We start from the raw sequence: 72,089 nt of genomic DNA, 5'->3' as shown, positions 1-72,089 counted from the left end.
TTTTTGATGTCCCTCATTTAATATAATTTTTGAATTTTGATGTAGTCAAACTTATCAATTTACCTCTTATAGTTTATGCTTTTTTTGGTGTTGTTTGAGATATTCTTCTCCATCTTAAGGTAATAAAATATTCTATTGCTTTTTTCACTTATTTTTTATAGTTTTTAACTTTGAGATCTTAAATCCATTCAGTTTAATTTTGTATGTGGTTTATAACAAAGATGATAGGTTAAATTATTCTGTGATTATAAGCTCTGAATTCTTTAATGTTTCTTAAAGCAACAAATGTTTACTTCTTGCTCATGTTATGCATCCATCCTGGTTGGACAGAGGGGCTCTTCTTATGGTAGTAACCTGGTTTCCCGGATTTCCGGAGGAGCCATAGTTTTGAATTCTATCTGTTGTTATGTTGGATGGAAAAAGATGTCTGAAGGGTTCTGTGCAGGCAATTAAATGTTCCAGCCCAGAGGAGCTGCATGTCACTAACACTCACAATTCACTGTCTGGAACTAGTCATGTGGCCCCACCCACTGCAAGTAGGCCAGGAAGTGTAATACTTCCATGTGTCCAGTAGGTGGAGAGCTGGAAATATGGGGTTGACCAAAACGTTCGGGAAACCTGAATGAACATTTTGGTCAACCCAATACATGGTGAAGAGTATTAATCATGAACACTGAATGGGAGAAAGAATCCACCTTTATTTTTTCCGTATAGTATACCAATTTTCTCCAAACATTATTTACTATTCATTCTTTTCCTTCTAACTTGTGCTGCCTCCTTTATCATGCCAAGGATATGTTTCTTGACTCATATTTGGTTCCATTAGCTTCTATCTGTGCTCCTGTATTAGTTTTATAATGGTTTTGTGAGATGTCAGTGTCTGGTGGGACTCTTTCTTTCTTTATGCTTTGTCAAAATTCTTAGCTCTTTGTATGTATTTATTCCTTCATAAAAACTTCACAATCAGCTTTTTTGTTTTCCAAATAATACTGTTTGGATTGAATTGAAGTTTCATTACATTTATAAATTAATTTGGGGAAAAGATCATCTTTAAAGTATTTCATCTTTAGGTCATTCATTCATGACTATGGTATTCAGTTTTTCTTATATATCTCTAATAGCTCTTAAAATTTTAGTTATTAAGGTTAAGGTCTATTTTTGCTAGATTATTTCCTAGATAAATCATAGATTTTACTGTAGCCATTAGTGTTTTATTTTCTATATTTTACCTACTTTTTATTGTGAGTATATAGGAATATAAATGATTATGATATGTTAATGTTATATTTGGAAATATTAAAATTTCTCTTCTGTCTAAAGAGTTTTGATTCTTTTGGGTTTTTCTACGTAAATGATCTAATTATCTGAAAATAATGGTAATTTGGACTCTTCCCTTTTAATCTCTATATCCATTATTATTTTTCTTGTCAATTTTTGGCCAGAGTTCCAGGACTATGTTGAACAAATATCAGTGATAGTAGGCATCCTTCTCTTATTCCCAGTATTAATAGGAAAGTGACTAATGTTTCCCCACATGTGCCATATGGTGATAGTAGAATAAAGCAGTTTTGCTTTCTTATCATTTTTGTGTTCACTAGAGTAGCACTTTTACTCTCCTTCAAGAGCTTTTCTTTTGCATTCACAACTTGGCTAAACTTTTGGCGCAAAAGGCCTAGCTTTTGGCCTAAGTCAGCTTTTGATATGCCTTCTTCACTAAGCTGAATCATTTCTAGCTTTCTATTTGAAGTGAGAGACGTGCAACTTGAACACTTAGAGGCCATTGTATGGTTATTAACTGGACTAATTTCAATATTGTTGTGTCTAAGGGAATAGAGAGACCCGAGAAGACGGGGAGATGGGGAACAGCTGGTCGTTGGAGCAGTCAGAACACACACAACATTTATCAATTAAGCTTGCTATCTTATATGCATGTGGTTTGTGGTGCCCCAAAACAATTACAATACTAACATCAGAGATCACAGATCACATAACGCATATAATAATATTTTAAAAGTTTGAAATATTATGAGAATTATGTTACACAGTGACACAAAGTTAGCAAATGCTGTTGGGAAAATGGTGGCAATAGACTTGCTTGATGCAGGGTTACAAGAAACCTTCAATTTGTAAAAAACACAATATCTGCAAAGTGCAATAAAATGAGGTATGCCAGTAGTAGCAGGTCATTCACTTTCCTTTTTATGTAATATTCATTTTTATGTAATATTCTATTGTATGAATATACCTCTGTTTCCAGACTTGGGCTATCATGAATAAAGCTGCTATGAACATTCTTTTTTTTTTTTTTCACACACACACACACACTGTATTTTATTTTTACAAGAGATAAATAGACTGACACCAAGCATTGTACATGGATGACCACAACAAAAGCAACAATGATTGCAATTACCAAACATGAAACACATTCATACTATGTCATAATATTGACATTCAGTCCAGTAATCCTCCACTGTAACAGCTCCTTTACTTTGCAGTGAAAATTGATTTGTATATTCTTTGCCTCTGAGTCCTTGTGGGATTTTTTTTTTTTTTAAATTCAGACAGAAAGTCACAAAAATTATACTCATCCTCATCAGTTCACTCAGTCCCATGTAATTAATTGTTTTTTTTCATCTTGATCTTTTGTTAGCACTTTTATGAGTTCATCAGTTTTTCATCAGAGTTCTGAAAATGCTTATTCATTCAGTTCAGCAGTACAGTCAGTTACCAGAAACCTGTACTTGTCAGTCTTTTCCATGAATTTCTTGAAGATGAAACCCTTTTATAGGAACATATTTGCAAAATCATCAGAGTACACCCAGAACTGTCTGTAAATGACAAAAGACTTAAAAATGACCACGGTAAAAGATTTGATGAAAGTTCATAATAATGCAGTTGACAAGAAAATTAGTTATTTCTGAGATATACATTTTAAAGTAATAACTAGGATTATTACTTATAACATTATACCAGAACATCTAAGATTTTTAGAAATTTCATCTAATGTCTGAAACATTTATATTAACATATTTCCATACATATTTCCATACAAATACAAATATAAGATTTTTAGAAATTTCATGTAATGTCTGAAACATTTATATTAACATATTTCCATACATATTTCCATACAAGTACAAATATAAGATTTTTAGAAATTTCATGTAATGTCTGAAACATTTATATTAACATATTTCCATACAAATAACCCAATGAAAGTTTAGTATTAGTTGTTTTGTTTGTTTTTTTATACTGCAGGTTCTTATTAGGCATCAATTTTATACACATCAGTGTATACATGTCAATCCCAATCGCCCAATTCAGCACACCACCATCCCCACCTCACCGCAGTTTTCCCCCCTTGGTGTCCATATGTCCATTCTCTACATCTGTGTCTCAACTTCTGCCCTGCAAACTGGCTCATCTGTACCATTTTTCTAGGTTCCACATACATGCATTAATATAGGATATTTGTTTTTCTCTTTCTGACTTACTTCACTCTGTATGACAGTCTCTAGATCCATCCACGTCTCAACAAATGACTCAATTTCGTTCCTTTTTATGGCTGAGTAATATTCCATTGTATATATGTACCACATCTTCTTTATCCATTCACCTGCCGATGGGCATTTAGGTTGCTTCCATGACCTGGCTATTGTAAATAGTGCTGCAATGAACATTCGGGTGCATGTGTCTTTTTGAATTACGGTTTTCTCTGGGTATATGCCCAGTAGTGGGATTGCTGGGTCATATGGTAATTCTATTTTTAGTTTTTTAAGGAACCTCCATATTGTTCTCCATAGTGGCTGTATCAATTTACATTCCCACCAACAGTGCAAGAGGGTTCCCTTTTCTCCACACCCTCTCCAGCATTTGTTGTTTGTAGATTTTCTGATGATGCCCATTCTAACAGGAGTGAGGTGATACCTCATTGTAGTCTTGATTTGCATTTCTCTAATAATTAGTGATGTTGAGAATCTTTTCATGTGCTTTGTGGCCGTCTGTATGTCTTCTTTGGAGAAATGTCTATTTAGGTCTTCTGCCCATTTTTGGATTGGGGTGTTTGTTTCTTTGATATTGAGCTGAATGAGCTGTTTATATATTTTGGAGATTAATCCTTTGTCCGTTGATTCATTTGCAAATATTTTCTCCCATTCTGAGGGTTGTCTTTTCGTCTTGTTTATGGTTTCCTTTGCTGTGCAAAAGCTTTGAAGTTTCATTAGGTCCCACTTGTTTATTTTTGTTTTTATTTCCATTACTCTAGGAGGTGGATCAAAAAAGATCTTGCTGTCATTTATGTCAAAGAGTGTTCTTCCTATGTTTTCCTCTAAGAGTTTTATAGTGTCCAGTCTTACATTTAGGTCTCTAATCCATTTTGAGTTTATTTTTGTGTATGGTGTTAGGGAGTATTCTAATTTCATTCTTTTACATGCAGTTGTCCAGTTTTCCCAGCACCACTTATTGGCTATGAACATTCTTGAACAAGGTTTTTGTGTATTATGTGTTCACTGAGCTTGGGAAAATATGTAGTAAAGGTCATAGGTTTAGTACATAATTAACTTTGTGAGCAATTTCCATATCGTATGAAGGCTGTAGATGTTTTGGCTTCTCATCAACATTTGGTGTTGTCAGTCTTACTAATATTAATTATTTTAGTGGTTTTATAGTAGTACCTTATGAGAATTTTATTTTCTTGATAACTAATGATGGTAAGTACGTTTTTCATGTGTTTATTGATCATTTATATGTCTTTCTTTGTGAAGAATCTAATTTAATACCTCTGTGTATTTTTAACTGGCCTATTTGTCATTTTATTAACAGTTGGTAGAACCACCTTTTTACATATTCTGGATGAAATGTCATATATATGTATTCCAAGTATGTATTTCTCCTATGATTTCAAGTTTCCATGGGACTGTAGTTTCCCTGGCCTCTTTAGATGAGTTAAAACCTGGATCCTGGCTTGTTCTCTTTGCCAGTTTAGGGACTGGGGTGGAATTGAAGCATCTCAGGACACGGTGTTTGGTGATAAAGTCTGCACCAAGTTACTCTCACCTCTCACTCTCATCAATGGATCCTCCCATGAGGGACCACACAGAAATTCTCTTTCAGCTTCTAAGCATTCTGGGGGCTGCTGCCATGTCTGTAATTCTCTAGTATCTTGGCTGGGAAGGACAGAAAGAAGAGTCCTTCAGGAGTTGGTCAAGCTGACTATACACTTTGTTATTGACTTCCCAGCTTTGCTGGCATCCAGCATCAATTCTGCACACATTTATTAAAATGTTTTATTGAGCACCTACTTAGTTCTTGAGTTATATCAGTGAAACAAACAAACATGCCAAAGCCAAATCAAACAAAACATGTTTTTGTTAACATAACAATGGTCCTTCCTCTTATGGAACTTCCATTATAGCAGGAAAAACAGGCAATAAACAGTAGATATAATAAGTGATTAAGTTATATAGTATGCTAGAAGGTGATAAGAGCTATGGAAAATAAAATTGTAGAGCTGTATAGGACAATTGGGAACATGTGTATGTTTGTGTGGAGGGGAGGTGTAGGTTGTAATATTAAAAAGAGTAAACCAGCAAAGACCTCACTGAGAAGGTTACATTTCAACAGAGCTGGGAAATAAGTGAAGGAGTCAGCCATGAAGATACCTGAGGGAAGAGAAATCCAGCGAAAAGGCAGCGAGGTATGGATATACCTCACATGTTAAAAAATAGCAAGGAAGTCCATGCAGCTGGAATGGAGTAAACAAGGGGGAGAATATTAGAGAATGAAGTGAAGGTGTGCGTGTAATTGGGGAAGGGCATGTAGGACCTTGTAGATCATAGTGGGGACTTGAGCTTTGTCTGTGAATGAAATTGGGTCACTGCCCTGACATTATCCCCTTGTCAGTTGCTTGTCCTGCTGCCTTCCAGGCCTGCCATACAGACACGGGACCTATAGCAACATGTGAGAAGAAAGGGCATGAGTAGAGTGTGCTTCCCAAAGCCTGTCCCCAGCTGGAGGCATCTGGGCCTCTCCTCTGTAGGATATTTCCTCCACCATGCTGGTTGGGTCTATCTGCTCACTCACAGTTTTCTCATTGTTTGTGTCTGGTTCTAGTATTTCCTGTACTAGAAGTCCCTGTACTTCTTGGCATTGGTTCAGAGGAAGGAGCCACAGTGGGATTGGCAACTTGCTCAAAATTTCTGAGCATGTATTTATTATGTTGGTAAACAGAAAAAAATATTTGAAAATAAACATTATACAAATAATTTGCTATAAAATTGAGGCACTGTTAATCACAGAGCACCACAGGAAACCTATGGTAAATAATCTGACTGGATGAACAAAAAAGACAATCTGTGTAGTACTGATATTTTTTCAGCAGCAGTAGTTAACTTCTGCAAATTTACACCTGCAAAATGTAACCTGAAGTGCACTCAGAGTGTCCTGTAAGGAAAGCTACCAGGGGGACAAGACCCAACAATAATATTCAGGGATAAGAGCTAACTTTATGAAGATAGCTAGGAGAATAGCTGAGAAATCTAAGCAGTTTACTCATAGTTATGCAGTAAAAGTGAGGGTGCAGAGTCGTGCTGGCATCAATCTCTGACCTTTCTCACTAAGAAATTGGAGATAACTCCCCAAAATGGAGCTGAGGGAACACATAAAGCTACCTAATCCAGTGCTCCCTCCAGAACCCCTAACCAAAGCTCAATAAATTCCTTCCTTTATTTGACTTAAGGATTAATTTGAAGTTAAAATAAGTGAGGAGGATCACTAACTAGTCTTCCTTCCCTTATGTTCTGCATATTCCATGAGAAGGGTGAGTACTTGAAATTCTATACATCCTAAATATTTTCCCACACACTTGCATTGTGAATATGCCTAACCTAGAGACAAAATATTTGAGAATGTGGTTACTATGAGAAATGTAATTACTGAAAATATCATAGAATATTGGTAAAGAGCTTTTCTCTATGAAAACCTAAAGATGAACTATGACCTTGACATCCTCAGCACTCACTTAAAGCTAAATTGTGTAAGTTCATGAAGCAGTACGACATAGTTAACATAAAATATGTCCAGACTGAGGTTAAATAAGGTTGTACTTATATGTCTGTGCCTTGTTATTACCTAGAGATTCAAATAAAATACTGAAATATCTGGTTTCTAAGAAAAACATCTTCTTTGGGCTGAGTAGAAATATTTTTTCCAGCTCCTTTGTGAGAGTCAACCATCAGTTATTTCTGCACTTGAACCTCCTGTTAGTATTCAGGAGGCCAAAATTTGCTTAGTTTTAGGATCAGATTTGTACTGCCCTTTTCCATGAAAGAAATAGAAAAATCTTGGAAATAAAATGAAAGATAATGATCATGTTAGACAAATAGCGATTTTTCTACATGAACACTTGAAAAAAAATACAAGTTTCCATGAATGCAATTTACTTTCATATCTAAGTAACAGCACATATGCTATGTCAATGGTAACAAAATGGAGAAACTGGATAGTCTTTACCTCTATCTTGGAAAACAGCATCAACTTTTTCACCAATTCCAGGGAAGTCATGAATTATCTCTCTGGGATAACCTGCACCCATGGACTGCATGTTTTCATCATACCTGGTTAAAAAAATATATGTTGGGATGTGTGATAAATGTAATAACAAAAAATAACACTTAGCATTCATAAAGAACTTTTCATGTATCAGTCACTGTTCTAAGTGCTTTGAGTGTACTGATTCATTTAATCTTCACAACGAATCTGGGAGGTAGATGCTATCTTTATCTCCACTTTGCTGAAATCCAATGGCTGCTTAAAACAATTGTGGGTGGGTGCATCATTGGTATAAATTAATAGGAACTTTTAACTGGAAAGAGTCCTGTTTCAGTAGGGTTATGGGAGACTCAGACAGACTAGACCATCCCTAAAGAGGCATCAGCTCTAAAAATCTGATTCAAATTTTATCTCAGCCTCCATCCTTTTAAAAAAATCTCCTTTTTGAACACAATCCTACAAGTCCCTTGCCTTCCAAGGACAGGCGTGGTGTGATGAAAACAGGCAGGGGACTAAGTGACACACAGCCTGGCTGCATCCTTTCACAGAATGAGGATGGAGTTTCAGCACAATTCGAGAATAATTTTAAAAGGCAACTCTCCTTCCACTAAGGAGGGATCTGATGCCCTAAGAGCTCCAAGTGTCTGTCTTTACCTCCAATACTCACTGGGGACAAAAGCATGAATGGCAGCATCGATGTTCTTTACCCTTCCAGGGAAGCCAAAGGAGCTGTAGATGTCCCTGGGGTATCTGGACAGTATCTAACCCACCTCAGCAACCCAGTATTTATTGCTTGTCAAACAAAAAATGGCTATGAAACGATTTGCCTGGGACTCTGGAAGACACCAGGCAGGGTTTCCTCCAGATGTTCACTTCATGAGAAGTAGATGGGGGGACTTCTCTGGTGGCGCAGAGGTTAAGAATCTGCCTGCCAATGCAGGGGACACGGGTTCGAGCCATGGTCCGTGAAGATCCCACATGCCACGGAGCAACTAAGCCTGTGTGCCACAACTACTGAGCCTGTGCTCTAGAGCCCGCGAGCCACAACTACTGAAGGCTGCATGCCTAGAGCCTGTGCTCCGCAACAAGAAAAGCCACCGCAATGAGAAGCCCACTCACCGCAATATAGAGTAGCCCCAGCTGGCCACAACTAGAGAAAGCCTGCGCACAACAACGAAGACCCAATGCAGCCACAAATAAATAAATAAATTTATTTTAAAATAATAAGAAGGGGATGGAGTGTTTTGTTCCAAAGTGAGGTGCACCCGAGTAGGGCATTTCTCTCTAGTGTGACTGGCTCACTTCTCCAGCTGCACAGGGAGTGTGGGTGAGCACGAGTGGTCCTGCAGGGGTGGGAGGACAATGCACACTTCTACATCTGACTGGAAGACACCTCCAAGCTCTTGGCTAGGCTGGATCCTGGCAAAGGATTCTACATTTGTTCATTTAGTTACCCCAGAATATTAATTTATCTTACATCATGAAGGCAGAGTATCTCTGCACAAATACACATTACCACCTCACAAAAAGGCAGTTTGAAACTTTATATATAAATCCTTATTTTCATGATATACACATTAAACCGATCTTTTTCAAGATTCTTTACTTATTTAAACCATTTAAAATTATTCATGTTACTTTGGTGATAGGGTCAAATGTCTCTATATTTTGTGCATATAAAAGCCAAACTCCTGAATATTTTTAAAGAGCTGAATGTTTAGCATAATGAACACAAAGCCAGTGTTGGTTATTGGAATATGATTGGATATGGCAGAATCCAAGCATTTTGTCCACCAATTCACTGTAGCTCATCTATCCATGTGGACAGTGGGTGGGGGAGTCACTCCATTCCTCCCTTAAAGTGGTAACGTATATTTATGGACTCTCTCAGAATACCAAAGAACAAGTATTTGTGTTCTATTTCTTATAAATGTGGCATCATATCTATATCTATATAGAGAAATCTGTATATAGATCTATAGATATAGATGTGTATATTGACCCAGGCCAAATTTCCATATATATATGTTCTACTTCTTGTAAATGTGGCCTGAGTTGATATAGATATAGGTATATATAGACATTCATATAGATATAGAAACTTGGCCTGGGTTGGTAGATAGATAGACACAGAAATAGAGGTATTGATACATACATATAGATATACTGACCCACTGACCCAGGCCAAGCATCCATCTAGATATATGTTCTACTTCTTGTAAATGTGTCCTGAGTTGGTATCACTCTCTTGTACTCTCTTTTCCTCTCTCTCTCTCACTATATATATAGGCCATTTACCTACATTATATCCTGTCTCACAGAAGTCCTACATGGAAGTGGATGAGAAATTGAGGTTAGATTGATTTCAGGAGGCTAGAGGTGGTGTTCAAGGCTAGTAAAAGGCAAAGGCTGCTCAGAATAAGCTCTTCTTTTTTATGATCTTTCAGCTGGGAGTTTTGTTGTGTTCATTTCACAATCATAGATACTGGAGTAACAGCACAGCAGAGACTTCCACGTGGGCTGACGGAAGTGTTTCCAAAACTACAGAAACCAAATGGAAGCATCATAGCAAGCCAGCCCTGGGCAATAATAAAGGATTCTACAAAGACTGATGCATGGAAAGAACCGTCCTTGTCAGTCTCTGTAGCAGACACCGTTGATGTCCAAATCCCTGGACCCATCACCAAAGTTACAGCTTCAGCAGATGGTCCCCATAAATCCCTCTCAGCCTTGAGTTTTCCCCAGCCCCAGGAGCAGGCTGGGCCAGTGCAGCACCAGCCAAGGTGCTGACTAGTTGACACTTTCAGGAACATCCTCAAACAGAGAGGGAAAATGTTGGTGAAAACACCTCAGGTCCCTTGCCCTTTGGTGGGACAGTTCTGAAGTATGCCCTGTGAGGACTTCGAAGGGTCTGAAGTGGGACTGGGCCACTGCTGGCCACAGTGGTAACCCACTTATGGGCACACCCCTGTTGTCTCTGCTCCCTTATCTGTCTCAATTCCTTACTCTTTGACTATGCCTCAGGGATCACCTCCAGACCAACTATGTGCTCCCAAATCCTTGTGTCAGTACCTGTTTCAATCTTCCCCCAAGTGGCTAAGGACCTTGTGCAAATCTGTGACCATGTCCAGATTTCAGTTCCCTCAAGGGTAAATGTCAAGGTCACAGGGAATGTTCTGAGGGGTCCCTTTCATTGCCATATTCCAACTGTACCTGAACTCTTCCTGCCAAATGGAACTTTTCCTTCACACAATATTTTAGAGAGGATTTTCATGACAAACTAAGAGCTTGCTATTAAAACAGAAGATGAAGGAAGAAAGGAAAGAAGAAAGGAAGGGAGATAGGGAGGAAGGGAGAAAAAAAGGAAGGAGGGAAGAAAAATTTAACATCTTCCAGTATTGATCCATGCATATCTATATTTACCAATACAAATGTAAATGTATTACAGCAATATCTGTCATTATCTTGCATTTCTTTCTTGTGTAGGTACTGACACACAATAGTAAAAATCATCAAACATTTTATAGAATCAGGGAGACTTGCTGACTCCCTTCAAATTCCTAGTAATTTTCATCTTTTGGAGGACCAAAACTATGAGAAAGCATAATTTGTTTCTCAATCCTTCAAGGTATCAGTTTGGTGGGAAGAGGAGGCCAGATCCACAGGTGTGAGGGGGAACCTCAGCCTTTTTGAGTCTACACACTTCAGAAGGAGTTCCAGGATTTCTGTTCCTCTCTGGAGGAAAGCATGATATGTGACTGCCCATATCTGCCTGAGGGGGTGTCCTCATGAACTCAGGGGGATTCTCCTTGCAATGACTTCTTCCCTTCTCTGGGGACAGAGGCCTGTCAGGATCACAGGCTTTGGGATAGTCATCTTTTCCAGGTTGGAAGGGGAGATACATAAATGGTGTCCTTCCTGTCTGGGATCCAGGCTACATTGCCCTCAGCATATTGTAGTGATCTTATCTAAGTAGTGTTATACAGAACAACCTATTTTCTCTAACTCACTAACATGTTTATCATCCTAGAGAGGGAAGTAGTGAAAAGAATTGCAAAATCATTTCTCACCCCATTGCTAATAAGCCTGTGGTCTTTAACAAGGCAAATCCTGTCTGCCTAACTCTACATATTTGTATGTGTGGTAGTAGTTGAATGAAGTCCTTATAATATCTTTTACTTCATGAATTTTTTGAAGATTGAATACCTTACCTGTGATAAAAATATTTTGAAGAATAAATCATTTAATGCAAATGCACTATTATGAAAATTAAAAATCAAAAATATATTACTAGAGTGACATATAAAACATTTAATGAAATGTCAGAATAACCTAAAAATATGTCAGTGTTAATGGTGATTTTTTTAATAACTGCTTTTATTTTTTTAATTAATTTATTTAATTTATTTAGTTTTGACTGTGTTGGGTCTTCATTGCTGCGCTTGGGCTTTCTCTAGTTGTGGCGAGCAGGGGCTTCTCTTGTTGCGGAGCACAGGCTCTAGGCACGCAGGCTTCAGTAGTTGTGGCTCTCGGGCTCTAGAGCACAGGCTCAGTAGTTGTGGTGCAAAGGCTTAGCTGCTCCGCAGCATGTGGGATTTTCCCGGACCATGGCTTGAACCCGTGTCCCCTGCATTGGCAAGCAGATTCTTAACCACTGTGCCATCAGGGAAGTCCCTTAATACCTGTCTTTAAAGACGGAAAATTCCCCACGAATTTTGGTTACAGCATCAAATGTTAACTTGCTATCACAGGTTTGTGGTACTAGTGGTTCTTGCGGCTGGATGGGATTTTTGGAAGGTCCTCAAGAAACGAATAAAGGTTCTGAAGTAAGGTTAAGCTGGCATATTATGTTAACACAAAAACACTTTGAATGAAGGCTCTGTCTTAGAAAACATAGCTAATAGCTGTTTATTTGAAATGCATATATAAACCAATAATCGCTTGTGCAAGGTGCTTTTCTTTGTGCTCACCATAGATGGCCTGGATGGCATTGAATTGATGTCCTTCTGAGATAGCCGGACATCATCAGGGTAGATATATCTGTGGTACATCAAAGAACCAATGTCATCAGTGTGAAAGAATACAAGGGAATGGCCCAGTTCATGTGAAGCAGGGTTGTCAGATTTTCCTGTGTTACTACTTTTAACAACATTTTCCCCATAGATGCTTGAACATATTTGATCCACAGGGATAGATTGCATTTAATTATCCATTCACATATACATTCATCTACTCAACAGATATTTACTTAATATCTTCAGTATTCCAGTCACTTAAGGTGGAGAGAGGAGAAATGGGTCAGTACATTTTCCATGGTACTTTGAATTTGTGCTATAAGAGATTTGTACAAAGTGCACGAAAGACAGACATTAGTTCCCCTGGAAGACTCGGGCAAGGGGAGACAGTAGAGTTAGCCTGGCTCTGTGGTTCCTGACCTGCATTAACCTTCATTCCTCCTCTTGGAGGTTTGTCAGATCTACATATCCATACTCTTCTTTAATCTTTATTTTTTTTTAATTCAATCGCTTCAAAAATAACCTCATTCTAAGCAATGATATCCGTGGAAACATGATTAGTATTTTGATTTCACATTCAATATTATCCCTGTACTACATACAATCATCTGTGCCTACAGTGGTTTGCTTTCCACCCTTTGGGAAAAACCTGAGGGTTTCTCCTCCCTTCTCAGCAATCCAACCTCCTTTTCTGAGAGCATGAACTCAACAGGCAAAGTAGAGGGAGCATTCATGCTGTATTCTTCCTCTTCCTCCTCTTTCCTTCCGAGCCCATTTGATTTCACAGAATTCCACGGGCTTTACAAATCTCTGCCCTCAAACTGGTGACCCCAACATTACCTTGTACACAGTAAGTACAAAGTAATGGACTCGTGTGGACTTCCAATGTATGATGGGTAAGAATTCATTTTGCTCCCTGTCAATTTAGTGTTTAACCACAACTTCCTCATCTCAATGGAGTATTACATGAGTGCAAGCAGAAAAGGGGAAGTGAATGAATTTCTCAAAAGAAATGAAATCTTTTTTTTTTATAGAGTACTTCCGATGCCTGCAAAGGCAAGGGACATCAGAAAAGGAGGTATTTTCTAGGACAGGTGGCACACAAGCCATTTTTCCCAGCCCAGGTGAGGGAGTATGAGCACTGAGTGGAGGGGCTGTCACCTCAGTTCTTCTGGTGCTTCCAGCCAGGGATATCCAGTCTCACTCAGTAGCCACAGTGATAGGAAAGGGGACCCCTGGTGAACTCAGGAAACCATGATTGTGGTTTAATAAAGACTCATACAATAATAAATCTAAGGGTTATTCAGTATAGTGCTTGGCAACTAATTTTTTTAATTGCTATACACTTTGCCCAAGCAAAATCCTTTGTATGTATCCTCCACATAGATGAAATTAAAGCAGTTTTACTCTGATTGAGGTGGAGTGGAGGTTGGTATACTTAGTCCTCCACTTCTAACCTCTGGTCCCTCACTCCCCCGCTGCCACAGTCTTTGGGATAATTGCTCATGCTAGAGAGCTCTAATGTGTGAGGGCATGTGCTGACTGCTGACTTTTTCCTTAAATAGTTAAATAATCTCCAGTCCATTCTTGTTCTTGGTGTTCTTCACTGCTGACAGTGTGGAAGCCCTCATGCTACATTCCTTCCTATACCATACGTTCCATCTTAATATCAACTATAGAATGTTCTTTTATGCTCAGAAATCCAACTTAATTTGGTTCTGTTTCAAATTTTCAACTCATTTTGAGGTTGAGTTTCTTTTCTAACTGTTTTAAGCAAATCTTGCCAATGGTCTTTGATCAGAAGCATTCATCATTTGATGTGTCATGTTGAGGAAGCTCCACCCCATACCATCTCATCATATTTTATTTACTCCTTAGTCAATCATTTTCACATGATAATTGACAGTTAGTGAATACCTACTGTGTGCTGGGTGCACTCTCTGAGACTTTGTATATTTTGTGCATTTAATCCTTACAAGACTCAGCTGGTAGAATATGGAATTTGATCCCATTTAAAAAATAGTAGGAAGTTGATGCTCAAAAAGTTTAAGTAAGTAACCCAAGATCACAGCACAGTTGAGATGTGGAAAAGGCTGCTGAACCCTTGTCAGTCTGACCCTAGAGTTCTGGTAGTCTTCATTCATTATGCTCCAGTGTCCCCAGGCCTGAACACATTTGCACATTCTAGAAGTTCTCACTCCTAAGTGACAGCAAATATCACGAGGAATAAGAATTGGCACAATTATCTCCCACATTCCCATGAGACTAGGGAAGAAGACTTCCCATGGCACCAAAGGTCTGATGCCATGTGTTCTTACCCTACAGTCCTCACCAGGTCTTTACTTCACATGGTATCCTTTTAGATTTTACCATGGAAATCTCCAGCTGGAAGGAGATTACTTAAGAAATGAAATCACACTTGATATGTGATGACATGGTCCAGGGGAGGCAGGAGGGCAAAATGAAACTACTACATGGAATTTGTAACCAGATTGACTTTCGTTCAAATTTTGTTTCCACAGCTCACCAGCTCTGTGACCTTGGGGAAGTTACTAGCTGGTAAAGTACAGATCATAAAGGTTAGAATGTGGAAGGTGTGCTGTAAGTGGTAGACCCCTTCTCCTTGCCTTTGCTTGTGTAATGTGTGGCATTCCATGTTTCCTAAGACTGTAAAAACACATGGGCACAGTTTAGATTTATTCTCCTAGTCTCAGTGCTCTTATCATCCTTCTGCTTGAATTTCTGGGAAATTCACTCCTCACCTTAATACTAGATGCAGTATCGTTTGGGTATCCCATGGGTACAATATTTGCTCTACCTTGCTTTTTCTGCCTGAATTCAAAGGCCCAAATGTTGTTGTATAGCTTTCATTAGTGGAGCACTTTGCAAACATTTCATTTAATTATCTAAGATCCCTCTTTAGTTTTTTTTCTTAAAGGACAGAATTCTTATTTCCATTTTATGATTTTCCCCTAAAGGAACTCCTCTGCAGTGGTCATTAAGACATTCGCAGATATTACTATCTCATTGGGAGGGGTTTCATGAAGATGAAGGAGCTGAGAGAACCATCTCCCTCCTCACCCAGCTGCTCAAACAAGATGCTGTCTGAGGTCAGAATTTGTCTCTCACTGCTAGTCTGCTGCCACCACCACCATTGATGGTAAAATTGATTGTCACTGTTGGCTAAAATTAGGCAGACAGTAACAATGCTGCTGCAGCCTGGTGCAAGGGAGCCATATTGCAATTCTTGAGAATCAAGGCAAATGTTCTGTCTACTGGCCGTGAAAGATGATAAAGGGCCCTCTTTGACCTACTCTAGTCAGACCCCACTAAGCCCTCTAGGCCTCAACCTTGGCGTCCATTCTTTTTTGGGCCTGCATTGTCCAGTTGTAGCAAGAATCTTCTTAAAGTCAGATTAGCAGAACACCCTACCCTCTATATCTCTAGGTATTTGATTGCCTTGGTCCGCCTTCAGTAAGAATCCTGTCAAGTCAATTTAACCAGAATCTCCCTCAACCTTAATGCTTCCTTTTAATAATTTTCTATCCACTGACATCCACACTGCCCTTTGGCTATAAATCCCCCCTTGTCCATGCTGTATTCAGAATCAAGCCTAGTTCTATATCGTCTCTCCCCCTATTGCAATAGCTCTTGAGCAAAATCTGATTTTACCATGTTGACTGCTGTCCAGCTCTGATTTTTTTTTTTTAAGGAAGGAGAGGTGCCATAAAATCACCCTTGGGCCCTCAAAGTGGGCTCTTACTCAAGCCTCACTGTCCCACAGGGAAGTGCGATGATTGAGCTACTTGCTTCTAGGATCCTGTAATCCCCAAGGGTTGCTGTGGAAAGGTCCCTACTGGTTTAAAGTGTGTCGCAGCCAAACTAGAGAGACCCAAAGGACTGCAACTCCTGTTGAGTCACCCTCACTTTCCCACTTTAATGTGAATCCTCTGGACCTCATTCCTCCCTCTATTGTCTCCCACTGTCCAGGATTTCTCATTCAAATTCACCTGAGATCAGAAATGTTTGTGCTCCTCGGATACACATTTGCGCCTCAGGGTGGTCACGTGATAAGAAGCAAGTTGCTTGTCTGTACCTGGAATCAGAAGTCTTTCAGAAGATTTTATTATTGCTATTTCATTTGCTCTGGTATTTTACTCCATCTGTTAGTAATTTTCTATTTTTGCTACATTAATCAATAGCTTTTCAATGAAAATTTTTTCTCTTTCTTCCCCTTCTTATCCTTGTCCTCTTTAATCCTAAAGGAAACTTTCTAGGAACGTACTTCCCCTTCAAGCTACTTCTCTGTCTCTCTTGTTTCCTTCATAACAACATTTTTTTTGCACGGAGAGTTTATACTCCCTCCTTCCATTTCCCCATCTGGTACTTAGTAGATGATCCATAACTATTGACTGAGTGAAGAAACAGATGAAGGGATGGATTTTTCAGGTTCAATTACTTGCAAAAGTACCTTACTCTATGATTAGATTAGTTTATTTTATCTTCTTTAGGATAAATAATTGCTTAAAATATCATAGAGAGAATGAGTGTATGTTGAGTGAATGGTCTGAGTGAGACATTGTACATATGGATTGATATCCTTTCCCAAGATCATTTCATGTCAGCTTTGACTGCACGCTTTGTTCATTTTCATGCCAACAATATTTCCTCTTTTGTGTAATTTATCAAACAATCAGTAAGATATGCAGATTTATGGCATATCAGTACAGACAGAAACCACAGTCCTCGTACAAGCCAAAATATCTCTTAAGTGTAGCTCTTCCTAAGAATTTCAAACCAAAATGGCTTGTAGTATGGTTCAGCTGAGAGTAGTCAGAACCAGCCCCCAACCCTGTGCACAAGGGTTTGAGATATGTGAGGATGCTCAGGACACCGCTGAGATCTTTTTCATGCTGCAATGACCAGACTATGACTTGCTTGTTTGTGTGTCTTTGATCGTATGATTATCTCTTATCTTCAGATCTGTTTTCTGTGAATCATGTTTAGATGACGAATCAGATTATGTTCTGTTTTGCTAAATTTGCTTCTGTTTTTTGACGAAGAGGAATATTACACAATACAAAAAAACTACAAGATTTGTATGCATTCTATTTTTATTTTTCTAGGCTATTCATTTCTCAGTTCTAATTTATTATAATGCCAACTGGTTTGATCTATTGTTTTTCTTCAATTACTCAACACTTGATCAAATGTGCACTAGATGAAAGCAAAAATATTTAACATCTGTAGGGCTTTACACCTTTTACAAACATGATCTTAAGTCTGTCTTTGCAACAATCCTATAGAGCAATTAGGGCAGATACTATTAGTCACATTTGATAGATAAAGAAACTGTAGCCCCTCACTGTAATTAAGGTACTTGCCTGAGATTGCACAGCCAGCAAGTAGTGGAGGAAGGAATGAAACTCGGGTCTTTGGAGCACAAAACAAGAAACCAAGCTCTGAGTACATATCAGGAAACAATGCAGACATCTTGGCTTTTGAATGAATTGTTAAGGGAAGATAGATGATTTAGTAGCTTCACCTGTTTTCTCTTTGCTTATTGTCTGTGTGTGTTTATTTGTATATGCTAACCATTTTTTCTTATCTCTCCTTTCCATTTTTATTTTAAATACAAGTTGTCGAAAGTCAACTTTACCATTTAGTCTTTAGGTAAGAGATATTCTGTGACAGGAGTAATACGTACAGACAGCAATGGATACAATTACTGTTGGGACTGTGTAGTTCCTCGTTTTGGGGAAGAGGTTAAGTACTTCTTCACTTGCAAGAAGGATAACTTCATCTTATTAGGTGGAAATAAAAATGTTTCTTCATTGTCGTATGAAAGTTCAACTATGTGTAGAAGAGTACATATGGAACCTGAGTAGCCAATGAAATGGACCAAGCCATTTATCAATTCATTGCTTGTTAGATACACATTTACCCATCAGTGCTTGTTATACAATAATGGAGATGATGCCAGTAAATAGTTCTCTTTTGTTGGCTAGCATCATGTTCAGTTGTGCCAGTAGTGGGCTCAGCAGGGACATTGGAAGAGACCTCTTCAGTCTCTTTTCTTGTTTCTGGTGTGCTTCTCTCTCCAGGTTCTGCAGTGTGTGTGTCCTCCCCAGTGCCCAGCTCCTGTGGTGTGTACATTCTCCAAGTCTGACTCCTGCTGATATGACCCAGTGACCAGTAGTTTTCCATGACATTCCTTCAGTTAGGTTTGCGGTAGAATGCCTCCCAAGGCTCCTCCTTGTAAACAGTATCCCATGGCACCCCCTTGGGCAGCTTTCTAGAAAGTCCCTGGAAAGTTCCATAAAGTTACTTGTGCACCACCTCAGCAACTTCTCTACCATCCAGTAAACTGCAGCCACGTCCTCTACAGTGAGGTTTGGATTGAAGTCTTCAAGTGAGAGAAATCATTTGGAGCTCTATCTCAGCTGTTGACATAGATTGTATCTGTTATTCATGTATTCTTTAGAGTTCTCCTTACTTCTCACTGGCCAATCTTTCATGACTTCAGCCCTCTTTTATAGTTAATAATTCTTTATATTAAACTTTCCCTGCTCAAATTACTATACAGTTTCTGTCTCCTCTTTGGACCCTGACTGATAAAACAAGTGTATGTTTTCCAGGAAATTTTCTCAAGAGTACAGTAATGGTAATGCCATGTTCAGCCTTTACAGTACTAATTTCCATAAATCCATTATCTCTATTCTCCTGAGCATGCCACATTCTGGGGGACTTTATCTTGACTAGCTAACTTCTTATTAACGGTAACAGATCTTGGCAAAATGGACATGAGTTTTCCACTGGGCATTCTTTGGAGATTTAACTAAAGAAAACTTAAAGGAGTTGCATGTTTATATAGTTTGTTAAATTTTGGAAAATACCACTTGCTGTCTAATAGTTCCTGTGATCTGTCTGACATTCTTCTGTGGGATCCAGGAGAGATGATAAAATTGAATAATCTCCAAACTTTTTCAAACACTGAAACTTGACTAAATATAAATATTGTTTGGGGTTAGAGATAGAAAGTAAGGGACATGGAGAGGAGATTCTAGTTCTACAACCCACATTGTGTAAAATTTTTAGAGATTCATGCAATATCAGGAAGTGGGTTAAATATGGTCTTTGTGTTTCCCATGGAGTGATTTTTATCTCCAAGTTCAACTGAAAAGGGAACTAACTTCTAATGTTTACCAACTTCTCATTACTATTTTTATGATATTACCATTATTTTCTATACGTATTGTTTATATGCAAGGAATTCAAGATGGTACCTGTCACAAATACATGCTAATATTTTAAAATAATTTTTTATTTATCTGCATCTATTTTTATTTAATTTGTAATTATTATGATTTTTAATTTACCAAGTAATCACATTGTAAGCTAAAGGACAGAGAATTCCTATAGTCCTAAAACCCACAATTATATCTTAAAATATCAGTTATTAATGGTGGGTAAAATTGGACCTCTAGAAAGGCCAGTGCCCTCCACCTCAGGCAAAGCATGGTACCTGAGGAAGAACAGATCCAGACTATGCTCTCCTCAAAGGAAGAGTAGTCTGTTCTGGAGCTGAAGATGTATAGAAAGAGTGAATAGGGCATAATGATTTTCAGAGAAAACCCCTCCCAGGCCATGGCTAAGATCCCGCAAGTGGCTCTCTCCATGAAACTGCACAAGCAGATTGGTGGCTTATTATTCTCCCTGGCTTTGTAAGCCCCATCTGAGATCATAGTTACTTTCAGCTTCTGCATATATGTATATTAATGGCTACTTATTTGTGTATCTGCATATCTATTTCTATATTTCCATACACACATATATGAATATATAGGTGGGCACTCTGTGTGTGTGTGCATGTGTGTATGTATACATATATACAGACATATATTTATGCATATATATTTTTGTTTTCTGGGGATAGATGAATTTAAAAGCATAATAACAGGATAATTTATTGAGATACTAGTTTGTATTACTTTGCCTTCTAATTTTTCCAAAATTTGTCAAGAAGGAAGCTAGATGTTTTGTCATCTCTAGACTTAGATTGGTTTCCAGGATAGGAAGTAAAACTCCCTCAAGGTAACATGTCTCTGCCCTTTGGAAATCTCAAGACCACCTGAATATCTAATCCCCCATGTCCTGCAGTGGAAGGGTTGAGGTAAAGCTTTGGAAAAGCATCAGAGGAGGAGGAGCAGCCCTTCAGTCTGGAGAATCCTGCTCCACTTTCCAGCTCAGTGGCAACTATATGTGGGAAACCAAGATCCAGAGGACATCTGTGGCATGATGAGAGAAGCCTGTTTCTCACTAGGCACCTAGAGGAAAGGTACCAGTTGATCTTTTTGGCAGGTGAGGAAAAATCAAGACTTAGATTATCCTCCCCAGTTGGGATGGGAGCGACACAGCTGAACTGACTTCAAAGTCAATGTTCTTTCCGGGTTTTGTGCTTTGTTCCCTAAAGTAATGACTTTGGGTCTGAGGAGAGCTGTGCATGTGTGAGGATGGAGGTGGTTCTTTTACACCTTCCAAGCAGCAGCCTTGAAAAAGCACAGGATTAGATTCAAAGGGTCTAGGTTTGAGTTCCAGCTCCTCCATTTATATACTTCGCAAATGTGGAGAAGTTCCTTAACCTATCTGATGCTCAATTGTAAAAAGGAAATTATAATGCTTCACCCACCAAATTTTTTAAAGCGTAATTATATTGATGAATCCTTTGTGAGTTGTGCTAATAAAAACTATAATTATTATCATTTCCCTAATAGATTTTCTCTGTGATCAGGTATATAAAGGGGAAATGTTGTACATAAGGTGTCTTTCTGGCATAAAAAGAGAGAATATAAACTAAAGTACTAAAAACATAGAACACGTATCATAGAACCCCTGAGTGATTGACACTGTAAGTAGCTTCATTGTAAATGCTGAATAATTTCATAATCATAGGCTCATAATTTGTTGGATGGAAGGCAACACTTTGAAGTAAGAGGATTAAGATTTTGGGGAGAGGAAGATAAAATTTTGAATCCTAAGTCTCTTCTCAACTATGTATGAAGAACTTTGCCAGTTAATCTCTCTATGGAGATTGGTCTCCTTGACTGGAGAATAGGAAGAGTGATAATAATATCTTCCAAAAAAAGGCTTTCGGGAGAGTTAAATGGAATAATGTGTGTGATGTATCTGTAGTTCATGGTTTGTCACACTGAGGCACATTTCTCAATGAGTGCTCATTCTTCTTAGAGTTTCAAGAGATCTTTTAAAAAATCATCTAATTAAACTCCACGTGAAAGATGGGAAAATTGAGAAATGCTAAGTTGTTTTACTTCTTAGAAACAAAACAACTGGAAAATGATTCAAGGAATAGAGTGAGAGCATTCAAAGTGGATTTCAACTTCCTAAAGGAATGTAACTCTTGAGGAAACTGCAATGAGAGAAAAAGAGAAAAATATTTTCAGCTGAATTCACATTATAAACTACACATTGAATCATGTCCTTTATCAATTTAAGAGCCTTGCCTAGGAGACAGCCATGTGGTCAGCTGTTCCTGCACAGTCATCATCACCACAAGTTAAATGTGATTCTAAAAATAATTGCTAAAATGGCATGTCTCCAAGAGGAACAAACTGTGCCCTAAAGTCAAATATCTTGCATAATCAAATTTTGGTTTAGCTAATGACAATGTAATACCACCCCATTAATCTTGTTGGGAAAGCTTTACTGATATAATCACTTAGAATTCAAATTCTGGATATCAACGATCTATCACTGCCATGTTCATGCTCCAGGGAAGACTCTTCCCAAAGAGATGTGTTTACAGCTGACCTTGCGGGGATCAAGTTTGTACAAATCTTTAAATATCTCTGCGGCAGATAAAAAAATATGGCCTCAGATTTTTGGCATTCTATTCCCCCCAGCTTTTGAAAGGTCTATGTCCTTTCCTCTTGAATCTGGGTGAATCCTATGACTGCTTTGATCATTAGAAAAAAGCAAAAATGACATAGTGCCTTAGGAGATTGGCAGCCTTCACTTTCTGTCTCAAAAATCTACCTTTGGGGCTTCCCTGGTGACGCAGTGGTTGAGAATCTGCCTGCCAATGCAGGGGACACAGGCTCGAGCCCTGGTCTGGGAAGATCCCACATGCCGCGGAGCAACTAAGCCCGTGAGCCACAACTACTGAGCCTGCGCGCCTGGAGTCTGTGCTCCACAACGGGAGAAGCCGACAGTGAGAGGCCCGTGCACCGCTATGAAGAGTGGCCCCCTCTCGCCACAGCTGGAGAAAGCCTGCACACAGAAACGAAGACCCAACACAGCCAAAAATAAATAAATAAATAAAATTTTTAAAAAATCTACCTTTGCTGAGGCTACATGCTATTAGGAAGACCAAGTCAACCAGATGGAGAGGCTGCATGGTGGGGGGGTCAGGCTGTTTCCGCCCTTCCAGCCAGGCGCCGGACATGTGAGTGAAGAAACCTGCAATGACCAGCGCCAGTAACCATCTGACTACAACCACATAAGAGCGTGTGAGAACTGCACAGCTGTAAACAGTTAACCCACAGAATCATGAGGGATTGTCAGTTTAAGCAACTAAGTTTGGGAATTTGTTTTGTTATGCAGCAATAAACAACCAGAAAATCTCTCTTGATTAAATCTTTGGGAGGCCAGGTCATTCCTTCCCCTGCTCACTTACTGGAATAATGTTTGTCTACTGAGTTGCTGAAGAAATGTATCATGTAGTAGAGGGTAGTTTGATGTGCTTCTTAGCTGACTGAGTACATTATTTCAAAATTTATATCCTGCTTGCTTCAAAAATAGATTTGATGCCATGATTGAATTATTATTGAATTAATAAGTGTGTAAACGAATCATGAAATAAATAAGGTAAGGTTAGTCATGAACTCTGTGGAGGCATTTAACTCAACTGTCATATATATTAAATAAAATTTCATGGTCTTAATTATAAGTTGAATGCTTCATAATCTTCTCTCCAAAATATATATCAAAAGTGCCTACTCTTTTTTTATATTTTTTAAAACATTAATTAATTAATTTTATTTTTGGTTGTGTTGGGTCTTCGTTGCTGTGCTTGGGCTTCTCATTGCGGTGGCTTCTCTTGTTGCAGAGCATGGGCTCTAGGTGTGTGGCCTTTAGTAGTTGTGGCTCATGGGCTCTAGAGCACAGGCTCAGTAGTTGTCATGCACAGGCTTAGTTGCTCCACGGCATGTGGGATCTTCCCGGACCATGGCTCGAACCTGTGTCCCCTGCATTGGCATGCAGATTCTTAACCACTGCACCACCAGGGAAGTCCTGCCTACTCTTTTCTTGACTCTAACCAAACATCTTGGGACTCCCCAAACATGACACGTCATCTAATATCTCCATGCCATTGCTCATGTGGTTCCCTGCACTTAGAACACCCTTCCTCTCCAAACTGGTGTCTTGACAACTCCCACTCATTCTTTACTCGAAGATCAAACACTACTTCCTGCTTAGGCTTAGAGACCCATTTATTCATTCATTCAACAATCATTTATTGAGAACCTACTTCATGTTAACTATTGTGCTCTTGAGCAATTTAGAGTGGTAAATAATTCAAGGAAGTTGCATCCTGATATGAGACAAATTTGAGACACTAGTTAGAGAGTGAAAGTATTTTGTGAGCGCCTGGGCATGATGTAACACATCTGGGAGAACAAAGGGAGCATCTCAGAGAGGTAGCTCCTGAGCTGAGTCCCAAGCTCAAGGAGGTAGCTGGAAAGCAAGGGAGAAAATGTGTAGGGGAGAGCTTTTGTGGTTTGTTTGATTTTCTGTTTAACCAAGTCAATCAAATTGAACTACAGAAGGTTTATTGTTAAAAGTTTTCATGGCAACAAATAATAAAAGTACTTTGAAGAACAGGTAGAAAGGGAAGGTTTCCCCATCTCCTCTCCCAACTTTTCCCAATTCTCCCTGTTCCAGTTGCTGGGATCTCACTGTCTCTATCAGAATATTAGCCTTGGTGTTAACAGTTAGGAGTGTTGAGGATTCATCTGTTACAATACAGTTAGATGCATAATTAATTTTTAGACCTGACTTTCAGTAGTCTGAATGCCAACTACATCCAGAAAGTGCTTCAGTCAGTAGAGCTCCCTGATTTTTTCCCCTCTGTGTAATGCATATCTTTACTTGTACATTATAGGCTAGTGCTATTCAAAGTGTCCTCTTTGCTGGTCAAGGAATGGCTTGTTATTATTCTATAATGAGATAAGTACAAAAATGGGGAATAAGTGCTTTGAGGCTCTTCTAGAAGTTTGACGGAGATTTCTGTCTATTGAATCTAAAAATTGAGCACTCAAAACTTTTCCATTTCATTTTCTTAGTAATTACTTTTTATTGTATTTTACAAAAGTATTGGTCGATAATTTATTGGAAATTTAAGAAACTGGTCCTTCACAACCAGTGGTTTGAGAAGCACTGCTTTAGACCACAAGGTCTAAACACCTTCTAATACTTTAATTTCTCTCTACCTTGACCACCTCAGTCCCCCTTACTTTCTAAATTCTTGCTCTTGATTTTCCACTTAAGTGTTTTTTCCTCTTGATGGCCTCCCATGACTCATCAGTATTGGCTATTGGGATGGAACTTCTTCTAGGTGATCCCACAGCTCTGTGTGCTTCTGCCATATGGCCAAAGCACTTGTGATTGTATCACATAGACTGTTCACTTCTCTGTATCCCTCTAGAGAATATAAGCTCTGGAAGAGCAGAGGCATGTCTGTAAAGCTCTATGTCCGTGTCTCATATAATTCCCACGGTACAGTAGACTTCACTGAATATCTAAGTGAGTGGGTTAGTCAATGAATGAAGGAGTAGAGGAGGAACAACTGCCATCCAACCTCCAGGAACCTGTTTCATGCAAGCACCTCTTTCTCCACTTAGAGAGCAGTCAGGGCTTGCTTCTTAGGTAGATTGGCTTGAACTCTCTCTGCTCATGGTCTTTGAGGCATAAAGACCCTTCCACTAGGTTTTCAGTCTCACTCCGGGGCTTAGGATAAAACTGCTTTCCAGGCTGCTCTCCCCTCCCTTATCTCCAGGTTGCTTCCTAGATGGCCTGGCCCAGTGTAACTTCCTAATGTAGTCCTAATTATGTCATCTTAGTCTTTTCCTTCTTCACTTTGCCCCGTCACCAATTCACAGACTTCTCCTCCTTAGGTTTGTTCATACCTGGATCATCTTAGGGCATTTCAAATGTGGTTCACACTTTCTTGTCCAAACCTGTACTTACTACCACCAGGTCACCTTTTACCTTCTCTCTGTCCATCTGTCTCTCTGTCTCTGTCTCTGTTTTCTCTATCTGTGTGTGTTTTGCTCTGACTCTACTATTTCTCTGTCTCTTACAAGTGTATTTAACATCTGAACCCTAATACTTGTCAATAACAAGAAAAGATTTTTATAACTCAAACACATCAGACTTGTTATCATTCATAATTTCATTAATGGTTACAAAAACTGTGTATTACTTGGTGCCTGGATAAGAAGGTAAAATAGAGAAAGACAAAGAAAAATACCCCAAATCAAGCAAGGGCATCAATGGCCAATTTTCCCTACCATAAAATTTTGCCTTTGAGCTCACCGTTGATGCAGTCGTACATCTTTCTATGTCACAGGTATCATTGCCAGATTTGGAACTCCAAAAAGTGGTGAGACATTTCTGCCTTCAGACCTTCTTGAGCAGGATATTTTACCTGAATTATCGGATAATTATTATGTATGTGTGACTCCAAATAAGATCACTCACTGTATTAGATATGTATTACTGGTTTAAAAATTACTTCAAACTTAGTGGATTAAAACAACACACACTATTTCCATTTCTGTGGGATAAAGTCAAACCATGGGTTTTCTGGGTTTTCTGTGTAGGATCTCAAGGAGTCACCTGGAGACTTGACTGAGGAAAACCCACTTCTGAGCTCACTCAGGTTGTATTTACTTACTTTCTTTTGTGCCTCATCACCACCATCCTATGGCTATTTATTGACAAGTCCCTGCCTATTCACAACCACAACACCCTTCCATCTCTCCAAAGCTAGAACCACTTGATCCCTTCCTGAAGTTGCAGCCATATATTTTCCAATTCCTGGAACCGAAATTGACCAGAGGTAGGAATCACTAAAATATCCACTGCACATCTTTTTGAGAATTCTTCTCAATTCACCATTACTGCTGGTCTTGTCATAACGTGGGAGTCCAAGTCTCTTTAATAGACTTTGACTTTAGTTCGGAATAGTCTTTGACTTTACTTCGGGTAACTTATAGTCTGTCTTGTCTTTCTTCTAAGAAATACTTGTTCTAAGACTGGGTTGGCTATGACTGGTCTCCTCAGATTTAAGCTATCCCACCCTCACCCTTGCCTCATAATTTGGGGCTTTATTCTTGAACTAGAGGTTGGGACCCAGGTACCTAGTCGCATCCAAACTTCCAAGTGCTTGTGGCATGCCTCTCTGTCTGAATTTCCCAGTATTTATTAGCTCAGAGTGTTCTCCAATGACTAACTTTTAATTAATTAATTAATTAATTAATTAAAACATCTTTATTGGAGTATAATTGCTTTACAACGGTGTGTTACTTTCTGCTGTATAACAAAGTGAACTAGCTATACATATACATATATCCCCATATCTCCTCCCTCTTGTGTCTCCCTCCCACACTCCCTATCCCACCCCACTAAGTGGTCACAAAGCATCGAGCTGATCTCCCTGTGCTATGTGGCTGCTTCCCATTAGCTATCTATTTTACATTTGGTAATATATATTAGTCCATGCCACTGTCTCATTTTGCCCCAGCTTACCCTTCCCCCTCCCCGTGTTGTCAAGTCCATTCTCTACATCTGCGTATTTATTCCTGTCCTGACCCTAGGTTCTTTATAACCTTTCTTTTTTTTTTTTTTTTTTTTTTTTAGAATCCATATATGTGTGTTAGCGTACAGTATTTGTTTTTGTCTTCTGACTTACTTCACTCTGTATGACAGTCTCTAGGTCCATCCACCTCACTACAAATAACTCAATTTCATTTCTTTTTATGGCTGAGTAATATCCCATTGTATATATGTGCCACATCTTCCTTATCCAGTCATCTGTCAATGGACACTTAGGTTGCTTCCGTGTCCTGGCTATTGTAAATAGTGCTGCAATGAACATTGTGGTACATGACTCTTTTTGAATTATGGTTTTCTCAGGGTATATGCCCAGCAGTGGAATTGCTGGGTCATGTGGTAGTTCTATATTTAGTTTTTTAAGGAACCTCCATACTGTTCTCCGTAGTGGCTGTATCAATTTATATTCCCACCAACAGTGCAAGAGGGTTCCTTTTTCTCTACACCCTCTCCAGCATTTATTGTTTGTAGATTTTTTGATGATGGCCATTCTGACTGGTGTGAGGTGATACCTCATTGTAGTTTTGTTTTGCATTTCTCTAATGATTAGTGATGTTGAGCATTCTTTCATGTGTTTCTCGGCTATCTGTAAATCTTCTTGGGAGCAACGACTGTTTAGCTCTTCTGCCCATTTTAAGATTGGGTTGTTTGTTTTTTTGATATTGAGCTGTTTGTAAAATTTGAAGATTAATCCTTTGTCAGTTGCTTCATTTGCAAATATTTTCTCCCATTCTGAGGGCTGTATTTTCATCTTATTTATGGTTTCCTTTGTTGTGCAAAAGCTTTTGAGTTTCATTAGGTCCCATTTGTTTATTTTTGTTTTTATTTCCATTTCTCTAGGAGGTGGGTCAAAAATGATCTTGCTGTGATGTATGTCATAGAGTGTTCTGCCTATGTTTTCCTCTAAGAGTTTTATAATGTCATCCTTATATTTAGGTCTTTAATCCATTTTGAGTTTATTTTTGTGTATGGTGTTAGGGAGTGTTCTAATTTCATTCTTTTACATGTGGCTGTCAAGTTTTCCCAGCACCACTTATTGAAGAGGCTGTCTTTTCTCCATCACATATTCTTGCCTCCTTTATCAAAAATAAAGTGACCATATGTGCATGGGTTTATCTCTAGACTTTCTGTCTTGTTCCATTGATCTATATTTCTGTTTTTGTGCCAATACCATACTGTCTTGATTACTGTAGCTTTGTAGTATAGCCTGAAGTCAGGGAACCTGGTTCCTCCAGCTCCATTTTTCTTTCTCAAGATTGCTTTGACTATTCAGAGTCTTTTGTGTTTCCATACAAATTGTGAAATTTTTTATTCTAGTTCTGTGAAAAATGTCATTGGTAGTTTGATAGGGATTGCATTGAATATGTAGATTGCTTTGGGTAGTAGAGTCATTTTCACAATGTTGATTCTTCCAATCCAAGAACATGGTATATCTCTCCATTTTTTGTATCATCTTTAATTTCTTTCATCAGTGTCTTATAGTTTTCTGCATACAGGTCTTTTGTCTCCTTAGTTAGGTTTATTCCTAGGTATTTTATTCTTTTTGTTGAAATAGTAAATGGGAGTGTTTCCTTAATTTCTCTTTCAGATTTTTCATCCTTAGTGTATAAGAAGGAAAGAGATTTCTCTGCATTAATTTTGTATCCTGCTACTTTACCACATTCATTGATTAGCTCTAGTAGTTTTCTGGTAGCATCTTTAGGATTCTCTATGTATAATATCATGTCATCTGCAAACAGTGACTATTTTACTTCTTTTCTGATTTGGATTCTTTTATTTCTTTTTGTTCTCTGATTGTTGTGCTAAAACTTCCAAAACTATGTTGAATAATAGTGGTGAGAGTGGGCAACCTTTTGTTGTTCCTGATCTTAGTGGAAATGCTTTCAGTTTTTCACCATTGAGAACTATGTTGGCTGCGGGTTTGTCATATATGGTCTTTATTATGTTGAGGTAAGTTCCCTCGATGCCTACTTTCTGGAGGATTTTTATCATAAATGGGTGTCGAATTTTGTTGAATTTTGTCGAATTTTTTTCTGCATCTATTGAGATGATCATATGGTTTTTCTCCTTCAAATTTTAATATGGTGTATCACATTGATTGATTCACATATATTGAAGAATCCTTATATTCCCAGGATAAAACCCACTTGATCATGGTGTATGTTCCTTTTAATGTGCTGCTGGATTCTGTTTGCTAGTATTTGGTTGGGGATTTTTGCATCTATATTCATCAGTGATATTGGTCTGTAATTTTCTTTTTTTGTGACATCTCTGTCTGGTTTTGGTATCAGGGTGATTGTGGCCTCATAGAATGAGTTTGGGAGTGTTCCTCCCTCTGCCATATTTTGGAAGTTTGAGAAGGATAAGTGTTAGCTCGTCTCTAAATGTTTGATGGAATTCACCTGAGAAGCTATCTGGTCCAGGGCTTTTGTCTTTTGGAAGATTTTTAATCACAGTCTCAATTTCAGTGCTTCTGATTGGTCTGTTTATATTTTCTATTTCTTCCTGGTTCCGTCTGGGAAGGTTGTGCTTTTCTAAAAATTTTTGTTTCTTCCAGGTTGTCCATTTTATTGGCATATAGTTGCTTGTAGTAATCTGTCATGATCCTTTGTATTTCTGCAGTGTCAGTTGTTACTTCTCCTTTTGCATTTCTAATTCTATTGATTTGAGTCTTCTCCCTTTTTTTTCTTGATGAGTCTGGCTAATGGTTTATCAATTTTATTTATCTTCTAAAAGAACCAGCTTTTAAGTTTGTTGATCTTTGCTTTCGTTTCCTTCATTTCTTTTTTATTTATTTCTGATATGATCTTTATGATTTCTTTCCTTCTGCTAACTTTGGGTTTCTTTGTTCTTCTTTTTCTAATTGCTTTAAGCGTAAGTTTAGGTTGTTTATTTGAGATGTTTCTTGTTTCTTGAGGTAGGATTGTATTGCTATAAACTTCCCTCTTGAAACTGGTTTTGCTGCATGCCATAGGTTTTGGGTGCTTGTGTTTTCATTGTCATTTGTGTCTAGGTATTTTTTGATTTCCTCTTTAATTTCTTCAGTGATCTCTTGGTTATTAAGTAGTGTATTGTTTAGCTTCCATGCGTTTTTATTTTTTACAGATTTTTTCCTCTAATTGATAATTAGTCACAAAGCATTTTGGTCCAAAAGATACTTGATATGATTTCTATAATCTTAAGTTTACCAAGGCTTGATTTTGACCCAAGATATGATCTATCCTGGAGAATGTTCCATGAGCACTTGAGAAGAAAGTGTATTCTGTTGTTTTTGGATGGAATGTCCTATAAATAACAATTAAGTCCATCTTGCTTAATGTATCATTTAAAGCTTGTGTTTCTTTCATATATTCATTTTGGATAATCTGTCCATTGTTGATAGTGGGGAGTTAAAGTCCCCTACTATGATTGTATTACTGTCAATTTCCCCTTTTTTGGCTGTTAGCATTTGCCTTATGGATTGAGGTGCTCCTATGTTGGGTACATAAATATTACAATTGTTCTATCTTCTTCTTGGATTGGTCTCTTGATCATTATGTAGTGTTCTTCTTTGTCTCTGGTAATAGTCTTTATTTTAAAGTCAATTTTGTCTGATATGAGAATTGGTTCTCCAGGTTTCTTGTGATTTCCATTTGCATGGAATATCTTTTCCTATCCCCTCACTTTCAGTCTGTATGTGTCCCTTGGTCTGAAGTGGGATTCTTGTAGACAGCATATACACGGGTGTTGGTTTTGTGTCTATTCAGCCAACCTTTGTCTTTTGTTTGGAGGATTTAATCCATTTACCTTTAAGGTAATCATTGCTATGTTTGTTCCTATTACCATTGTAGGTCTTTTCCTTCTCTTGTGTTTCCTGCCTAGAGAAGTTTCTTTAGCATTTGTTGTAAAGCTGGTTTGGTGGTGCTGAATTCTCTTAGCTTTCGCTTGTGTGTAAAGGTTTGAATTTCTCCGTCAAATCTGAATGAAATCCTTGCTGGGTAGAGCAATCTTAATTGTAGGTTTTTCCCTTTCATCACTTTAAATATGTCCTGCCACTCCCTTCAGGCTTGCAGAGTTTCTGCTGAAAGATCAGCTGTTAACCTTATGGGGATTCCCTTGTATGTTATTTGTTGTTTTTCCCTTGCTGCTTTTAATATATACTTTTTGTATTTAATTTTTCTTAGTTTGAGTAATATGTGTCTTGGCATGTTTCTCGTTGGATTTATCCTGTATGGGACTCTCTGCACTTCCTGGATTTGACTAACTATTTGCTTTCCCATATTAGGGAAGTTTTCAACTATAATCTCTTCAAATATTTTCTCAATCCCTTTCTTTCTCTCTTCTTCTTCTGGGATCCGTATAATTCGAATGTTGTTGCTTTAAATGTTGGCCCAGAGGTCTCTGAGACAGTTCTCAATTCTTTTCATTCTTTTTTCTTTCTTCTGCTCTGCAGTAGTTATTTCCACTCTTTTATCTTCCAGATCACTTATCCATCTTCTGTTTCAGTTATTCTGCTATTGATTCTTTCTAGAGGATTTTTATTTTCATTTATTGTGTTGTTCATCATTGTTTGTTTGCTCTTTAGTTCTTGTAGGTCCTTGTTAAACTTTTATTGTATTTTCTCCATTCTATTTCCAAGATTTTGGATCATCTTTACTATAATTACTCTGATTTCTTTTTCAGGTAGATTGCCTATTTCTTCTTCATCTGTTTGGTCTGGTGGGTTTTTGCCTTGCTCCTTCATTTGCTGTGTGTTTCTCTGTCTTCTCATTTTGCTTAACTTACTGTGTTTGGGGTCTCCTTTTCACAGACTGCAGGTTTGTAGTTCCTGTTGTTTTTGGTGTCTGCCCCCAGTGGGTGAGGTTGGTTCAGTGGGTTGTGTAGGCTTCCTGGTGGAGGGGACTGGTGCCTGTGTTCTGGAAGATGAGGCTGGATCTTGTCTTTCTGGTGGGCAGGACTGTGTCTGGTGGTATTTTTTGGGGTGTCTGTGACCTTACTATGATTTTAGGCAGCCTCTCTGCTAATGGGCGGGGTTGTGTTCCTATCTTGCTAGTTGTTTGGCATAGGGTGTCCTGCACTGTAGCTTGCTAGTTGTTGAGTGGAGCTGGGTCTTAGTGTTGAGATGGAGATCTCTGGGAGAGCTTTCACCATTTAATATTACATGGAGCTAGGAGGTTTCTGGTGGACCAATGTCCTGAACTCAGCTCTCCCACCTCAGGAACACAGGCCTGCCACCCAGCTGGAGCACCAAGACCCTGTAAGCCACATGGCTGGGAAGAAAAGTGAGAAAAAAGGAAAGAAAGAAAGAAAAAATAAATAAAATAAAATAAATTATTAAAATAAAAATAAAAAACAATTATTAAAAATAAAAAATTTAAAAGTAATAATAAAAAAGGAAAGAACGAAGAGAGCAAAAAAACCAAAAAACAAATCCACCAATGATAACAAGCTCTAAAAACTATACTAAAAAACATAAACAAAAAGGACAGACAGAACCCTAAGACAAATGGTAAAATCAAAGCTATACAGTCAAACTCACACAAAGAAACATACACATACACACTCACAAAACGAGAAAAAGGAATTAAAAAAAAATATAACGTTGCTCCCAATGTCCACCGCCTCAGTTATGGGTTGTTCCACAGATGCAGGGTACATCAAGTTGATTGTGGAGATTTAATCCGCTGCTCCTGAGGCTGCTGGGAGGGATTTCCTTTTCTCTTCTTTGTTCACACAGCTTCTGGGATTCAGCTTTGGATTTGGCCCCGCTTCTGCATGTAGGTCATCTAAGAGCATTTGTACTTTGCTCAGAGAGGATGGGGTTAAAATAGAGGCTCATTAGGGGCTTCTGGCTCACTCAGTCTGGTGGGAGTGAGGGGTACGGAATGCTGGGCCAGCCTGCGGTGGCAGAGGCCAGCGTGACATTGCAACAGTCTGAGGTGCACCATGTGTTCTCCCAGGGAAGTTGTCCCTGGATCACGGGACCCTGGCAGTGGCACCTGCACAGGCTCCCACGAGGGGAGGTGTCGATAGTGACCTGTGGTTGCACACAGAATTCTTGGTGACTGCAGCAGCAGCCTTAGCGTTTCATGCCCATCTCTGGTGTCTGCGCTGATAGCCATGGCTCGCATCTGTCTCTGGAGCTCATTTAGGCAGTGCTCTGAATTCCCTGTCTTCGTGCACCCAGGTACGATTGTCTCTTGACTCTTAGGCAGATCCAAAGTTTTTCCTGGGCTCCCTCCTGGCTAGCTGTGGTGCACTAGCCCCCTTCAGGCTGTGTTCACACAGCCAACGCCAGTGCTCTCCCTGGGATCTGACCTTTGAAGCTGGAGCCTCAGCTTCCAGCCCCCACTGGCCCTGGTGGGTGAGCAGACAAACCTTCAAGTTCCGTCATATCTCTCAATCTCCCGTGAGACACCCTACCCTTGCCACTTCCCTTGTCATCTGTAATAGTCCTTTAACTTGTCTTCTGTCTTTCAACATCACTTTCTTCCAATTCTCTCCAGCTAGAGTAGTCATTCAAAATATGTAATGGCTTGTGTCACTTCTTTGTTTAAAAACTCCTTCAACAAATCCATAATGCACTTAAAATAAAATACAACTCTTTAATACATCTGAAAGACCCTGAACAATTTGATTTTTCCTACCTGTTTAATATCATCTTATTCTACATTCACCCTCCAGCACCGTAATCAGGCACCCATCTTTTTCTTTTCCTTGAATATGCCGAGATTTTTCCACCTATGAACCTCGACATTATTTTTCATTTTCTCTTCCTAGAATGATGTATATCCTCCTATCCATCCACCTGGCTAATTGAATTTAGATTTTTTTTGTTATTGTCCCAGAGAGAATTATTCTAACAACCAAACTTTACCAGGTAGCTTCCTCCCCACCAACATTATTCTCCCTTACCACTCCATTATTTCTTTAATAACCTTCTTATAATTTATATTTATATATTAATTTGTGTACTTTTTGTTTGATTTCTTAATCCCACAAGACAAAACTGAAGGAAGTTGGGTTAAATGTGTTTTCCTCATTATCCTATACCTTGTACCCAAGTCAGTGCCTTTCATTTAAATTAATCAATAAAAGAATGAACAAGTTTTTCAGTGTACCTGGTATGACGTAATGCATAAAATTGGTGTTGATAAGCCTGTCATACCATTGGCATGTCCACACAAACTCTTATCTCTCAGGAACTGCCAGGTACAAAATTATAACAAGAGAATATTTTAATGAGACAATGAGAAGGATATAAGAAATCTGGTCTCTAGGGCAGTCAGGGAGCACCACTGAAGAAACATTTGGCTTAAAAAGGAAGGGGCTGGGATTTCAAGATGGTGGAGGAGTAGGAGGATGAGGAGTTTATCTCTCTTACAAATGCATCAAGAATACATCTACAGATGGAACAATTCTCACAGAACACCAGCTGAACACTAGCAGAAGACCTTGGATGCCAGAAAGGACAGGAAAAGTCCTCACATTACTGGGTAGGACAAAAGAAAGAAGAAAGGAAAAAGAAGAGGAGAGGAAGTGGGATGGGACCTGCACCCCTGGAGGAGAGGTGAGGAAGAGGAGACGCTCTTGCATCCGGGGAAGCCGCCTCACCAATGGGGAAATCAGTTGGGACAGAAGGGGAACATCAGAGGCTGCTGGAGGAGGGAGAAATGGCTGCTGTGGCAGACCGGACAGAGTGAGACCTACACAGACGGTAGGTGCCACAGCCCTGCATGTACAGACTGGGACATGTGTCCATCAGTGCACATGAGGGCTGGGAGCTGGAACATGGGGATTGGAGAGCAAATCCACGGAGATGACTGCTATTGGCTGTGAGGAGACAGCCTGCGGGGACAGGAGGAAGGAAATCCACAACCAGGAATGCTTATGGAGGAAACCCCTTGCCATAGAAGCAAAGTGTCACTGTTGAGTGATGCACAAGGGGTGTAGCTGCCATTGCAGCCTCTCCCCACATGCCGGCCCCTGCCTCCCCAGGCACTAGGAATGGTCCCCGCTGAGGCTGGAACACATGTTCCTGCTGCCAGGTGCTAGGAAAAGCCCCTACCGAGGCTGGCCTTCCTGTGCCTGCTGCCGGGCACTAGGAAAGTACCCGACCAGGTCTGGCCCTTGCATGCCTGCCACCTGGTACTAAGAAAGGCCACTGCCAGGGCTGATCCTCTCATGATGGCTGGCAGGCACTAGGAAAATCTCCCTCTAGGGCCAGATCTCTCATGCCTGTGGCCACTGATACCCCCTGCACACCTGTTGCCCATGGGGTTCCCACAACCCCGGAAGCTGTGCCACCTCTGTACCCTGTCCTCACCGAGGCAGACCTGAGTGCTGCAGGGCAGCCTGGGGAGCAGACCCCTGTGTCTGGCCCACATGCAGAGGTAGGGCTAAAACCATAGCTGAGTCCCAGGGGAAGGGCGACTAAGGAAGAGGAATGAACATCTTTCTGTACAGCTGCAAAAGACACAGATTAAATCACACAATTGACTTGATAAACCCTGTGTCTATGGAATATCTGAATGGACAATGAGTGTTCCCACAACAAAGACTGGTCTAGCTTTAGCAGCCTTGGCCTTTGGGGAGAAGTACACGTGGGAGTTGGGCCAGGTCAGAGTCTGAGCTGCCCCACAGTGCCCACAGCGGGTCCAGAGACCTACCTAGAGGTATTGGAGGGCCTCTGGGGAAGAAGAGGTTGACTGTGGCTCACAGTAGGGGCAAGGACACTGACAGCTGAGACCCCAGGAAAATATTATTACTATTATTTTTTATGTTTTGTTTTCTTCTGTTGTTTTTAAAATTAATATTATTTAAAATTTTTTATTATTAATTAAATTTTTTTAAATTTTTATATATTTTTAATTTTTAAATTTTTACTTACTTTTTCATTTTTTCATATTTTTTCCTTGTTTTTGTTTTTTTCCCTTTGTTTTGTTTTAAATCTTTTTTAAAATCATTTTTGTTTGTTTTATGTTTTCTTTTCTTTTCTTTTTAGTTTGCATTCTACTTTTGTGTTTTGTTTTCTGTTTTTGTTAGTTTGGTTTTTAATTGATTATGTCTTGGGGTTTTTTTCCTGATTTTCCTTTTTTCTGTTTTCTTTGTTTTTGTTTCTTTTTTTGTATGTGTGCTTCTTTGTTACTTTTAGTTTTTGTTTCTTTGGTTTTGCTTTTACGATTTGTCTTGGGTTTTATCTGTCTGTTCATTTGTTTTCTTTTTTCTTTTTTTTAATTGTTGTTGTTGCTGCTTGTTTCTTTTTGTCTTTGCTATCTGCCTTGGGTTTTGTTTGTCTGTCCCCCCCCCCTTTTTTTTCTGCACCATGTGACTTGCAGGGTCTTGGTTCACCAGCTGGGGTCAGTCCTGAACCTCTGGGGTGGGAGTGCTGAGTCCAGGATGCTGGACTGCCAGAAAATTCCTGACCCCAGGGAATATTAACTGGTGAGAGCTCTCCCGGAAGTCTCCATCTAAACTCCAAGACCTGCGTCCACCCAACTGCCTGCAGGCTCCAGTGCTGAACGCCCCATGCCAAACAACAAGCAAGACAGGAACACAAACCCACTCATTAGTAGACAGGCTGCCTAAAGTCATACTAAGCTCACAGACACCCCAGAACACACCACCTGATGCAGCCCTGCCCATCAGAGGGACAAGATAGAGCTCCACCCACCAGAGTGCAGGTACCAGTCCCTCCCATCAGGAAACCTACCCAAGCCACTGGACTAACCTCACCCACTGGTGGCAGACACCAGAAGCAAGAGGGAAAACAACTCCAAAGCCTGCAGAAAGGAGACCACAAACATAGTAAGTTAGATAAAATAAAAAGACAGAGAAATAGGTTACAGACAAAGGAGCAAGGTAAAAACCCACAGGACCAAATAAATGAAGAGGAAATAGGCAATCTACCTGAAAAAGAATTCAATGTAATGACAGTAAAGATGATCCAAAATCTCGGAAATAGAATGGAAGCACAGATCGAGAAAATACAAGAAATTTTAAAGAAGTACCTAGAAGAACTACAGAACAAATAAACAGAGATAAACAACACAATAACTGAAATAAAAAATACAGTATAAGGAAAAAATAGCAGAATAACCAAAGCAGAAGAACAGATAAGTGAGCTGGAAAATAAAATGCTGGAAATAACTGCCAAGGAGCAGAATAAAGAAAAAAGAATGAAAATAAATGAGGACCATTTCAAAGACCTCTGTGACAACATTAAATGCACCAACATTTGAATTGTAAGGGTCCCAGAAGAAGAAGAGAAAGAGAAAGGGTCTGAGAAAATATTTGAAGAGATTATAGTTGAAAATTTCCCTAACATGGAAAAGGAAATAGCCACCCAAGTCCAGGAAGTGCAGAGAGTCCCATACAGGATAAACTCAAGGAGAAACACGCCAAGACACATATTAATCAAACTAACAAAACTTAAATACAAAGGAAAAATATTAAAAGCAGCATGGGAAAAGCAACAAATAGCATACAAGGGAATCCCCATAAAGTTATTAGCTGATTTTTCAGCAGAAACTCTGCAGGCCAGAAGGGAGTGGCAGGATATATTTAAAGTAATGAAAGAGAAAAACCTACAACCAAGATTACTCTATCCAGCAAGGATTTCATTCAGATTCAACAGAAAAATCAGAAGCTTCACAGACAAGCAAAAGCTAGCAGCAAGCCAGCTTTACAACAAATGCTAAAGGAACTTCCCTAGGCGGGAAACACAGGAGAAGAAAAAAAATCTACAAAAACAAACCCAAAACAATTAAGAAAATGGTAATAGAAACATACATATTGATATTTACCTTAAATGTAAATGGATTAAATGCTCCAACCAAAAGACACAGACTGGCTGAATGGATACAAAAACAAGACCTGTATGTAGGCTGTCTAAAAGAGACCCACTTCAGACTTAGGGACACATACAGATTGAAAGTGAGGGGATGGAAAAAGTTATTCCATGCAAATGGAAATCAAAAGAAAGCTGGAGTAGCAATACTCATATCAGACAAGGTAGATTTTAAAATAAAGAATGTTACAAGAGATAAGGAAGGACACTACAGAATGATCAAGGGGTCAATCCAAGAAGAAGTTATAACAACTGTAAATATTTACGCACCCAATAAAAGAACACCTCAATACATAAGACAAATGCTAAAAACCATAAAATGGGAAATCAACAGTAACACAATAATAGTTGGGGACTTTAAGTCTCCACTTGCACCAATGGACAGATCATCCAGACAGAAAATAAATAAGGAAACACAAGCCTTAAATGACAGATTAGACCAGATAGACTTAATTGATATCTATAGGACATTCCATCCAAAAACAACAGAAAACACTTTTTTCTCAAGTGCACATTGAACATTCTCCAGGATAGATTACATCTTGGGTCACAAATCAAGCCTTGGTAAATTTAAGAAAATTGAAATCATAACAAGCATCTTTTCTGAACACAATGCTATGAGACTAGAAAGATCAGAAATAGAAATGAAGGAAACACTCACATTTACCATTGCTAAAAAAGAATAAAATACCTAGGAATAAACCTACCTAAGGAGACAAAAGACCTGTACAGAGAAATATAAGACACTGATAAAAGAAATCAAAGATGACCCAAATAGATGGATATACCATGTTCTTGGATTGGAAGAATCAATATTGTGAAAATGACTATACTACCCAAAATAATCTACAGATTCAGTGCAATCCCCAACAAATTACCAATGGCATTTTTCACAGAACTAGAGCAGAAAATTTTACAATGTGTATGGAAACACAAAAGTTCCCAAATAGCCAAAGCAATCTTTGAGAAAGAAAAACAGAGCTGGATGAATCAAGCTCCCTGATTTCAGACTATACTATAAAGCTACAGTAATCAAGACAGTATGGTACGGGCACAAAAACAGAAATATAGACCAATGGAACAGGATAGACAACCCAGAGATAAACCCACACAACTATGGTCACCTATGTATGACAAAGTAGGCAAGAATATACAATGGAGTAAAGACTCTTCAATAAGTGGTGCTGGGAAAACTGGACAGTTACATGTAAAGGAATGAAATTAGAACACTTCCTAACATCATACACAATAATGAACTCAAAATGGATTAAAGACCTGAATGTAAGGCCGGACACTATAAAACTTTTAGATGAAAACATAAGCAGAACACTCTTTGACATAAATCACAGCAAGATCTTTTTTGACCCACCTCCTAGAGTAATGAAAATAAAAACAAAAATAAACAAAAGGGACCTAATAAAACTAAAAACTTTTGCACAGCAAAGAAAACCATAAACAAGATGAGAAGACAACTCTCAGAATGGGAGAAAATATTTGCAAAAGAAGCAACTGACAAAGGATTAATCTCCAAAATATACAAACAGCTCATGCAGTTCAATATCAAAAAAACAGCAACCCAATTAAAAAATGGGCAGAAAACCTAAATAGACATTTCTGCAAAGAAGACATACAGATGACCAGCAAACACATGAAAAGATGCTCAACGTTATTAATTATTAGAGAAATGCAAATCAAAACTACAATGAGGTATCACCTCACACTGGTCAGAATGGCCATCATCAAAATATCTACAAACAATAAATGCTGGAGAGGGTGTGGAGAAAAGGGAACCCTCTTGCATTGTTGGTGGGAATGTAAGTTGATACAGCCACTATGGAGAACAGTATGGAGTTTCCTTAAAAAAGTAAAAATAGGAACTACCATAGCACCCAGCAATCCCACTACTGGGCACATACCCTGAGAAAACCGTAATTCAAAAAGACACATGCACCCCAGTGTTCATTGCAACACTATTTACAATAGCCAGGGCATGGAAGCAACCTTAATGTCCATCAACAGAGGAATAGATAAAGAAGATGTGGTACATATATACAATGGAATATCAGTCAGCCATAAAAAGGAATGAAATTGGGTCATTTGTAGAGACGTGGATGGACCTAGAGAGTGTCATACAGAGTGAAATAAGTCAGAAAGAGAAAAACAAATATCGTATATTAATGCATATATGTGGAATCTAGAAAAATGGTGTAGATGATCTTATTTGCAAAGCAGAAATAGAGACATAGATGTAGAGAATAAATGTGTGAACACGAAAGCGAGGTTGGGATGAATTGGGAGATTGGGTTTGACATACACTATTGATACTATGTATAAAATAGATAACTAATGAGAACTTATTGTATAGCTCAGGGAACTCTACTCAATGCTCTGTGGTAACCTAAATGGGAAGGAAATCCAAAAAAAGAGGGGCTATATGTATATGTATAGCTGATTCACTTTGCTGTACAGTAGAAACTAACACAACATTGTAAAGCAACTCTACTCTAATAAAAATTAATTTAAAAAATTAAAGTACTAGAAAACTATGAAGACTCTCCATCTGGGAATAAAACTGCAAATAGTAATAAATATGAAAAAAAAAGAGGGGGCTGGATTCCAAACAAGTTTTTTTTCCCCACCTGTAAATGATGACACAGACTAGATGATTTTCTAGGTTCCTAAGCGCCAACATTCTAGAATTCTATTTCCCAGTTTTGTCCAGAACCAGTCCTACAGGACAACTACTGATTAAGCTCTTTCTTCCTTAGGTGTGTAAGGAACACTTACACTATCTGGGAGGTGAAAATAAAGGTCGTCTTGGAGGAGAGGATGGGAGAAACTACATGACAGTATATGCCCCATCCAGGGAATATGTGTTCCTACTACACTTACCAGCAGAACATCTGTTAAATGCTCAGTCCACAGTGTGGTCATTGTATTGAATATGAGTTATTCTAGAAAGTAAAGAACAGGTCCAAAATCAAAATTTTTATTAAACAGTAAATAAAGCACTCATGGATGTAGATTTTCTTGCTTATTGCACCTGAGTATTTTTCACTTCTATTCAACGTAATCCGACAGCAAGTGGAGAGGTCCAGGTAAGTGCTGTATGACCATGAAGATGTCTGCAAGGCTCATCTTCTTTGGCAATGGCACATACAGGAAGAATTAAACATTTTGAGTCATAATAAATTATGTGTATAATTATTAGATTCACTTAAAATGAATCTGTCTTTCCCATATCTCACTTAACAATATAACCAGCTGTTACTCTCCAATACACGTGTCACCATCCTGGCATTAGGGTCAAACTCAAACTGTGACGACCCACTGAACAAATAGCAAAGTCCTATGAATTTAAAAGAGGAAAATAATGGGGCATTCTTCAGCTAAATTAATTTTCCAACATGCATAACTCAAAATAAGAATGAGCTAATAGTGAGTGATATATATTAAGTGGTACTGTGCCAGGCACTGTGCTAAGTGCTTTACATATTTTATTCATCTATCCTTACAAAAAAAGTATGAAGTATTATGAATGAAGACACAACTAAAAATAAAAGATATTTTGCAATGTTCCAAAAGTAACATCTCTAATAAAAGATGGAGGGAGAACTCCAACTCTTTTGACTCCAAAGCCAGTGATCTAAAAACATTAGATTATACTACCTTCAAATAGATAAAATTCCAGGATTATTTTAAAACCTTCATTTATTTCCCTCTTTCTTCCCAATTCCCTTTCCCCCCACGAGGTACTTAATCACAACTTGAGATGCAATTGGACCCAAGAGAATCAGGCCAACAATAAAATGCACTGGACGTCCATTACCTGCTTTGCATACTCTAAGGCCAAGTTATCTTAGTAACAAGATCAACAATCTTATGAGCATTATGATGTCAAGCCCTGGCAGCTCCCTCCAAAATTCCTTAAAAGCAGGTACACGTTTTGCTTTCCCATCCACTCATTACCAGGAATCAAATTTTGTCTCTTTTGAGCATATGACAGGACTACCATTTATTTACAAATGAATTATTTAATGTAGACAATTGCAGCTTGCAACAGAAAGCCAGACAAGGCTCTTTTAATCTCTCCTTAGGATAGGAGAGAATGGACAACAAAGAGGGGACAGAGGAGAAAGACAACCAGCCATTAGTAAACATGGCTCTCACTTGGTTGTATTTTTATACCAAAATAGTGCCCTGAAATGGCTATGATGTGAAGAAGCATCCTTTGATTTTATGTGCAAGTATGAAACAGACTTGGAAATTATTCAAGAAAAAAATTTAAGCCCAATTAGCATAAATTGGAAAATGAAAATTTTCTAGAGTTTAGAGTAAAAAGGTTATAAGCTTGAACTATTTAAAAATTGGTTTGTGTCTCCTCTTCATTTTGATACCATAAAATGCCCCAAAGGGTCCCCACTGGCAATGCAATGAGTGTCCTCTTACCAAATGCCTGTACACAGCATCAATCTTCAGCTCAACTCCTGAAAAGTCATCAGCTATTATTCTGGGAAAACCTTGCTCCATGGACTGGCTATTTTCATCAAATCTGTACCAAGTGAAAAAAATACAATTCAGCATTATGTAGAGTCCCCATTACATGCAACAGTATGATATCATGTTAATGTTTCAGTGTGAAATCCTGGATAAAATTCTCAAGTGGTATAAGGAAGTGTTAAATATTTTTATAACTATAAAAATATGTGACTTTCTTGGACTTAAATGTTTAGCACATAAAACAATATTTTCTCCAGATACAAGGACATCATGATCTTCTACAGAGGTTCCATACATATGTCTGAGGTCAATCTTCTAAGCCTAGACACACAGAGCCGAAGTACCTTTCTGCCTTGAATGTATGAGAACTATATACAAATAAGATGCAAAGTGAATTAAATCATTTGGCTAAAATAAACTTTTGGTTCTTTATCACACTTGCCCTGTAGACCTTGTCTCTATAGCCTGATACACCTGGGTTTCCTATGGTGGCTCATTGTCTGGACCTCAGTTGGTCTCTCCTGATGTCTTTTGGTGTCTGGATATATGACCCAGGGATCAGCCGCTCTGAGAGTCCTTTGTTATATCTGGGAAGTCGAATAATTACAAGTTGTTTTCCTCAAAATCAGAAAGTTTGAAATTAGAGGAAGTTTGATTGTGGGAGTGGGGGATATCATTAAGGAAAGAAAATAATTTTCCTATTTAGGCTCTATACAAAGTAATTCCTATTGTTTCTTACCTCCAGTATTCGTCCTCTACAAAGAAGTATGTTTTCTTCTTTTCCTTACCAGAAACAGCTTTAATTTTCCTCATGGTTGGAGGAAAACCCAAGGTGTGGATGACTCTTAAATAACCTGCTTGCCCCTCAATTCCTCTGACAGCCCAGAACTTATTGCCTATCAAAAAAAGAAGCCCAAGAAAGTTTCAGTGAAGTCTTTTGGTTTTAGAAATGCATTTAGGACACTGTTGTGGAAAACAGGAAGTCTTGGTTTTAATTTCAATCAATTAATCTACAACAAAGGAGGCAAGAATATACAATGAAGAAAACAGAGTCTTTTCAAAAAATGGTATTGGGAAAACTGGACAGCTAAATGCAAAAGAATCAAATTAGACTACTTTCTCACACCATATACAAAAATAAACACAAAATGGATTAAACTCTTTAATGTAAAACCTGAAACCATAAAACTTATAGAAGAAAACATAGTATGCTCTTTGACAGTGATCTTAGCAATACTCTTTTGACTCTGTCTTCTCAGCAAGGAAAATAATAACAAAAATAAACAAATAGGACTACAGCAAAATAAAAAGCTTTTGCACAAGGAAGAAACTATTAACAAAATGAAAAGACAGCCTACTGAATGGGAGAATATATTTGCAAATGATATATATGATAAAGAATTAATATCCAAAAACTAAAAAGAAGTCATACAACTCAACATAAACAAACAAACAAGCAACCTGATTTAAAAATTGTCAGAGGACCTGAATAGACATTTTTCCAGAGAAGACATGCAGATGGCCCACAGACACATGAAAATATGTTCAATATCACTAATCATCAGAATGGCTGTCATCCAGGAGACAATAAATAACAAGGATATGGAGAAAAGACAACCCTCGTGCCCTGTTGGTAGGACTGTAAATTGGTGTAGCCACTATGGAAAACAGCATGGAGGTTCCTCAAAAATTAAAAATTGAACTGTCATATGTGATAGTGAAGTAGAACAGCAATTTCACTTCTAGGTATTTGCCCGAAGAAAGAAAAAACACAAATTCAAAAAGGTATATGCACACCAATGTTTATTGCAGCATTATGTACAATAGGCAAGTAATGGAAGCAACCTAAGTGTCCATTGATAGATGTATTTATAAAGAAGATCTGGTATATAAATGTAATAAAATATTACTCAGTCATAAAAAAGAGAAATATTACCATTTGCCACAACATGGATGCATCTAAAGGGTATTATGGCTAAGTGAAATAAGTCAAAAAGAGAATGATAAATACCATTTGATCTCACTATATGTGGAATCTAAAAAAAATGAAATAAACAAGCATAACAAAATGAAAACAGACTGATAAATACAGAGTACAAACAGGTGGTTGTCAGAGGGGAGAGGGGTGGGGAGGGGTGGGGAGGGGTGAAATAGGTGAAGAAGATTAAGAGGTACAAATTTTCAGATATAAAATACATAAGCTACAGGGATATACTATACAGCATAAGAAATATAGTCAATAGTATTGTAATAACTTTACATGGGGACAGATGGCTAGACTTATTATAGTGATCACTTCATAATGTATGCAAATGTCAAATTACTATATAGTACATTTGAAACTAACATAATATTGTACATCAACTATATTTAATAAAAAAATACATTTCAGCATATCTGGGTTTATAGAAAGTAAGCGAAATCTCCAAACTCTCCTCTCAAATCACTCCACAACAAGTTTGGTGTGTTAGTGATTTCATGTTATAGCTAGGATTTGAGCTAAACTGAGACCTGACTTTAGTCATTTGCCTGAAAACAATGAGGGGTGAGGGAGATAATTTGGGAGGAGGACAAGCATTATCTTGTGAGATGCTGAGTCACATATGGTCTTTGTTGATTCTCTACACAAGGGTTAGTTGTCCTTCTCTGTCAAGAGGGAGATATTATTGATACTTCTACCCATGTGGAGCTTTCAGAGAAATTTAGGTGTTCAAGATTTTCAGGTTTGTTTACCTATTATTCCAGCTAGAAAGTGTCCAATTTTGCAGTTAGATCTGGGACTGATTTTTAGCATAGTCTACAACAGATGAGGATTTTCTTAAATGTTGCCATTAAAGTCTGTTAGCTTTCACAGTATGTCTTAAGTTGATATTTGGCTTCTCTGAGCCTATTACTTTCTTTATCAAATTCCCAGGGCAGTTAATCAGCTCACTCCACATTTCTTAAAATTACCGTCCCTCTCATACTGTTGAAGTGTCCCAGACACCTGATAACCCAACACCTCATCATTCGTCATCATCTTTTCACAATCAACCACAGATGAAAGTCTTAGTAACTGTGATGCCACTACATACCAAGGGTTATCACTACCACATTTCAGCACAAGTTATCTTAATCTAGTATTCCTAGAAAGCAGAGCCTGAGACAAAATTTAAGTGTAATCCAGGGAGCTGGACTGAGAGACATGGAGAGTAAAGCAGGGAAAGCAGGAGAGAAAATACACAGATGAATTGTCAACTGGATAGAGATATGAGAAATGTGTTGTACGATATGGGACTGTCTGAGGGACTACTGGAAATGTGTCTTAGAAACACCCTTCTGAAGAAAGAAAGGGAGATGGATTTATTCATCCATTACTCTCACATTGGTAAAATATTTGTCCCACAAACTATTACTCTTCTCACTTCTAGGTTGTATGTGCATGAGCTCTGAATGAGTTCCATAACAGAGCTGGATGGAACATCAACAGAAAAGATGGAAAAACCTAGAGAAGGAAGCAAGAAACACACTGCACAGACCCAACGAGAACAGCTGCTAGTTTAGAAGCTGGTTTAGAACCTGTACAAAACCAGTCACCACTGCTGTGGCAGGGATAAAAGAAACATGAGGCCAAGGAAGAATCTGAAGAGTGTCTGATAATCTCTATGACTCAGCAATTGCACTCTCAGGTATATAATCAACAGAAATGCCTACCTATGTGCAACATTATTTATAAAAGTCCCCAAATGGTAACAACCCAAAGCCCATTACCAGTGGATAAATAATGTTCAACACAATAAGGTAGATACAAAATAATACACAGTTGTTTTAATTTAGTTAAAAAATAGGTGAATTTAATCTAAGGTATTAGAGGTCAGCATAGTGGTTACTCTGGGAGATAGAGAATGTATAGAGAATGCTGTTGGTACTGTCCCCAGATCCCCCTTGGCATCCTCATGGATACTGCAAGTGTTGACTGCTACAACTTCCAGTTGTCCCCTGTTACTTTGTCAAATGGGATCAGCTTGCCTGGGACCAATGCCACTCTCCCCAAAACAGACCTCAACTGATAACTGATTGACACAGGGGTGCAAAAGTCTAGTTCCTTTGCCTCAAGGTGGGACTAACTGTAATTCCATTTTTGCTCCAGAGCTCCTTGTTCATAAGATCAAAGCAAGCTCTGTCTAAGACCACATTCTTTAGCTTTTTCCCTGTTCTAAACTATGTCCCTCGCTCCTCTTCTCCTGAGAGCACTCCTCCCCCAATGACAACACCAAAGAATTCCTGTTTCAGGCTCTTATTCTGGAGAACTAAGCTAAGAAAGAGTTGAGCAGTGATGGGATCATGTGAGGGATACATACTCTCTTGTGAGATGTCTCTTGCATCTTTGGTTAAGCCACAAAAAAGGCTTATTGGTTTGACTCACTATTTGAAGTGAATATCCTACACATCAATGGCCAGATGATGGATCCTATAAATTGGTAATTTGAAAGGAAGACTTTTTTGAGAGCTCTCATCATAAACAGCTGTCATATCAGTACTTATGGGGGAATCAGATTGACAGCAGTGGCATCCCTGCATCTGGAGGTGGTAAGACATCCTTATCTCCAGAGATAGGGATGCAGGACTGAATATACAAACCTTGTTACTGTTTTAGTTTACTACCCCAAGCCCAAACTCTCTTTAGATTCTTCACCAATTAAATTTCTTTCTCTTCTCAATTCCTCACAAATTTATTGTTTCTTTATGTAAAATGTATAAAAGCTGCTTGCTTTAGCCAATCCTTAGTTCTCATTTCTATGACACCTCCGTGTGCATGAATTAAATTAACTTTCTTTTTCTTCTGTTAATCTGTCTTGTGTCAACTTTATTATTAGTTCAGCCACAAGAGCTCAAGAGGGGTAAGGGAGATATTTCCCCCTCCCTGACGCTGGTAATATTTTGTTTACTGAGCTGGGTGAGAATTACATGGGGTTGTTAACTTTGTGATAACTCATTGACATGAACATTTATGATATGTGCACTTTTCCGCATTTATGTTATACTTTAATATAAAAATGTTTAATGGAGAGAGAGATTTGTCCAAAGGGAAAGTTACACTGCTGTCCAAATTCTTGAGTTGAGAACTGCCTGCCTCAGAATCATGAATACCTCAAAATATTCCCAAGACTCTCTGTGTATTTGGAAAGTCTGCAAACACTCTGAGCACTCTCTGAGCTACTCATAAAATTCATAGGGCTTGGAAGCTACCTACAGGACTCCTACCTCCATTAACATCCTCCAAAATTAGGCATGATAAACTAGATAATGTTTGTCTGGAAAAACTGGGTTACACAGCTTTAACAAAATCTAAATCTTAGTGGCTTAACACAATGAAAGTTTATTTCTTAAGCAAAATCTACTGAGGTTTGGGGTAACTGTTCAGAGTGTTTGCCCAGGAATTCTGGCTTCTTCAACCTTGTGGAAATTCTCTCAAGATGTGCTTTTACAATCATCATAGCGCTGGAGAAGTTTGCACCAGCAATCCAATGATTCCATCTGGAAGTGATATAGGTCACTTCTGGGCACAATCCACTGGCCAGGACTATCCAAATGTGACTGCCTACCCCTTCCTTCCACATCTACAGAGAATTGAACTGTGGAGCCATGAATTTGACCTTACTTAGCCCTCATTTGTGGAACTAAATTATAGCATTACATAAAATATTACATTCTAAGTCATAAAAAATATGCAGAATGAGTTATAAATAAGATTATACTTCATAACTCTGTATTTTATTTAAATATATGTCTCTTCAGGAAAACACCTTCCTTGGACTCATGAAATATATTTTTCTGTTTAACTTTTTAACAGCTGGTCAATTTTCTCTGCAGTTGAACCAGCTATTAGCTTTTTGTAGAGTCAAAATTCTCTTAGTTTTGGTATCAAATTTGTATTGCCTTGTTCCATGGAAGAAATAGAAAAATCCTAGAAATAAAACAAAAGAGACTTATTACCTTATACAAATGATTTCTAGGTTTAACTTTAATTCTTCAGAAATCCAAGTCATTTGTGAGAATAAATATTTTTGGTATTTTCTGTTCCAAATAACAATACTGATGTTATTCTGTGGCAACAAAATAGAGGAAATATGTATATATTCACTTACCGTCTTTCTGGAAAACAGCATCAACATTGTTGCCAATTCCAGGAAAATCTTCTGCTATCATTTTGGGATAACCTGCATCCATGGATTGTTTATATTCATCATACCTGGTAAAAAAATAATTAGAAGTGTCAGAACTATTTGTTAAATGTGTAGCCTTCACAAAACCATTACAGGGAATTCACCAGCAAGAATGTAAGAAGACCTTTTAATTCCATAGGTCATGTGTAAAAATAAGAGGTGGGACGAAGTGAGGTAGGATGTTGGGTATACTAGAAGAGTTATAAGTTCCCTCTGAACTCCAACATCTAATTCTACTTCTCCAGTAGGTGCTATTAATGTCAAATGCAGTGAAAGATAGGTTCCTGTTGGCTGCAGCAGCTCTATGAAGACGAATGCCCTCCTTTTCACATTTTCTTTTTCAAATTCAGGTCCACATTCCCCCTGGATCTCTGGGACAGGAATTGCGTGATGATTATTGGTCAACCGACTTGGAAGCTGGACAAGCTACAGCCATTCCCAGAAAAGGCAGCTAGCCAAGGCACTGTGAGACTCATTTTTATATGATTCAATTTAGTAACTTCTCTCTATGTAGAAAGAATAGATACCCTACCATTTTCTGTACCCAGTCTTTACCTCCAGCATTTGTTAGCAACAAAGAAGTACGTTTTCCCAGTATCTTCCTCAGAAACAGCAGCATCGATGTTCTTCACAGTCCTAGGGAAACCAAAGGGTCTGTAGATGTACTTGGGGTATCCGTATAACACATCTTGCCCCTTAACAGCCCAGTACTTATCACCTGCCAATCAAGAACAGGGATGAAAACACATGACCCAGGGCACCAGTAGACAGTAAGTGGATTTCCAGCTAAATGCTTAGTCTCATGTGCTAGAGGAGTATACTGACTGCACATTAGAATCATCTAGGGAGATTTATATTTTTTTAAATACTGATGCTGGTATCCTACCCCAGACCAATTAAATCAGTATTTTTTTTTAAATATCCTAGGCAATTCTAACCTGTAGCAAGCTTTGAGAATGACTGGTTTGTGGCATTGGGGGCTTCCTTCCAAAGCCAGATGTTCAAATGACTACAGAGTTCATCGTGCCACCTCAGTGATAGAAACCTCACTTCTCCAGGTTGCCCGTGGGTTGTGGAAGTTCACACCAAGGGTATCCTAAAGGCCAGAGTGTTGTAATGACTCACAATCTGTAATGACTTGCAACCCTGGGTAGAAATCATTGCACCTGACTACAGTTCCAAATACTTGAGTTTAGGCTGTGTCCAGATTCTGCATATTTACCCTTAGTAAACTCCGTGTCATATAAAACCAGTCTTACGTCTTGTAGCCAGGCTTGTACTTTTTGCTCAAGTATCCTTATTTATCCCTCAGGAATAACCAGTTTGAAACTTTGTGTATCTAAAATCCCATTTAATTTCATTATATAAGGGCTAGAAAGCCCGTTTCAAAGTTTTTGCCAATCTGAACTGTATTGAGTTCTTTGCCTTGAGTGTGTGACTGGGTCAAGTGTCTTAATGTTTGTCTGCACTATGCCAAACATACATTTGGAGAAATACTGGTGTTTGGCGTAGTGTCTTCAAAGCCAGGAGCTGATCATTGGAGCACGTTTCATTCTGATAGAATCAAAGAAGTTTACCCCATTCTATTCATGGTAGTTCAGGACTTCTCACACTTTAATGTACATACGAATTGCCTGGGAATCTTGTTAAAATTCTAGAAGGTCTGGAATAGGATCTGACAATATGGACGAACTTTGTCAGTATTATGGTAAGTGAGATTCTGAATTTCTAACAGACCCTGGGACAGTGTCAGTGATGCTGGTCTGAAGACCATACTCTGACATCAAGGATGCTGCAGCACCCCCATCTGGCTGCCCTGTGGGGCCTCCTCTCTCAGGAGAGTTATTAGTATAAAATAGGCTCTAGGAAACCACCAAACTCAAATGTTTCTGTTCCATCTTCTCAGTTTTACTCCTGAGCACCCCAAGAACGTGGAGAGGGTTTAAAATACATAAACAGTTTGCACAGAAAACATCTCCATATGTCCACATTCACAAACAGGCCATAAAATATGTATCTCCAGTCATATGCTTTTCACTTAAATTTATTCAGACATGCACCATGCAATTCTTAACTAAAGTGATAGACTCCCATTGATTTGCTAGATTTTCCAAAGTCCATGGAAATAAAGTAGCTAGTAGTCTCATATATCAGCCCAAAAGCAGAAGAAACTTTAATTCATAAAAACTGAAAGATAATTGGAAACATTACCTTTGAAAAACCGAACTTCATCTCTATGGGCAACCTCATAAGCAGCCTGAAGTCCATTTGGCAGATGGGGCCAGAAAAGAGAAATGAAATTGAGCTCAGCTTCTGGGTAGAAGGGATTTGTGCGCATGTAGAACCTGATTTGAAAGAAGGAAAAAAGTTTTTATCTAATCCATAGCAAGCTCTGGCTGTCATTCAGGTCCTTCTATTGCTGGCGCTAGTAGTGTGCTCATAAATGTTTAACATCTGGCTCTCCACGATGGGGGTGGGGAGGAGTCCTGGTTTGTAGCATTTGCTTATTTTCATGGTGGAAATATTACAACCACTGCAAATCAAGAGATTTGCGGTGGTGCACCACTGTATAGTGTTTCCACTATACGGATACATTAGGCATAAACCGCCTCAGGAACATAAATAAATAGTAAAATGCAGCAAAATAATTACAAAGGGATGAATTCTGTTTACTTTTATTACCTTTAGTTTAAATACAATTGTAAGTTATATAATTTAAATTTAAAGTTAATAATTTAACTTTTAATAATGCTGTTTAACAACCAGCTTGCAAAATTCTCAAAATGTAACAAACAGCTTTGGCAAGCACACCAGGGCCTAGAACACAGCACTAACATCCTACATTTAGTGCACACTTTACCTACATCATGCCCTACCTCACAAATACCCTAAAAGAGAACATTGCTTTCATCTCACAGATTAGCAATTGAGGTCAGGGAGGCGAAGGGAGGTGTCCAAGGCCATGCAACTGATAAGAGGCAAAGGTTAACTTTAAACTCAGATCTAACAGCCACTCCATTTGTCTTCCTTTGGTTGGTGGTTTACAAAGTTGACTGGGGTAACGACAAAGCATAGACTGTCACATGGGCCGACAGAAGAGTTTTCCCGATTCCAGGCCACAGGGAAGACTCTGGCCTTGGAAGTCAAATCTGACTTCTCGATCTATTCCTGCCTCTGCCTGGCTGTGAGACCTTGGGCAAGTCAGTTACTATTACTGTTTCTAGACTTAACCTTCTGTGGCTTCATGACCTGGTGACATTTAAATGATCTCAGTGTCCTTTCAGTTCTTGCAAATCCTAGACTTGGTCCTGTTCTTTGGAGTCATCCTTCAAATACTTGCTTTGACAAGCACGTCCTGCTATATTGAGAGCTTTCCTTTAAAACCAAGTCTTTCCTAGCACTCCCCACACTCTGTATGATTTATATCCATCCTCATCTTTTATACTCAGAAATAGTAAAGCACAGGATGGGAAGCATTAGGAGCCGATACACTGCCTTCTGGGGTAGATATGACCACAAAGTGGTAAAACAGCTCCAGTGACACTCCAAGAAGAGAGGTGAGGAGAAGCGAGTCTTTTAGAGCATCCCTACTTTGTATGTGCGGCAGACTGTATTATTCAGAAAATGACTATATTATTATTTTGCCTCGTCCTTTAGGAATCAGAACTGTATGCAGAGCAGGCCTATTCCTTGTGTGTGAGGAGACCTTAGCCTTCCTGAGGCCACACACTGCTGAGGGAGTTCTAGGACCCTCCTCTGAGGAGGGAAGCACATTGTGACTGCCCATATCCCCTGGCCCCCAACAGACAGGGTCCTCATGAACTCTTGGGGATTCTCCCTGCAATGGCTCCTATCTTTCTTTGCCCCCTCCCAGGGTAAGGGGGTGGGGACAGAGTCCTATTATGACCACAGGCTTTGGAAGGGCTGTCTTTTCCAGGATGATACTTAAAATGGGTCTATACAATCCTTCTCAGCATGATGGTGTTATGAAAAGGACTGATTTCTCCTAATAAAATACTGACACACTTATCATCCTAAAGAGTGACAAAAATGAGAAGAGGCCTGAAGTAGAGGTCAGAAGACCAATTACTGCTTTGTTGCCAAGGAACTCTGTGCCCTGAAGGATCTCTTTCCTTCTCTCTGTTTTACTTTACTGATCTGTAAAATAGAATTATATTTACTGATTTTCTACTTCAGTGGTAATTTTTGTGAGAATCAAATGACAGAATACATGCTGGGGAAAAGGTTGTTATAAGTTCATTATGTTGTGCAAGAGCAAGCAATTGTTTACACTCAACTATAATTATAATAATGTATGTAAACAAACGTAATATAAACAAAGTGTGAAGCATAGTAGTGGCCCATATGTACCCATAGCAGTCAGTCTTGTTATTACACATACAAAACACAAAGAAGAACTGATGTCTTACCTGTCTTTAAAGAACATCACTTCTCCCCGAATTGTAGTTACAGCATCAAAAGTTAGCTTACTATCACACACTTGTGGGGTTTGAGGGCCAATTGGCTGAGTGGGATTTTGGGAAGGTCCTAAAGGAACAAGAGATCTGGAGTTAGTTCCACCTGGCTTTGGAAAACTACATAACCAGTGAAAGCTTCTTAAAGGATAAAGCCAATGGCTGTTCTAATGACCCCTTGTCTATAACGTTTTCCTTTATACTCACCATAGATGGCCTGGATCCCACTGATGTCATCCTGAGACAGCTGAACATCACCACTGAAGATGTAGTTGGGGTACATCAAAGCCCCAATGTCAGTAGAATGAGCAAGTCCAAGGGAATGGCCCAATTCATGAGCTGCCACACGATACAAGTTATAATCTAAAAGGGATAATAAACCCATTTGCAATTATTTGAAATGGTTTCAGTTTTGAGACATTTAATTAAGAAGTAATCTATAACTCTAAAGGATTAATGTTCTTATTTTCTCAATAGCTTTTTGAAATGTATTAAAAAAAGTCTGAAGGTAAGAAGAATGCATTTATTAATAGTGAAGAGACCAGTTAAAGCCTAAATTCTATGATTACAATTAAAAAGTAAATTTAGCCAACCAAGAGTCTAGCACAGATTAGTCAGTCTTGTCAGTGGTTAGATGACACATATTATTTCACAGAGAAGAAATAGTTTTCTATTAACACAATATTTTTTCCTATTTACAGATTGATACATGCTTAATGCTGGAAATTTTGGAAAATAGGTACAGCCTCTCTTCCCTTGATTTCCACATATCTTACTAACATTATTACACTTCGGTGTGTTCTTCCAATAAAAATGATTCTATGTAGATGCCCACAAGGAAAACATTAAGATTTTCAACATTTACTTACCAGAAATTTCAGAGTAGCCTATTTGTAGCCAATAAGATGTTCTTACTAACAGAAATAATTCTTCTCTTACATTTTCTAAATGAACCATTAATTTTCTAAATTGTTGCAGAAAAATGCATACTTCTATTAATGCATTCTTTCAGTTAAGTCAACCAATATTACAATGAACCAAGAAGGTGGGTTGGGGGAGAAGGGTTGAGAGAGGCAAGATGAGCTGACTTACCTCTAAAATTGTTGGTCCACCTTTCATCTTCATCAAAATGGACATCCCCTCCGATACCTGAGCCTGGTTGAAAAGCATGAGCGAGGTTTCCACCCTGTCCATCAAAGGGAGAATTGTCACGATGATCTGCAAGAAACAAAATTCAACAAAAGTTCCTCTTGGTTCTTATTTAGGCAACCCAGGAGAGTAAGCATTAGCTTTGCTAGGAAGCCAACAGATTTGCAGCAAATGCAGTATAGTTTTCATTCTTAAGTCCATAAAATCAACACTCTTCTCAAACGAGGAAATCTAGTTGCAAAGCTGAAGAGATTCAAAGGCAGGGGGAAGTTAAGGTGAGAATATTTTCATGCTACCAGAAGAGCTTACCTCCCCTGACAAAGGATATCATTATGTCTGCTTGACCCTCAGAGACCTTGGTGAAAGTCAAGGGTGAGACACTGCTCCAGAGTTGAAAGGCTTTCTCAATGGCATGGTCCGCATCTGCTCTTGACAGATCTGGTGTGTAGTTTTCAATCCTTCAAATGAAATAAAATACAGACACATCGGATTTCATTTCTGATGGATCTGATGGGAAATAGCATTCCCACTCTGGTGCTCAGTCTAATTACCTGTAGGTCAGGTGTGTGTCCTCCCACTGTGGGTTCCCCTGAGTGAGAACAAACTGATCCATGTCAGGCACCCCACATCTGGGCTGCTTCATCACATTCAGGGTTTCAGCATCTGGTTTCCCAGTCACCTTCAGCCCAAAGAATTTTTGCATTTGCTTTAGTTTTTCAACTACTGGGTCACTGTTTCTCTGTCTTTCAACTTGCTTCCCATCACTTTTCAGGTTGTAGTAGTTTTCCAGGTATTTCTGATGAAAGATAAAATTATTGAAACACTGGATGGGAAATCTTTCTAATTCTAAATATTGACAGTATAAAGTTATAGCTGAAACACAGAACTACTTTTAAAGATTGTATTTAGATTGCATGGTCCTTATTATCCTTATTATTGGTGGAAACTGTAATTTTGGAGTAGAAATTTCCCTACCATTAGTTATTATGAAATCAGAATTATAATTTGTAGAGACAAATTTGCATATTGTTCTTTTAGTTCCCTATCACTTCTAACTGGAAAAGGAAAGTCTATGCATGGCTAGATACATTTTTGGGGATAGTGCCCCTTCTGACAAAAATTTCTCTTTGTAGGGAATCCATCCTTAAATAAACTCTATTATACTGCTGTTACTCTGTTATACTGTGGAAAAATGCAAATAAAGGCTTTTGCATGTTGGGCGTGTGAAATTCAGCATTTACCTGCACTGTCTCCACATCTTGCTCTTGTGTTTCTGTAGTCGCTGCTGGGAAGCTGTGAGACCCCATGCCCCAGAGAAGTAGCAGCAGCAGCAGAAGCAGTCTGGGCATGCTGGCTTCTGTCTTCCTTCTCAGCTTAAGGAATCTGATGGCTCCCACCTCTCTGCTGCTCCAGTCTCAACTAGGAAGCTCCCTCTCTCTCTCTCTATATATAGGGTTCTGGCACTTCCAGAAAGCCGGAGGCTGTCTGACTCACATTTCATGACATCCTCTTGATTATCAGTGAATAACCTGAGCAATCATCACAAACGGTGACTCCAAGCAGATTATTTGGGTTTGTTTGGTGTTGCAATCTTATGATTAACATCAAACAGGACATGGGCAAAGGAGACACGTCCAACATGTAAGCAGTTGTTTTCTTCAATTCATTTCTATCCTGTTTGAGAAAGACCTTATTATATCTGGAGATCACAGAGTACTCCACAGACTTTTTAAAAAGTAGACTTTGGTACTTGATCCTGCTGGTCATAAAGTGCTCTGGGTTATACACACAACTTTCTCCCCAAGCACAGGACAGAATTGCTGACGTGTATGCCCTATGGCTGTTCAGCACCTGTACTGACAGGCATTCATTTGGGAGTGGCTCTCCCAGGTTCAGTGGGGTTCCCTTCTACCTTTGCTAAGCTGCCTTGTACACTATTTTCTTAGCACCATAGTTTCCCTTAATCTTCATTCAGGCCCAAGATTTGAGAACCTTGGCTTAGAAGGTCCCCGTCCACAGGTGGGGTATGAGGTAACTCCCCACCCTGTTTAGACACTGCCCAGCGGCATCATGGGACAAACAGGATCCTTCTCTGAAACCTGTCAGAATGTAGCAGGTGAGCCAGGGGCTAGCAAAAGACCAAGTGTGAGTCTGAGGTCTTATTTTTAATCATCCTTATTCCCCTCAGTGTGAGCACATCTCTGCTCCCTGGGGCTAGGCAGAAATTATTTATTCTTTCATGTATGCATTCATTCATGTATTTATGCATTCATCTATTTCAAAGATCTTATTTAGCATCTTCTGTGCACCAGTTATGATGGAATGGGGTTAATTAATAAAGAAACATCTTATGGGACACCTTAAGATGGCTTTAACAGAAGTCTGTATGAAGTTGCACAGATCAGTTTTACCAGAAAGCACTGGGATAGGAGAGACTCTGGACCTGGTCTAGCCCTAGTTTTCTGACCTTCATTAATCCTTCTACCTCTGTCATGATTTTTGCAAAATCTTAGTGCCACCTCTAATATCATTTTTGTATTTTTCTTTAAATTTACTCTAAAAGTTTTGTCTCATTATAGGCTATCATATCCAAAAAATCATAGCTCAGTGGGTTATTATTTTTGTCTGCATATTAAAATAAATACATGGCCATGTAATGAAAAATGTATATTCATTCTTCAGGATCCACATTAAAGTGTCTTGGGGCCACCAGTGGTATCTGTTCCACTCTTGGTAAGGCAAGCTGGTCTAAGTCTGTAGCTTCCTTTACCCACGCCCACCCTCCTTCCTTGAAAGAGTTTAAATGCGACATAAAGTTGAGAAACACTTGCCTGTGTTCTTCCACATTAGCACCTGATGGTGTCACCCACCTTCCCATCATGTCAGGTTTGCCTTCTCAGGATTTTCTCACGTTACCAATTTCTGTTTTCCTCGCCACACTAAGAAACGCATCTTATGAATAAATTTTGCTTCAGTAGTTGTTGAATTGATGTGAAAGAGCTTATCTCCTCCCTAATCATTTAACCACAAGTTCTTCATCTGAGTGGAGTAACATGTGAGTTCATGGCAGTGAGAGGAATTGGAAGAAGCTCTCATGTAGATGAAACCTTCTCCTTCTCACAGGCATTAGATGGAGGGTGGGGACCAAAGAACACTGGCAATTAAAGACACTCCAGCACAGGCAAGGAATATACTGAAAAGAGCTCTTTACATTAGAGGTTGAACACAGATTGTGTATTCAAAGTCAAAGGGTGGTAGACACACCTTGACTGTTAAGGAATCTGGTCAGTGTGAAGTTGCCCCCAACTCCATTGGGGTCTGGGAAACAAGGGTCACTAGGTTAACGCAAGAGAACAGCATTGTGGCCATCTGGGATGGGGCCAGAAATTACATAAGCATCACCCTGGAAGAGTCTCATAAACTGTTCAGTCTGGCAAGAGTCTATATCTTATGGTCTGGAAGTTTTCAAACCTTGTAAACTACTGTATTCTTTAAACAAAATCTTTTTTGGAAGACCAATTTGTAAACCAGATGATAGGAGAAGTGCTCTAATGAAGGGGGAAATCGGCTGCGAGACCCATCTACATCACTCCCAGTTTGCCCCCATCCCCCTTTCTTTAACAAAGTCCCCAATTTCTAGGGAACAATGAGGGTTCAGTGCAGTGAATCTCGAAAACCATGGATCTAGTCCAAGACCCTGATTTTCCAATTGAAACTAAAGGACAGAGTAGTTGCCTACAGGTCTGGGGTCACACCTCTGCAGGGATGGGAGGACAAGAGTGGGGGAAAAGAGAAGACAGAGCCTGGACTAACAACTTTTTCTCCTGGTCTGAGTCCAGAGCTCTCGACTTAAATGCTCTAAGTGTTTTGTTACAACTTCAGATATGCTGACATGGATTGGAAACTGGATACCTAAAATAGCTTTTTGTTAAATTTCTTCCTAAAATAACAATGAATTTTAAGTTAAGTTTTGTTTAAAGCCTCAAAGATTCACATGGTCCTAAATCTTGAAATTTCCAGTTAGGTATTTATACCAGAACATGTAACTCCCAGGCTTGTGCTTGTGAGTGATCTATTTGAGAGTGAAAAAGAAAACACAAAAATCTAGAACAAAAAGCTGGTGATTAAATCCTACCAAAATCCTAGCAATGCTTGCACTGAGCATAGTTTCCAAGAAACTCAAAACATGTTAAAATTGTATTGCTCTTCACATCTGAATGTTTTTTTCTCTGGGAGCTTCTTCTTTCCCCATAATCCCCTTTTGGATGTAATTTTGTGGAAATTATCTTGCTACCCTTTTTCCTCTGGGAGAATGACAGTCTTAGGAGGGCTCTCAGAAGTATGGCTGTGTCAACTGACTCCTATTTCCAAACAGGCAAATTATTTCCACGCTGGCTGCTCTGTGGAAAGACTCAAATGTGTTTGTATTTTTTCATATTAAATTCGTTCTTGGAATTACAATTTTACTTCATATTTTTTATGCTTGGAAATTCAGCTCTTTCTTAACTTTTTATTTTATGTTGGAATATAGTTGATTAACAGCATTGTGTTAGTTTCAGGTGTTCAGCAAAGTGATTCAGTTTTTAATTTTATAGTTCAATTTGAGTGTTAGATATGTTTTCTTTTTTCTTTCTTTTCTTTTTACTTTTTTTCTTTTTTTTCTTTTTTTTTTTGGTCCTACAAGTCTTGAAATGGCCTTTAGCCAGAAACTTTAAATATTTAATGCTGTTTTGTTTTGGGAGTAACATGAGGGAAAGATTTATCCAACCCAAAATATTTTCCCTACATATGACCACATGGTGGTTTTTTGGATAACCACTGTATGCCAGACGCTTAACAGACACTTTGCGCCTTTGACTAACTCAGTCCTCATGGTTACCCGCCAGGTAGAAATGATTGACACATCAGCCCTAAGTCACTTACTGACATGTGTCTGTGGAACTCCAGTCCACCTCCTAGCAGTCTTCATGGTGCTCTTGTCAAGAGACATGACACACACACTCTGGATATAGAAACTTTGCCTCCCTAACAGAGAGATGATGTTGTGAGATGCTAGGCTGTCTAATGTCATGTCATGTCTACAATAATGTCTCTATGCCACCACCCTGCCCCTCGGAGATGAAAGAATCTTCCTCTTAAAGCTACCACTCAATAACCTTTACTTCTTTACCAAAATTAATAAAATTGTAGCTTATAGTTACTACCTCAGCATAGTAGGTATTTACAAATGATTGTTGAATGAACTAATAAACAAATGAATGAATAAATAGATACTAAATGACACAAATAAAAGAGCATTTCTTGGAAGGCTCAATTGTCTGCAAAATGTCTCATACCCATGGTTAGATTTTTATTTATTTCATTCTCCTAAGATTAAAATTATTTAAAATATCATAGGCAAAATCTGGACATATCCATTGAGTGGAGATTTTGAATGAAGTGCTGCACATTTAGTTTTGGCTATTTGCACATCAGCTATAGGCATTTATTCACCGATTATTTTGAGCATTTTAATTTGTTTGCCAATAATACTTCTCCATCTAAATATTTTATTAAACAGTCTGGAAAATGCTCACCAGGAACACATACTTGAGAGTAGCCTACAGACTTTTGCAGCTGTAGCACTCCTCTAAGGAAGTTCAAACCATGTGTCCTGCAGGGGATAAGTGCTGCTTGTACCATGGCTCAGCCCAGACACGTTGGAACCATTCTCTCCCAGCACTCAAGTCTGCGATATGGATTTAGGATGTGTGAGGAAGCTCAGGACACCTCTATGAGATTTTGATGATGAGACAATGCCCAGACCATGACTTGCTTGCTTGTTTGGGAGTCTCTGATGTATACACCTTTGTTGCCTTCAGAACTTTTTTCTATTATTATTTTTCTTTTGAGAAAGTAAAATGTTCACTAAACTCACTAGCTTTTTATCCAGTTCTTTTTAATTCTCAACTACTCATGCCCCAATTATAATTTATTGTGATGACAGCTGGTTTTCTGAGTCAGTCAACACTTATAAGTGCTGAGCAAAAGAAATAGCATTTAACATTTAGTGAGCCCTCAACGACTTTAACATACATGACTATTTTATCTTCACAATAATCCTGTGTAATAGGGCAGATACTATTATTTCTACTTCATAGATTAAGAAACTGTGGCAACTTTCCAAGATTAAGTCTCTAATTCAGGGTGTCCCACTAGCAAGTGGTAGAGATAGAATCTTTGTGGGTTTTTTTGTTGTTGTTGTTGTTGAAGTATACTTGATTTACTATTTTGTGTTAGTTTCTGGTGTACAGCAAAGTGATTCAGTTATACACATATATGTGTATATTCTTTTTCATATACTTTTCCATTATAGGTTATTATAAGATATTGAATATAGTTCCCTGTGCTATACAATAGGTTTGTGTATAATGTGATGGTGTGTTATAACTTCATTTATTTACATGTGGCTGTCCAGTTTTCCCAGCACCACTTACTGAAGAGACTGTCTTTTCTGCATTGTATATTCTTGCCTCCTTTGTTGAAGATTAATTGACCATAGGTGTGGGGGTTTATTTCTGGGCTCTCTATTCTGTTCCATCGATCCATATGTTTGTTTTTGTGCCAATACCAAGCTGTTTTAATAACTGTAGCTTTGTAGTATTGTCTGAAATCTGGGAAGGTTATGCTTCCAGTTTTGCTCTTTTTCCTCAGGATTGCTTTGGTAATTCTGGAGGTAGAATCTTGAAATTAGATCTTTGGTTACAAAATCAGGCAACTCAGCTCTTAATACAAAACATTATACCATGTAAACATCTTTATATACTTGACTTTGGGATGTATTTTTTAGTTCTAGTAGAAAATTTTTGTTGAAACAGCCAATGAGACACCACAGTCCATTTTTGCTTAAGCTGACATCTCCCCTTTGTGAGTTCAGTCCTTCTCTCGTCCACAAGCATGTTTCCTTTGGTACAGATCTTTTTCCTCATCCTATGAACAACTCTGCGCTGAAATAGATTGATGACCCCAGTGATAAGTATTTTTCAACCTGCTACTCTTCTTTTTACCATCAATCTTATGACTAAGCTTAACCTTGACTTTCACCCCTTCCACTGAACTCTCAATGGTTACTACTAATTCCCACCACCAAGTCAAATGGCTTTTTCTCAGTTCACATTCTCATTGATCCTTTCTGGTATTTGATGCTCATTCTTGGAAATTCTTCTTTTCCTGGCTTGGGAGTTTCTGCACTTTGCTTTATCTCCTTATACCTTTCTGATTACTTTTTCTCCTTTGCTGGCATCTCTTCCTTTTCCCTCCTCCTGAATCAAGTCATTCACTAAGGTCCCACTCTGAGTTCTCATCTTTAATCTCTGGCCACTTTTTTTTGCCAGGACAGTTTCATCTACTTCTATGACTTCAGCCAACATCCTCATCCACCCTAAATTCTGGCCCTAATTTTTTCTTGAACGCCTATCTCAGTTTCAACTGCCACCAGGGCATCTACATTTGGACCTATTTGGTATCATTTTCTTTTAACTAGTACTCTTATTCCTCACTTTCCTACTTCTTATCTAGTGCAGAGCTTCCTAAACCACAGACTCTGGTTCAAATGCCTGCTCTGCCAACTAATAGCTAAATGACCTATTAATCTTCTTGTATCTTGATTTTCTCATCTGAAAAATAGAAATAATAACAGCATGTCCTCAGATGGTTTCTCTGAGATTGAAATAAGATAATCCATGTACAGTATATTAATACAATGACACAGTAAGTACAATAAAGGCATATAATTAATTTTATGAAAAAATCCTTCAGTGGTTTACATTACCTACCAAAGCAAATACTTACCAATTGTAACACTCAGAACCTGCCATGTTTAAAAATGACTAAAAATGACTTCTGAGCTTCACTTCCCACTCCTCCAAACAAACTGAATTACATTATTTCCCGAATGTGCCTTGAAACTTGTTCCCCTACCTTGTCATACTTTTTATTCCCCTCTCTTTCTACTTAATACAATTCTACTTATTCTTCAAAGTCCAGTTCAAATGTTACTTCATTCACAAAGTTTTCTCTTTCCTTGCTCTGTGAGATAGTTGTACTATGAATTTTCATAGAACATTATACTTCCTTAAAGGACTTTTCATATTTTCCTCACCTTGACTTCACTCTCTTAATGGAAGGTAATTTGTTGAAAGGAGGGCCGGTGTTTTACCTGTGTTTATGTCCTTGACCTTTTTCCAGGGCTTACTGGATTTACACAAATTTGCTTGATATGGAAAATTGTAGGTTAAGTTCAATATAATAGAAAAAGTGGCACATTAACACTTTTTGAGAGTGTTTCTTCTTTCAGAAAGAGTTCTTTTAATTGGCAAGCCTAAAAGGAATCAGAGTCACTAAGAGGGCTGAAATGGTTAAACCCAAGGAATCATTATGAACTCTGCAAAATTATAATTATCAGGTTGCTATCGTATATGTGGACAAGAACACGTTAGTTAACTATTTCCTTGACTTTTGTATAAAAAATTGAATGCATGTAGACTTAATTTACTCCCATTTACTTAACACGTATGGTATAGAAGGCATCAGGCTACATGCTAGGAATTGCAAAAACAATCAGACACCAATTTGGCTCTAGGGGGTTAATTCTCTCATGACATAGATGCAGCTTGATGTTGTATAAATGATCATTTCTTCAAGTATCTGTTAAAATCTTAGGTGTAATTTATATTATACCAAGGAACATTTATGTAGGCACATACCTCCACAATTAGTATGGAAGACAACAGGAAAAATAAGATTAAAATACAAGTATATACTTTCTAGTCAATTTATCCAGAAATTTATTAATGGCTAAAACAAATTAAATCAAAGTCTCCTTTTGCTACTCATATAAGCATGCCTCTTCTATTTCTGATACCTTTTAGCACTGGCAAGAGATCTTGTTGGCATAAGGAACATCCATTGGCATAAGGAACATCCACTGGCCTTGTTGGAAAGGTGAGTGGAGAGACACTTAAGGGACCTGTGGTCGCACAGTTGGCTGGAGTATCTTTTAATAAGCTCTCTTGGAGGGTCTTCTGCTGAGCCCTGGGAGCTGATGAAAGTGAAGGGCTCTCAAGCCATCCATACACCAAAATATAAGTATGTATTAGTTAGGTTTCATTCATTCATTTATTCATTCATTCATTCTATATTTATTTATTTACCAAATAAATCACATATAACTAGAACATTTTCTGCCACAGAAAGTGCTAAGGAAGAGTTAGCTTTATTGTTTTTATTATTATCTGTCCTTCACCAATTAAATTCAATGTAATGTAAAGTACAGAGATAGCCATAGCCATAGCCTGTCACTTCCAACGAGATTCTGTGGGGGTCTGGGCCTGGCGTGGATTCTATACAGAAGCTCACAAAAGACAGTGCCCTCCCCTTAGGCACAAGCCGGTTTCCCTCCATGGTATAGGAACAAGAAACTAGGTCCCCAGGTCATACAACTTTCAAAAGGAGCAGGAGAATGTGTACGGATAGAACGAATGGGGCATAAGGGATTTTAGAGAAATATTCTTCAAGGATAGGAACCAGAACCCCTTAGAGGGACCTACCCTAAAATCTATACAATGAGGGCATAGGGCTATTTTCTTCCTTGGCCTTGGAGCTCAGCCTGAGGTCATAGAAGCCCCTCAAGTTCCCTGGAGTCCTCTGTTTTTCATCTCTCTCAGGGCCTGCTGTCAAGGTTGTAAGGACAAGTGTATATACATACTACACTGTTTTATGTAAGGGACTTGAGCATCCACAGATTTTAGCATCTGCAGGGAGTCCTGGAACCAATCACCTACAGATACTGAGGGACAACTGTACTTATTTATACTGAGGGATTAGCACAGTCTCTGTATAAAAAGGAACCAGTGTATACTGCATATTTTATATAAATATCCATAAATCTTCATGATTCAATATATGTAAATATATGTATCTATAGAACAATATGTATGTAAATATATTTAACACAGTGCCTGCAAAAGAATACGTACATATAGTTCTATAAAGAGTATATGTCACAAGATAGTATATTGAGATGTAAAATTGTGGTTTCTGTTCTATAGTTTCCTCTGACCTTGCCAAGAACTGTGTTACCTAGTCTCAGATGTGCCTTCAGGACGATAATCAAAAGCTACTTGCTTGAAGGCAACATCTCTTTCCAACCTTGGGAAAACCTAAGATCATTTGAGAAGGTTATGCCAGGTGTCTTCAACTAAGAGGAGAAAGGAAAAGGATTTGAGGGAAGCATGAGAGAGAGGAGCAATTTCTTTAAACTGGAAAGTGGAACATTTGGGCAGTTCCCACCAGGCATAAAAACCCCTGCTCCATTTCCAGCTCCTTGGAAGCTGCTTGTGTGGTGGTGAGGTGGGCCTAGGGAGTCTGGATCCCTTAGAACTGGATCCTTACACAGTGTAGATGAGGAAAAATTGAAACTCAGACATTATTTTCTCCAAGGCACCAAGAGGTGGCAGAGTGGAGATTTAAGCTCAGAGCTGTCTGTTAGAAAGTCAATGCATGGGGAGACCTTCAAGATGGTGGAGGAGTAAGATGTGGAGATTACCTTCCTCCCCACAAATACATCAAAAATACATCTACATGTGGAACAATGCCTACAGAACACCTACTGAAAGCTGGCAGAAGACCTCAGACTTCCCAAAAGGCAAGAAAATCCTCATGTACCTGGGTAGGGCAAAAGGTAAAAGAAAAAATACAGGCAAAAGAATAGGGACAGGACCTGTACCTCTGGGAGGGAGCTGTGAAGAAGGAAAAGTTTCCACATACTAGGAAGCCCCTTCACTGGTGGAGATGGGAGGTGGGTGGGGGCGAAGCTTCAGAGCCACGGAGGAGAGCGCAGCAACAGGGGTGCAGAGGGCAAAGCGGAGAGATTCCCACACAGAGGATCAGTGATGACCAGCACTTGCCAGCCTAAGAGGCTTGTCTGCTCACTCCCTGGGGTGGATGGGGCTGGGAGCTGAAGCTCGGGCTTGGGAATTCAGATCCCAAGGAGAGGACTGGGGTTGGCTGCATGAAGACAGCCTGAGGGGGCTAGTGCACCACAGCTAGTGCGGAGGGAGTCTGGGAAAATGTCTGGACCGGCCTAAGAGTCAAGAGACCATTGTTTAAGGGTTCACGAGAAGAGGGGATTCAGAGCACCGCCTAAACGAGCTACAGAGATGGCACAAGCCACGGCTATCAGCTTGGACTCCAGAGATGAGCATGAGATGCTAATGCTGCTGCTGCAGCCACCAAGAGGCCTGTGTGCAAGTACAGGTCACTATCTGCACCCCCCCCCCCCGGGAGCCTGTGCAGCCCGCCACTGCCAGGGTCCCATGATCCAGGGACAAGTTCCCCACGAGAACACACAGTGCGTTCAGGCTGTTGCAAACTCATGCCAGCCTCTGCCGCTGCAGGCTCACCCCGCATTCCAATTATAACTACTGTACCCCTCCCTCCCCCCAGCATGAGTGAGCAAGACCCCCTAATCAGCCACTGCTTTAACCCCATCCTGTCTTGGTGGGAACAGATGTCTGAGGGCGACCTACAGGCAGAGGTGGGGCCAAAACCAAAGCTAAACCCCAGGAGCTGTGTGAACAAAGAAGAGAAAGGGAAATTTCTCCATGCAGCCTCAGGAGCAGCAAATTAAATCCCCACAATCAACTTGATTAACCCTGCATTTAAAGAATACCTGAATAGACAATGAATCACCCCAAAATTGAGGCTGTGGACCTTGGGAGCAACTGAAGACTTGGGGTTTGCTGTCTGCAACTGATTTGTTTCTGATTTTTATGTTTATCTTAGTTTAGTGTTTAGCACTTGTTATCACCGGTGGATTTGTTTATTGGTTTGGTTGCTCTCTTCTTTTTATTATTATTATTATTTTTAAATAATTTATTTTTAAATTTATTTTTTTTCTTTCCTTTTTTCTCCCTTTTATTCTGAGCCATGTGCTGACAGGGCCTTAGTGCTCCAGGTGGGTGTCAGGCCTGAGCCTCTGAGGTGGGAGAGCCGAGTTCAGGACACTGGACCACCAGAGACCTCCTGGCCCCTTGTAGTATCAATCGGTGAGAGCTCTCCAAGAGATCTCTGTCCCAATGCTAAGACCCAGTTCCACCCAAGAGCCAGCAAGATCCAGTGCTGGTTGTCCCATGTCAAACAACTAGCAACATAGGAACAAAACCTCACCCATTAGCAGAGAGGCTGTCTAAAATCATACTAAGTTCACAGACACCCAAAAACACACCATCGGACAAGGCCCTGCCCACCAGAAAGGTAAGACCAGCCCCACCCACCAGAAAAAATGCACCAGTCCCCTCCACCAGGAAGTCTACACAAGCCACTGAACCAACCTCACCTGCTGGGGGCAGACACTAAAAAGAGTGTGGGCTACAAACCTGCAGCCTGGGAAAAGGAGACCCCAAGCACAGTAAGCTAAACAAAATGAGAAGACAGAGAAATATGCAACAGATGAAGGAGCAAGGTAAAAACTAACCAGAAAAAACAAATGAAGAGGAAATAGGCAGTGTACATGAAAAAAAATTCAGAGTAATGATAGTAAAGATGATCCAAAATCTTGGACATAGAATGGAGAAAATACAAGAAATGTTTAACAAGGACCTAGAAGAACTAAAGAGCAAACAAACAATGATGAATAACACAATAAATGAAATTAAAAATTCTCTAGAAGGAATCAATAGCAGAATAACTGAGGCAGAAGACCAGATAAGTGACCTGGAAGATAATATAGTGGAAATAACTACTGCAGAGTAGAATAAAGAAAAAAGAATGAAAAGAACTGAGGACAGTCTCAGAGACCTCCGGGACAACATTAAACACAGCAACATTCGAATTACAGGGGTCCCAGAAGAAGAAGAGAAAAAAGAAAGGGACAGAAAATATTTGAAGAGATTATACTTGAAAACTTCCCTAATATGGGAAATGAAATAGTCAGTCAAGTCCAGGAAGATCAGAGAGTCCCATACAAGATAAATCCAAGGAGAAACACGCCAAGATACATATTAATCAAACTATCAAAAAAAAATACAAAGAAAAATATTAAAAGCAGCAAGGGAAACTCAACAAATAACATACAAGGGAATCCCCATAAGGTTAACAGCTGATCTTTCAGCAGAAACTCTGCAAACCAGAAGGGAGTGGCAGCACATACTTAAAGTGATGAAAGGGACAAACATACAACCAAGATTACTCTACCTGGCAAGGATCTCATTCAGATTCGAAGGAGAAATGAAAACCTTTAAAGACAAGCAAAACCTAAGAGAATTCACCACCACTTAACCAGCGTTACAACAAATGTTAAAGGAAATTCTCTAGGCAGGAAACACAAGAGAAGGAAAAGACCTACAAAACACAAACCCAGGGCTTCCCTGGTGGTGCAGTGGTTGAGAATCTGCCTGCCGATGCAGGGGACATGGGTTTGAGCCCTGGTCTGGGGAAGATCCCACATGCCGTGGAGCAACTAGTCCCGTGAGCCACAACTACTGAGCCTGCGCGTCTGGAGCCTGTGCTCCGCAACAAGAGAGGCCATGATAGTGAGAGGCCCGTGCACCACGATGAAGAGTGGCCCCCGCTTGCCACAAATGGAGAAAGCCCTCGCACAGAAACGAAGACCCAACACAGCCAAAAAACAAATAAATAAATAAATAAATAATAATTTAAAAAACAAAACAAAACAAAACCCCAAAACAATTAAGAAAATGGTAATAGGAACATAAATTTCGATAATTACCTTAAATGTAAATGGATTAAATGCTCCAACCAAAAGACATAGACTGGCTGAATGGATATAAAAACAATACCGGTATATATGCTGTCTATAAGAGACCCACTTCAGACCTAGGGACACATACAGACTGAAAGTGAGGGGATGGAAAAAGATATTCTATGCAAATGGAAATCAAAAGAAAGCTGGAGTAGCATTACTCATATCAGACAAAATTGACTTTAAAATAAAGACTATTACAAGAGACAAAGAAGGACACTACATAATGATCAAGGGATCAATCCAAAAAGAAGATATAACAATTGTAAATATTTATGCACCTAACATAGGAGCATCTCAATACATAAGGCAAATGTTAACAGTCATAAAAGGGAAAATCGACAGTAACAAAATCATTGTAGGGGAATTTAAAACCCCACTTTCACCAATGGACAGATCATCCAAAATGAAAATAAATAAGGAAATACAAGCTTTAAATGATACATTAAACATGATGGACTTAATTGATATTTATAGGACAGTCCATCCAAAAACAACAGAATACACTTTCTTCTCAAGTGTTCATGGAACATTCTCCAGGATACATCATATCTTGGGTCACAAAACAAGCCTTGGTAAGTTTAAGAAAATTGAAATCACATCAAGTACCTTTTCCGGCCACAACACTATGAGACTAGATATGAATTACAGGAAAAAAACTGTAAAAAATACAAACACATGAAAGCTAAACAACACACTATTAAATAACCAAGAGATCACTAAAGAAATCAAAGAGGTAATCAAAAATTACCTGGAGAAAAAATGGCAATGAATACATGATGACCCAAAACCTATGGGATGTAACAAAAGCAGTTCTAAGAGGGAAGTTTATAGTAATAAAATCCTACCTCAAGAAACAAGAAATATCTCAAACAAACAACTTAACCTAACAACTAACGCAATTAGAGAAAGAAGAACAAAAAAAACACAAAGTTAGCCGAGGGAAAGAAATCATAAAGATCAAATCAGACATAAATGAAAAAGAAATGAAGGAAACAATAGCAAAGATCTATAAAACTAAAAGCTGGTTCTTTGAGAAGATAAACAAAATTGATAAACCATTAGCCAGACTCATCAATAAAAATAGGGAGAAAACTCAAATCAACAGAATTAGAAATGAAAAAAGAGAAGTAACAACTGACACTGCAGAAATACAAAGGTTCATGAGAGATTACTACAAGCAACTATATGCCAATATAATGGACAACCTGGAAAAAATGGACAAATTCTTAGAAATGCACAACCTTCTGAGACTGAACCAGGAAGAAATAGAAAATATAAACAGACCAATCACAAGCACTGAAACTGAGACTGTGATTAAAAATTTTCCAACAAACAAAGCCCAGGACCAGATGGCTTCACAGGCGAATTCTATCAAACATTTAGAGAGGAGCTAACACCTAAACTTCTCACACTCTTCCAAAATATAGCAGAGGGAGGAACACTCCCAAAGTCATTCCACGAGGCCATCATCACCCTGATACTGAAACCAGACAAAGATGTCACAAAAAAAGAAAACTACAGACCAATATCACTGATGAACATAGATGCAAGAATCCTCAACAAAATACTAGCTAACAGAATCCAACAGCACATTAAAAGGATCATACGCCATGATCAAGTGAGGTTTATCCCAGGAATTCAAGGATTCTTCAATATTTGCAAATCAATCAGTGTGATACACCATGATAACAAAGTGAAGGATAAAAACAACATGATCATCTCAATAGATGCAGAAAAAGCTTTCAACAAAATTCAACACACAATTATGATAAAAGCTCTCTAGAAAGTAGGCATAGAGGGAACTTAACTCGACATAATAAAGGCCATATATGACAAATCACAGCCAACATCATTTTCAATGGTGAAAAACTGAAACCATTTCCTCTAAGATCAGGAACAAGACAAGGTTGCCCAATCTCACCACAAATATTCAACATAGTTTTGGAAGTTTTAGCCAGCAATCAGAGAAGGAAAAGAAATAAAAGGAATCTAAATCAGAAAAGGAGAATTAAAACTGTCACTTTGCAGATGACATGACACTATACATAGAGAATCCTAAAGATGCTACCAGAAAAATATTATAGCTAATCAGTGAATTTGGTAAAGTAGCAGGATACAAAATTAATGCACAGAAATCTCTTGCATTCCTACACACTAATGATGAAAAACCTGAAAGTGAAATTAAGAAAACTCTCCCATTTATCATTGCCACAAAAAGAATAAAATATCTAGGAATAAACCTACCTAAGGAGACAAAAGACCTGTATGCAGAAAACTATAAGACACTGATGAAAGAAATTAAAGATGATACAAATAGACGGAGAGATATACCATGTTCTTGGATTGGAAGAATCAACATTGTGAAAATGACTATACTACCCAAAGCAATCTACAGATTCAATGCAATCTCTATCAAACTACCAGTGGCATTTTTCACAGAACTAGAACAAAAAATTTCACAATTTGTATGGAAACTCAAAAGACCCCAAATAGCTGAAGCAATCTTGAGAAAGAAAAACGGAGCTAGAAGAATCAGACTCCCATACTTCAGACTATACTACAAAGCTACAGTAATCAAGAGAGTATGGTACTGGCATTGAAATAGAAATATAGATCAATGGAACAGGATAGAAAGCCCAGAGATAAACCCACACACATATGGTCACCTTATCTTTGGTAAAGGAGGCAAGAATGTGCAATGGAGGAAAGACAGCCTCTTCAAAGAGTGCTGCAGGGAAAACTGGACAGCCACATGTAAAAGAATTAAATTAGAACACTCCCTAACACCATACACAAAAATAAACTCAAAATGGATTAAACATCTAAATGTATGGCCAGAGAGTATAAACTCTTAGAGGAAAACATAGGCAGAACACTCTATGACATATATCACAGCAAGATCCTTTTTGACCCACCTCCTACATAATTGGAAATCAAAACAAAAGTAAACAAATGGGATCTAATGAAACTTAAAAGCTTTTGCATAGCAAAGGAAACCATAAACAAGACGAAAAGACAACCCTCAGAATGCAGAAGATATTTGCAAATGAAGCAACTGACAAAGGATTAATCTCCAAAATATACAAGCAGCTCATGCAGCTCAATATCAAAAAAACAAACAACCCAATCCAAAAATGGGCAGAATACCTAAACAGACATTTCTCCGAAGAAGATATACAGATTGCCAACACACACATGAAAGGATGCTCAACATCACTAGTCATTAGAGAAATGCAAGTCAAAACTACAATGAGGTATCACCTCACACCGGTCAAAATGGTCATCATCAAAAATTCTACAAACAATAAATGCTGGAGAAGGTGTAGAGAAAAGGGAACCTTCTTGCACTTTTGGTGGGAATATAAATTGATACAGCTGCTATGGAGAACAGTATGGAAATTCCTTAAAACACTAAAAATAGAACTACCATACAACCCAGTAATCTCACTACTGGGCATATACCCTGAGAAAACCATAATTCAAAAAGAGTCATGTACCTCAATGTTTACTGCAGCACTATTTAGAAGATCCAGGACATGGAAACAACCTAAGTGTCCACTGACATATGAATGGATGAAGAAGATGTGGCACATATATAAAATGGAATATTACTCAGCCATAAAAAGAATCGAAATTGAGTTATATGTA

General features: G+C 38.7%; 2 protein-coding genes across 3 annotated transcripts; both read right to left on the bottom strand.

Annotated features, from left to right (window-relative positions):
* Positions 1 to 35,496: 35,496 nt before the first annotated feature.
* Positions 35,497 to 44,366, bottom strand: LOC309636687 (stromelysin-2-like). The gene is made up of 3 exons (XM_082410093.1): positions 43,547 to 44,366; positions 42,757 to 42,859; positions 35,497 to 41,445 (listed from the first exon to the last, which is right to left on the bottom strand). Exons 1-3 carry the CDS (start codon positions 43,618 to 43,620, stop codon positions 41,368 to 41,370), a joined length of 255 nt encoding a protein of 84 aa, XP_082266219.1. The 5' UTR covers positions 43,621 to 44,366; the 3' UTR covers positions 35,497 to 41,367.
* Positions 44,367 to 44,374: 8 nt separating this feature from the next.
* On the bottom strand, positions 44,375 to 65,888 carry MMP1 (matrix metallopeptidase 1). 2 transcript variants are annotated; one of them, XM_082410000.1, is made up of 11 exons: positions 63,540 to 65,888; positions 55,879 to 62,292; positions 55,189 to 55,433; positions 54,947 to 55,095; positions 54,581 to 54,706; positions 53,696 to 53,851; positions 53,444 to 53,561; positions 51,225 to 51,358; positions 49,569 to 49,731; positions 48,936 to 49,039; positions 44,375 to 48,754 (listed from the first exon to the last, which is right to left on the bottom strand). In XM_082410000.1, the coding sequence occupies exons 2-11, from the start codon at positions 55,984 to 55,986 to the stop codon at positions 48,645 to 48,647; spliced, it is 1,413 nt and encodes a 470-aa protein (XP_082266126.1). In that variant the 5' UTR covers positions 55,987 to 62,292; positions 63,540 to 65,888; the 3' UTR covers positions 44,375 to 48,644. The 2 variants fall into 2 exon arrangements, with proteins under 2 accessions (XP_082266126.1, XP_082266125.1); XM_082409999.1 differs by having other exon boundaries at positions 55,879 to 65,888.
* Between the last annotated feature and the right edge of the window lie 6,201 nt (positions 65,889 to 72,089).

This window comes from Balaenoptera physalus, assembly GCF_965194825.1.
Source record: "Balaenoptera physalus genome assembly, chromosome: 10".
NCBI lineage: Eukaryota > Metazoa > Chordata > Mammalia > Artiodactyla > Balaenopteridae > Balaenoptera > Balaenoptera physalus.
This window is presented reverse-complemented; position numbering and strand designations above follow the sequence as displayed.

Bases quoted from the DNA above. Each gene is read 5' to 3' on its own strand.
- LOC309636687 (XM_082410093.1), bottom strand. From the start codon at position 43,620: ATGAGGAAAATTAAAGCTGTTTCTGGTAAGGAAAAGAAGAAAACATAC. The intron at 42,860-43,546 runs GTAAGAAACAAT...CACTTGGTACAG, and splicing joins GTAGAGGACGAATACTGGAG to ATTTGATGAAAATAGCCAGT. The intron at 41,446-42,756 runs GTAAGAGGACAC...TTGCCAAAGAAG, and splicing joins ATGCTGTGTACAGGCATTTG to ATGAGCCTTGCAGACATCTT.
- MMP1 (XM_082409999.1), bottom strand. From the start codon at position 55,986: ATGCCCAGACTGCTTCTGCTGCTGCTGCTACTTCTCTGGGGCATGGGG. The intron at 49,732-51,224 runs GTAATGTTTCCA...CTTGATTGGCAG, and splicing joins TGAAGTTCGGTTTTTCAAAG to GTGATAAGTACTGGGCTGTT. The intron at 49,040-49,568 runs GTAAAGACTGGG...TTTTTTTACCAG, and splicing joins GTTGCTAACAAATGCTGGAG to GTATGATGAATATAAACAAT.